The 72,089-nt window shown below is 39.5% G+C and overlaps 2 protein-coding genes and 1 pseudogene across 2 annotated transcripts; all 3 read right to left on the bottom strand.

The window, feature by feature from the left end:
- Positions 1 to 9,827: 9,827 nt before the first annotated feature.
- On the bottom strand, positions 9,828 to 27,972 carry LOC128051760 (hepatitis A virus cellular receptor 1-like). Its single transcript, XM_052644401.1, has 9 exons — positions 27,930 to 27,972; positions 24,457 to 24,789; positions 21,912 to 22,015; positions 20,543 to 21,227; positions 19,455 to 19,550; positions 16,284 to 16,339; positions 13,145 to 13,259; positions 12,287 to 12,323; positions 9,828 to 9,930 (listed from the first exon to the last, which is right to left on the bottom strand). Exons 1-9 carry the CDS (start codon positions 27,970 to 27,972, stop codon positions 9,828 to 9,830), a joined length of 1,572 nt encoding a protein of 523 aa, XP_052500361.1.
- A 7,301-nt stretch (positions 27,973 to 35,273) lies between these two features.
- LOC128051060 (plexin-A1-like) lies at positions 35,274 to 36,897 on the bottom strand (annotated as a pseudogene).
- A 9,285-nt stretch (positions 36,898 to 46,182) lies between these two features.
- HAVCR2 (hepatitis A virus cellular receptor 2) lies at positions 46,183 to 60,161 on the bottom strand. Its single transcript, XM_052644183.1, has 7 exons — positions 60,107 to 60,161; positions 58,807 to 59,145; positions 57,872 to 57,955; positions 52,399 to 52,439; positions 50,861 to 50,987; positions 47,246 to 47,282; positions 46,183 to 46,342 (listed from the first exon to the last, which is right to left on the bottom strand). The coding sequence occupies exons 1-7, from the start codon at positions 60,159 to 60,161 to the stop codon at positions 46,183 to 46,185; spliced, it is 843 nt and encodes a 280-aa protein (XP_052500143.1).
- Between the last annotated feature and the right edge of the window lie 11,928 nt (positions 60,162 to 72,089).

Here is a 72,089-nt window from a genome sequence, read left to right on the forward strand (position 1 = left end):
TAATATCTAGTTTTGGGTTGGCTGCTATATTAACAGTTCCTTATCATAGGGAGAGAGAAGCACCATCAAACAACTTACATTTGAGAATTAAACCACCAGAGTTAAGAATCAGAGCCAGGAAAAAATATTTTGGGGGCAGTCCTAAGATGGAGGAGGAATAGGACTAGGAGACAACTTTCTCCCCCACAAATTCATCAAAAGAACATTTGAACGCTGAGCAAATTCCACAAAACTTCTGAATGCTGGCAGAGGACATCAGGACCGAGAAAGGCAGCCCATTTTCTTCAAAAGGAGATTACGTGCCTAACGGCAACTCCCAGCAGAGAAGCAACCCAGATGCTCACACGGGCCACTAGCAAGCAGGGGCTGGACAGGGAGGCGCAGGCTGCATTGCTTTGGGTAAGGACTGGGCCTGAATGCCCCAAGGGCAATCTGGGGGAACTATCTTGAGATAGCAACCCAGACTGTGGGATAGCTATCCTGTGAAAAGCCCCAACCTAAGACCACCGCTCAAGAACAAAGGACTGAGCAGAACTAGCCAGCTGAGGACTGGCCCATCCCCCACTGGAGACAAGCAGGCGAGGGCAGCCAGAGCCAGAAGGGGGCAATCGTGACCCCAGAGAGGCATCCTCTACCAAACTGTAAGCAGGCTTCATTGCTAACCAAGACTTCTTGGGATTCTGGATGGTTGACATCCACTGGGAGGGTCACAACCAGAGATCAGCTCCCCAGAAGAGACACATGGCACACCTAAGAAGGCGCAGCTTTTGTGCACCCAGAAAACTGAGCGACTGGGAGAGGGGAGGTGATAAGCCGCAGCCTCCAACAGCAGGGCGGGGGCGGGGGTTGGGGGTGGGAACTGTGCTCTCCAAACACCTGGTCACCTGAGCTTCTCAGACCTGGGAAGGGCACAAAATGAAGGCCCAACAAAGTCTGCACCTTTGTGGACTACCTGAGAACCTGAACCTGAGTGGCTTAGACCTGGGAAGTGCATGCAACCCAGGGCCCACCACAGACAGTTGCCCGCAGAGCAACTGAAAGCCTGAGCAGTGCAGACTGGGAAAGCACACACGCCATGAGCAGGGCAAACCCAGTGTGGCCAAGACAGTGCGAGCACTCCTCACACATGCCAGTGATATTTGTTTGCAGTGTTCCTCCCTCCCCACAGCACGACTGAACAAGAGAGCCTAAAAAAAGTGACCACCACCGCCCCCTTGTGTCAGGGCAGAAATTAGACACTGAAGAGACCAGCAAACAGAAGAAGCTAAAATAAACAGAGGGGACCACTTTGGAAGTGACAGGTGCAATAGATTAAAACCCTGTAGTTAGTACTGACTACATAGGAAGGGGCCTACAGATCTTCAGAAGTATAAGCCAGATGGAGGAACTATCTGAAAATGAACTGACCCAACACTGTCCGCAACAGCTCCAGAGAAATAAATTTTTTTACTATTATCATTTTTTAAATATTTTTTATTTTTTTATTTGTAAGTCCTCTATTACTCCTTTAATTTTCATTTTTATAACCTACTATTACATTGCAAAAAAAGACCCTATTTTCAAAGCAAACTTCATAAATATATACTTTATAATTTTTGTGACTATTTTGTTTAATATTGTATTTTTGAGAATCTAAGTTCTACTCTAGATTTCTAATCTTTGGTTTTTGGTATTTGTTATCAATTTTGTACCTTTAAGAAGCCAATATTCAGTACACATTTTTAATTGGGAATGAGATTACTGGCCTGATTGCTCTCTCCCCCTTTTGACTCTCCATTTTTTCCACCAGGTCGCCTCATTCTCCTCCCTCCCGCTTCTCTTCTCTACCCAACTCTGTGAATCTCTTTATGTGTTCCGGGCTATGGAAAACACTTAGGGAACTGATTACTGGCTGCATCTGTCTCTATCTTTTTGATTCCCCCTTTTATCCTCCTGGCCATCTCTGTCTCCTTCCTCCCTCTTCTCTTCTCTGTGTAAGTCCATGAATATCTCTGAGGGATCCAGACTGTGGAGAGCACATGAGAAGTGATTACTGGCTAGCTTGCTCTCTCCCCTTTTGATTCCCTCTCTTCTCCTCCTGGTCACCTCTATCTCCCTCCTCCCTCTTCTCTTCTCCATGTAACTCTGTGTACCTCTCTGGGTGTCCCTCACTGTGGAGAAACCTTTCATCATTAACCTAGATGTTTTATCAACAGTGCTGTGTAGATGGAGAAGTCTTGAGGCTACTGTAAGAATAAGACTGAAAACCAGAGGCAGGAGCTGAAGTTCAAATCCTGAGAACACCAGAGAACTCCTGACTCCAGGGAACATTAATCAATAAGAGCTCATCAAAAGCCTCCATACCTACACAGAAACCAAGCACCACCCAAGGGCCAACAAGCTCCAGAGAAAGACATACCATGCAAATTCTTCAGCAACACAGGAACATAGACCTGAGCTTCAATATACAGGCTACCAAAAGTCACACCAAACCCACTAACATCTCAAAACTCACTATGGGACACTACACTGCACTCCAGAGAGAAGAAAGCCAGCTCCACCCACCAGAACACTGACATAAGCTTCCCTAACCAGGAAACCTTGACAAGCCACCCATCCAACCCCACCCACAGCAAGGAACTTTCACAATAAAGAAGAACCACAAACTGCCAGAATATGAAAAGGCCGCCCCAAACACACCGATATAAACAAGATGAAAAGGCAGAGAAATACTCAGCAGATAAAGGAACAGGATAAATGCCCATCAAACTAAACAAAGAAGAAGAGTTAATGGGTTAGTTAGAGTTAATGGGTGTTAATCAGTTAACCTGATATAGAATTCCGAATAATGATAGTGAAAATGATCCAAAATCTTGAAAATAAAATGGAGTCACAGATAAATAGCCTGGAGACAAGGATTCAGAAGATGTAAGAAATGTTTAACAAGGACTTGGAAGAAATAAAAGAGTCAATATATAACGAATAATGCAATAAATGAGATCAAAAGCCCTCTGGAGGGAATCAACAGTGGAATAATGCAGGCAGAGGATAGGATAAGTGAGGTAGAAGATAGAATGTTAGAAATAAGTGAAACAGAGAGAAAAAAAGGAAAAAAGAATTAAAAGAAATGACGACAAACTCAGAGACCTCTGGGACAATGTTAAATGCCCCAACATTCGAATCATAGGAGTCCCAGAAGAAGAACACAAAAAGAAAGACCATGAGAAAATACTTCAGGAGATAATAGTTGAAAACTTCCCTAAAATGGGGAAGGAAATAGTCATCCAGGTCCAAGAAACCCAGAGAGTCCCAAACAGGATAAAACCAAGGTGAAACACTCCAACACATATTATTCAAATTAACAAAGATCAAACAAAGGGAACATATATTAAAAGCAGCAAGGAAAAAACAACAAATAACACAAAAGAGGATTCCTGTAAGGATAACAGCTGATCTTTCAGTACAAACTCTTCAGGCCAGAAGGGAATGGCAGGACATACTTATAGTGATGAAAGAGAAAAACCTAGAGCCCACATTACTGTACCCAGCAAGGATCTCATTCAAATATGAATGAGAAATTAAAAGCTTTACAGACAAGCAAAAGCTGAGAGAATTCAGCACCACCAAACCAGCTCTCCAACAAATGCTAAAGGATCTTCTCTAGACAGGAAACACAGGAAGGGTGTATAAACTCAAACCCAAAACAACAAAGTAAATTGCACTGGGATCATACTTATCAATAATTACCTTAAATGTAAATGGGTTGAATGCCCCAACCAAAAGACAAACACTGGCTGAATGGATACAAAAACAAGACCCCTATATATGTTGTCTACAAAAGACCCACCTCAAAACAAGGGACACATACAGGCTGAAAGTGAAGAGCTGGAAAAAGATAGTCCATGCAAATAGAGACCAAAAGAAAGCAGGAGTAGCAATACTCGTATCAGATAAAACAGACTTTAAAACAAAAGCTGTGAAAAGAGACAAAGAAGGACACTTCATAATGATCAAAAGATCAATCCAAGAAGATATAACAATTATAAATATATATGCACCCAACATAGGAGCACTGCATTATGTAAGACAAATGCTAACAAGTATGAAAGGGGAATTTAACAGTAACACAATAATAGTGGGAGACTTTAATACCCCACTCACACCTATGGATAGATCAACTAAACAGAAAATTAACAAGGAAACACAAACTTTAAATGATACAATGCACAAGATAGACCTAACTGATATTCATAGGACATTTCACCACAAAACGATGAATTTAACCCTTTTCTCAAGTGCACATGGAACCTTCTCCAGGATAGATCACATCCTGGGCCATAAGTCTAGCCTAGGTAAATTCAAAAAAAATTTAAACAATTTCAAGCATCTTTTCTGACCACAAAGCACTAAGATTAGATGTCAATTACAGGAGAAAAACTAGTAAAAATTCCAACATATGGAGGCTGAACAACACACTGCTGAATAATGAGCAAATCAAAGAAGAAATAAAAATATACATAGAAATAAATGAAAATGAAAAAACAACAACACAAAACCTATGGGACACTATAAAAGCAGTGCTAAGGGGAAGGTTCATAGCAATACAGGCTTACCTCAAGGAACAAGAAAAAAGTCAAATAAATAACATAACTCTATACCTAAAGCAACTAGAAAAGGAAGAAATGAAGAACCCCAGGGTTAGTAGAAGGAAAGAAATCTTAAAAATTAGGGCAGAAATAAATGCAAAAGAAACAAAAGAAACCGTAGCAAAAATCAACAAAGCCAAAAGCTGATTCTTTGAGAAGATAAATAAAATTGACAAACCATTAGCCAGATTAATCAGGAAACAAAGGCAGAAGAATCAAATCAACAAAATTAGAAATGGAAATGGAGAGATCAAAACAGACAACACAGAAATACAAAGGATCATAAGAGACTACTATTAGCAACTATATGCCAATAAAATGGACAACTTGGAAGAAGTGGACAAATTTTAGAAAAGTACAACTTTCCAAAACTGAACCAGGAAGAAATAGAAAATCTTAACAGACCCATCACAAGCACGGAAATTGAAACTGTAATCAGAAATCTTCCAGCAAACAAAAACCGAGGGCCAGAAGGCCTCACAGCTGAATTCTACCAAAAATTTAGAGAAGAGCTAACACCTATCCTACTCAAACTCTTCCAGAAACTTGCAGAGGAAGGTAAACTTCCAAACTCATTCTATGAGGCCACCATCACCCTAATACCAAAACCAGACAAAGATGCCACAAAAAAAGAAAACTACAGGCCAGTATCACTGATGAACATAGATGTAAAAATCCTTTAAAAAAATTCTAGCAAACAGAATCCTACAACATATTAAAAAGATCATACATCATGACCAAGTGGGCTTTATCCCAAGGATGCAAGGATTCTTCAATATCCACAAATCAATCAACATAATACACCACATTAACAAATTGAAAGATAAAAATCATATGATTATCTCAATAGATGCAGAGAAAGCTTTTGAGAAAATTCAACATCCATTTATGATTAAAAAAAAAAACCCTCCAGAAAGCAGGAATAGAAGGAACATACCTCAGCATAATAAAATCTATATATGACAAACCCACAGCAAACATTATCCTCAATGGTGAAAAATTGAAAGCATCTCCCCTAAAGTCAGGAATGAGACAAGGATGCCCACTCTCACCACTACTATTTAACATAGTTTTGGAAGTTTTGGCCACAGCAATCAGAGCAGAAAAAAAATAAAAGGAATCCAGATTGGAAAAGAAGAAGTAAAACTCTCACTGGTTGCAGATGACATGATCTTCTACTTAGAAAACCCTAAAGACTCCACCAAAAATTACTAGAGCTAATCAATGAATACAGTAATTTCAGGATATAAAATCAACACACAGAAATCCCTTGCATTCCTATACACTAACAATGAAAAAACAGAAAAAGAAATTAAGGAAATAATTCCACTCACCATTGCAATGAAAAGAATAAATACTTAGGAATATATCTACCTAAAGAAACAAAAGACCTACATACAGAAAACTATAAAACACTGACAAAAAAAATCAAAGAGGACACAAATAGATGGAGAAATATATCATGTTCATGGATTGGAAGAATCAATATAGTGAAAATGAGTACACTATCCAAAGCAATCTATAGATTCAATGCAATCCCTATCAAGCTACCAACGGTACTTTTCACAGAACTAGCACAAATAATTTCACAGTTTGTTTGGAAATACAAAAAACCTTGAAGAGCCAAAGCAATCTTGAGAAACAAAAATCGAACTGGAGGAATCAACCTGCCTGACTTCAGGCCCTACTACAAAGCTACAGTCATCAAGACAGTATGGTACTGGCACAAAGACAGAAATATAGATCAATGGAACAAAATAGAAAGCCCAGAGATAAATTCACGCACCTATGGACACCTTGTCTTCAACAAAGGAGGCAAGAATATACAATGGAGAAAAGATCATCTCTTTAACAAGTGGTGCTGGGAAAACTGGTCAACCACTTGTAAAAGAATGAAACTAGAACACTTTCTAACACCATACATAAAAATAAACTCAAAATGGATTAAATATCTAAATGTAAGACCAGAAACTATAAAACTCCTAGAGGAAAACATAGGCAAAACACTCTCTGACATAAATCACAGCAGGATCCTATATGACCCACTCCCAGAGTATTGGAAATAAAAGCAAAAATAAACAAATGGGACCTAATTAAAATAAAAAGCTTTTGCACAACAAAGGAAACTATAAGCAAGGTGAAAAGACAGCCTTCAGAATTTGAGAAAATAATAACAAATAAAGCAACTTACAAATAATTAATCTCAAAAATATATAAGCAACTCCTGCAGTTCAATTCCAGGAATATAAATGACCAAAAAGCCTCTTGATGAAAGTGAAGGTGGAGAGTGAAAAAGATGGCTTAGAGCTCAACATTCAAAAAATGAAGATCATGGCATCCAGTCCCATCACTTCATGGCGGATAAATGGGGAAACAGTGGAAACAGTGTCAGACTTTATTTTTTTGGGCTCCAAAATCACTGCAGATGGTGACTGCAGCCATGAAATTGAAAGACGCTTACTCCTTGGAAGAAAAGTTATGACCAACCTAGATAGCATATTCAAAAGCAGAGACATTACTTTGCCAACTAAGGTCCATCTAGTCAAGGCTATGGTTTTTCCTTTGGTCATGTATGGATGTGAGAGTTGGACTGTGAAGAAAGCTGAGTGCTGAAGAATTGATGCTTTGAACTGTGGTGTTGGAGAAGACTCTTGAGAGTCCCTTGGACTGCAAGGAGATCCAACCAATCCATTCTGAAGGCGATCAGCCCTGAGATTTCTTTAGAAGGAATGATGCTAAAGCTGAAACTCCAGTATTTTGGCCATCTCATGCGAAGAGTTGACTCATTGGAAAAGATCTTCATGCTTGGAGGGATTGGGGGCAGGAGGAAAGGGGATGACAGAGGATGAGATGGCTGGATGGCATCACTGACTTGAAGAACGTGAGTCTGAGTGAACTCTGGGAGTTGGTGATGGACAGGGAGGCCTGGGGTACTGCGATTCATGGGGTCGCAAAGAGTCAGACATGACTGAGCGACTGAACTGAACTGAGCTGAATCAAAAAATGGGCCAAAGAACTAGACAGACATTTCTCCAAAGAAGACACACAGATGGCTAACACGTGAAAAGATGCCCAACATCACTCATTATCAAAGAAATGCAAATCAAAACCACAATGAGGTACCATTTCATGCCAGTCAGAATGGCTGCTATCCAAAAGTCTTCAAGCAATAAATGCTGGAGAGGGTGTGGAGAAAAGGGAACCCACTTACACTGTTGCTGGGAATGCAAACTAGTATAGCCACTATGGAGAATAGTGTGGAGATTCCTTTAAAAACTGGAAATTGCCATATGATCAGCAATCCCACTGCTGGGCATACACACTGAGGAAACAAGAATTGAAAGAGACACATGTACCCCAATGTTCATCGCAGCAATGTTTGTAATTGCCAGGACAGGGAATAAACCTCAATGTCCATCAGCAGATGAATGGATAAGAAAGCTGTGGTACATATACACAATGGAGTATTACTCAGCCATTAAAAAAATACATTTGAATCAGTTCTGATTGGGTGGATGAAACTGGAGCCAATTATACAGAGTGAAGTAAGCCAGAAAGAAAAACACCAATATAGTATACTAACGCATATATAAGGAATTTAGAAAGATGGTAATGATGACCCTGTATGTGAGAGAGCAAAAGAGACACAGCTGTATAGAACAGTCTTTTGGACTCTGTGGTAGAGGGCAAGGGTGGGATGATTGGGAGAATGGCGTTGAACCATGTATATTATCATATGTGAAATGAATCACCAGTCCAGGTTCGATGTATGATACAGGATGCTCAGGGCTGGTGCACTGGGATGACCCAGAAGGATGGGATGGGAAGGAAGGTGGGAGGGGGGTTCAGGATGGGGAACACATGTATACCCATGGCAGATTCATGTCAATGTATGGCAAAACCACTACAATATTGTGAAGTAATTAGCCTCCAATTAAAATAAATAAATTTATATTTTAAAAAAAAACAAGCATCCAGCCCTCATGGACCACTTTGGTTGAGTAGCTTTGAATGTCCCCAAGTTATTTCAGGGTTTACTCAAAGTGAAATTAATCTCCAGTCTTTTTACTGTTCATGTAGAAATGCTTCTAAATGATTAAAATTATACTTACATTTAGCCTTTGTCTAATTCTTCGGGGCAAACCAACATTTAACTGAGTTGTGAAAAGAAATATAACACAGGTGTTGATTCAATATGAAAAAGACCTTTTATCCTTCCAAAACAATTTTAAAAATCAAAGTGGTTTGAGGACAATTTAGCATTTTGTAGAAATTGGTAACACTATCAAACAATACTATTATATTTGCAAACTCTTTTCTAAAAAAGAAAGCCTTTTTTGCTACTCTTTCCCTCTTTTTTCCTTGTATTTATTTCTACCCTGCCTCGTTCTAAAAATCAGAGCCTGCCAGTTGTCAACATAAACACCTAGAACTGTGGCACTGAGGTAGCAAAAATGTCATAAATTATATGGCTATTGATTTTCTTCTCCTGGTGTCTTCATAGTCTACTCAATATCATTGCTTCTTCTAACTGCTAAAATACCATCCTCCTCCCAAAGAAAGCACTTAATGCCTTGTATTTCCAGAACCCTGAGAAAACAAATTTGTCTATAATGGAAAAATCACACTCACCTCCATTTTTCTATCGGGTAAATAAAAACCTGTGCACACCATGATTTGAAACTTTTGGGAACCTAAGCAATATCACATTCAGAGTCACTTTATTTAAAAAAAAAAAAAAAAAGGTGGGGGGGACAATCATGAAATGCTTGCGTGTTAAGTCCTCAAAGCCCCAGTTTAGATGTGCTGATTCTAAGTTGCATTCAGGTATTCTTGACAGCGTTGGTAACTGAGGTAGAAGTGTTTTTTTCTATCTTCCCAATGAGAATTCTTGATGGAAAACAAGATTCATGAGGTCTAAAGAGAATGTACAATTCAAAGAATTATGTTTCATGTTTTGAAGAGACCTCTGCAATGATTAGAAAGTTTGAGCCAATTTAGTACAAAAAATTAGGACTCTGTGACAGAGGTTGACTTTTCACAGTCGACCTAGCATCACTCTATCCAGTGTCCCTGACTGATAGGAATGCCATGAGAAACTGACTGAAAAATTCAGCAGCTGATTGACAGGACTCTGACACGGTATTTGGTCACTGTCTTCTACAGTCTAGACCATAAAACCTTAGAATCTGGATCCAAGGCTTAATGATAGTCATCTATAATGTACACATTGTCTTCTGCTTGGATAGGCTTCAGAGCTGCATTTTTCAAAGCTCCAATGTGAGAATCTTTCAATGGAATCATACTGTAGAAAGAATAACATGAGTAAGAAAAAAGAAGATCACTTCTCAAGTATGAGCAGCATATTTGTTTATGTTCATTCAAGCCTGAGTATTTGCATTTCTCAGAGCCCCATTCAAAAATCCTATGAAATGAATAGAAGCTTCCAGAGTTTTGAATATGAAGTTACAGGAAATTATTTTTAATAAGGAGGTAGAAAGTCACACCTTTTGGTTTCAAAAATCTCACACTGGTCTCTTTCAAGACACTTGTGCAATAGAACACAAAAAATTTATAGTCTAACAAGACAAATACCACACATCAAATTGAAGTATTAAACCAGGATGCACAGTCTCAAAGATGGCCAGGAAATGGTTTGGCTGGTGTTTTTCTACCCGAGGACTGTGACCCTTTAGTGAATTGTATTTAGTGGTATGTATCCTGTATTTAAGATCAATATATATAAGTATACAAAACATCAGAGCATATCAGATGTAGCAAAATAGCATTGCTTCACCTAAGCATGTTCTAGATCCCAGAGTCAAAAATAACACCCTGCCTTAACAGTCAAAATTAGAAGCCATGGTTTAGGTGTTTTATGACATGAATGCTCACACATCAAGTGTACACAAAGGTCATTTGTGGAGTTTTGATATCAATGCTTTTTTACAGGTTGTCTGTAGGCACTATTTTTATTACCTAAGCCTGCCCAGAAATGATATGAAATGCACTGAATCTTCACTCAGCTCTGATCTTTAAACAGATTAGTCATACATGTATGGAAACAGGTTAGGGGTCAGTAGCTCACAATGAGTTAACATGATATAGCTGCCCCAAAAATAACATCATGAGGAAATACACCTTTTTGCTTTTGTTTGTTTGCTTTTCTATATTATACAGCATCTTCTACAATAAATATTTTCTTTTCTAATTAGGTGATTAAAACTGAAACTTTAAAAAAGTAAACATTGAAAGAACAAAAATGAACTAAAAGGATGTGATCATTTGTGGTTTTGTCTGTAGGGAGTACTTTTTTTATTTTCCACTCTTGGAAGCTGACATCAAAAACTCCTAAAAGTCTGGTTTTGGACTCTAAGAGAGCTGCTGTGTGATGTGACCTTGGATGTCACTTAACATCTCTAAACCTGTTTTCTAATTAGTAAACTGAGAATACTACTACTGCCTGTCTCACAGGTTTATTGCTGTGAAGGGCATGTCTCAATAATAAAATCCACCATCTATGGAACACTTGCAATATGCTGGAGATTATTCAAGGCGTATTTTGTGGACTGGCTCATGTGATTAACTCAGATATAGGAAAGATTGGGTACAAACATCCAATGAAAGAGAACTAAGAATAATGGATGGCAGTTAAAGAGGGACGAATTCAGAATCAAAGAAAGACTTGGCTTAAAGTCCAAGCTGGACCAGATGAAGCAGTTTATTTTGTTGGAAGTAGGTAGTGGTTTCCTACCTTTACAGATGCTTGGGAAAGTGACCCCAGGGATGCATACAAAGATTTAATTTTTTATTGGGTGAAGGGGTAAATTTGCAAAAACTGTAAATTGAAATGCCTGTGAGGCCAGACAACTAATGCAAATGAACAGAGCAGGCTGGGTATGGAATAATAGGGGATGGTGGGAACCATGGGGAGCTGGAGGCATGTCCCTAGCCCTGCCCTTGTGGGTCTTCAGCCTGGAGGTGTCTTCCTCCAGATTTTTGCAGAGCTGCCTTCTCCTTCTTTGGGGCTCACTCACATAGCCTACTGCCCTGCTCCAGTACTCCCTGTGGTATTTCTCTGGAAGTTCTATAAGGGCCTGCTTATTCATTTATATGTTTTCTGTCTGTTCTGCTCATCTTTATGGAATATAATAGAGATTCAATAGACATGCAATAACCAAAGCACTGAATGAAATCAAATAACAAACTAAACAACGCATTCAAATGATCCCTGAAACAATATCTGTGATTTAGTTCTCTTGCTCTAAGAGATAAGGTTTGAAGTGTTATCTCTGTAGCAGTTATGACACAATTCCAGGGAAATATAGAGATACTTGGAGAAGGAAATGGCAACCCACTCCAGTATTCTTGCCTGGAGAATCCCAGGGAAGGAGGAGCCTGGTGGGCTGCCATCTATGGGGTCGCACAGAGTCGGACACGACCGAAGCGACTTAGCAGCAGCAGCAGCAGCATAGAGATGCTAAAATCATCACTGAAAGATTGAACAGCAATGGAGGTGCTCTATATACTAGATTTTCCAGGATCCAGAGTTTAAAATGGAGGACTGGAAGGAAAAGAGGAGAGGGACAGAGAAATTTTCCTTATGTTTACTAGAGGAAGAACATCAAATGGCCTATTAACACAAACCATTTCAAACTTACCGTAGTAGCTCTGCCTTGCTACCCAGGCAAAAATATCCTAAATTGAGGGGAAAATGAAGAGAAAATTAAACATGCAAGCCAAAGAGTTCATGAGATTTTTTTTCCAAACCAGTATATTATTACGATTATTACTTTAATATGAGCAAAATCAGTACAGCTCTCAGAGTCTAAAAAAAAATTTATTTTGAAGAAAGAATATTTTTTAAAAGAAGGAGAAAAAAAATCAATCTGGACCCTAATCTGATAACGCCAGGTAACTTCTCTTGAATCTCTAGGAGACAAGTAAGCCCCTTGGTATAGTGTATCTTGTGATTCATAAGTTTAGTGTATTGATCTACATGCCCTAGCTTACTTTAATGCCATTATATTCAATGAAAAAAAACCCTGAATGTTGCACTTCTCCCATAGAAGACAGCTTTTACACACACATACTCACACAGCTGGTGGAAGGAGACTAGGAGGTGTTGGATGACTGTCGTTTGAAACCCTTTGTTCTTCTCCTAGCTCTGAAATGATGTACCCTCCTAATGTCTCTTGTGCTTCTTCTATTAAGTGGGTGTTATAGAACCATGAACAGTTTTACCCCCGATAGGAATAAAAATTTGTTATTGATGGAATGGGAAAAGAACAAAATGGGGGGGGGAACAAATCTTGTATTTTACAGCGGCTTTTGACTTCCAAATCTCAACTTTACACAAGCAGCGCTTATTTTTCCATATTTAATTTCACCTATGGAGAATTTAAGTATCATGTTTATGGAACAATAAATTTAAGATAAATAAAAATATAAAAAAAGAACAAGCTAAGAACCAAGGGCTCAAGAATATTTCTGAATATTTCAGTCCTGAGGTGACTTACTTCTACTAATCCAGAAAACCACAAACATGACCAACAGTGCCAAAATAGTAACCGAGATTCCAATGTAGACTCCCTTGTTGGTGCTCATCCATGTTTCTTGTGCCAGCACCGCAACCTACAGAAACATCAGCAGAATAAACACAAAAAAGAAAAATAAAACAATCTTGTTAGAGTTATAGAAGAAAATATTTCAGAAAATAATATACCCAGACACATTATGGTTTATTGGCCCCTGGCTAGTTCTGGATCATGAGGGGTAATACCAAATGATGTAGAGTTAAAGTCTTATGATGAAATTCTAAGACAACTTAAATTCAAAATGTATTTGGGATTGGTGGAAATGTTTACATTTTACTTGTGGTGGTATTTAGAGAAGGGTACAGATTTGTTAAAACTAAAACTGTATGCTTCAAATGAGTGTGCTTTATTATTATAATTTCTATACATTGTAAAAAAAAATAAGCTCTTCGCATAAATAATCCTCTTATTTACTTATAAAAAACAATTTTGGTTCCTATGTAAGTTGCCATGGTTTTGCTATTTGAATGTGCTCAGTTACTGAAACTGGCCATTAATTTAAATACTTTTTGAGCTAGAATTCAAGATTCTATATCTTTATAAATGGGCATGAAAGTAGCTGCTCAGATTCATGGCTCTGCTTAACAATTAAAATGCTGTGCAATTGGGAAAAAAATTTCTAGTGTGAGAGATCATCACTTCCTAGAGTAAACCCAAAATATACCAGGCCATCATGCTTGCCTCCTTTACATAGCTTAATTCTAATTCTAAAGATGTCCCACCACGTAGGTATTTTAACAGAAAGGAAGTGGAAAATCAGAGAAAAAGATTAACTCTCAAGTCTCCTCCTGCATAAGAGTTTAATCTCTGGAGTCAGAGTCCCAGATTAACTTTTATTTAGTTGCTCTGTGGCCCTAGCAAGTTATTTAGCCTCTCCAAACCTCTTTTTCTGTCAAATGCAGATTAAATAGGGTTCTTGGGAAAGGTACTTCAGGTACCTCATGATAAACACTCTGAGGAATACAGAGGGGCGTGACCTAGCCTCTGAGCTGTCCTTGCCTAAACGGAAAACAGTCAGTGCCTTGGGAGGGAAAAGCTGTGTTATCACCTTATTTGTGGGAGGGAAAGCAGTTAGATGGAACACAGGGTTACAGTACACAGTCTTTGCTTGCTTTTTAAAAAATATTATGTTACATAAAACTGGAAGTTCATTTTAGAGTGTGCAGCTCAGGATAAAGAAAGGAAAACAAAAATCAACCATAATTTCAATAGCCAGAAATAGTTACTATTACCATTTTTCATTACATACTCTTCTAGAATTTTATCTTTCTAGTACTTTTCTTAACAGACACAGTTACTGTATCCAATGTATACTACAATATATACATCATTTTATTTTGTATCTATAACCTATGTATAATAAATATATATATTTTTTTTTTCATTTTTGGCAATGCTACATGGCATGCGGATCTTAGTTCCCTAATCAGCCATCGATCTTCTACTTACTTCATCGGAGGCATGAAGTCTTAATCATTGGACTGTCAGGGAGGTCCCAATGCTATCTGAAAAGTTAGTTTTTTCATTTAACAATTGACACTGTCTTCTCATGACAGTAAGTACACTGCAGTGACAACATTTTCAATAGCAATAAATGGGAATAAATTGGCATGCTTAATTGATGTTATTAATCTCTTATTATTGAACATTTAGATTGTTTATAACATTTTCATGATTATAAATAGCAGCAATGTATATCTTGTTTTATACATCTTTATGTATATGTTCATTCTCCTCTTAAGATACAGCTGAAGAAGTTGACCTACTGGGTGGATATATATGCTGCTTGGTTTCAAGATACCTGAAAGACACCTTGACATCTTCATGGTCAAGACACATAAATCCCATGATTGTGCTACCACCTATTGTGAACTTGCTTCTATATTGCTTACATTATATAGAAGGGATTAATTGCTACTGAATATACCTGTCCTGCAGGTAACTGAGGTCAAAAACAATCTTCTCATTCAGAGTGTTTCTTTTTTTAAAACTAGCATAAGTCTGACTGACATGACATTCACATGGTGGCAGTTCTGCTATTTAACAAGCACAACAAATTCAGCCCATATCCATCAGATCAATCAGTACCCATATCATCAGGGTGATTAATCTTTAATATCATTCCTACGTGGTAGTGTTCTCATATCACTAAGTTATGCAACATAAGGCCATTTGACGTCACATTAACCCCACTTTACTTGAACTTGAATTTCTCTTACAATGTCCATGCTTCAATTTCTCATCACTTGTAATCAAGATTACTCTCATACCTGAATCTGTTCATGTTTTTTTGCTTCTAAGGGTTATTTGCACATAGTGCAAGGAAAGTTGTTTCACCCAAGGGAGCCAAAAGTAAAAACTCACTGACAAATTCTTCTAACTTACACACAAAGATGAGGCTTTGATGAACATCATAAGACTGTAGTCCCTTGGATTTTTCCCAAGCCAATTGTGGGAAAAGTGCAAGAACAAGTTACAGAATCACAAAGTTGTTGAAGACCATAGGACCTTAATATGTCATCATATGGGGAGGATTATACAGAGAGAGAGACTCAGCAGTGGCCTCAAAATCTTTCTATAGGAGGAAAATTGGATTGGAAAAGGATACTAGGGGGTCTATGTTTAAGGAACCACACTTTTATTGACATAATATTTTTGGTGGGGATAGCCCCCATTCCACTACATCAATTCAAGGCATATTATTTCTCTAACAATGATCTAAGTCTTTCTTGTTATGTAATGTTAAGTCACTATGCCTGAATTAATTCACTCTTTTTTTCTTATTTTCTGGTTGGGAGAAATTCTGTCTTAGGTGTATATGTGTGTCTAGAGTAAAATATCACTTTTCAGGTATTTCTAAAAAAGTAGTGCATTTATATAGACTTTTAAAATTATTAAACTATCCCTATTTAAGAGTCAAATTCTTTTCTTCCTTTATTTTTTAAATTAGAAAGAATCAGTCTTTGGACTAGTCTGACAATAATAATCTCTAAATGTAACTTGATTCCAGAAGAGACATATAAGTGAATCAGGCTAATAAAATAGGAAGGAATATGCTTACAGTTTGATTGTTATGCCAATGGGGATCTGGAGACTGGGTCACAGTGCTATTTCCCTCTGCTCAAAAAGAAAGAAAATTAATAAGAATTACAAAAAGATATTGAACTGTCATCCAAACACCAAATATATTCACACTGCCTTCTGGTAATGAAGGGAAAGTTGAATAATCATATGGCCTAATGCTGTAGGCATCCCAAGAATAATACCAAGTTAATAACATTTGTTACTTTAAGTAGTAAGGTTGTGTTTCTTAACCATTTTGTCATGGACCCTTTGAAAATGAACCTTTTTTTTTCTCCCTATGGGGGCGAAAAATGCATGCTCACAGAAAATTTACTGGCAATTTAGACAAGACAGAGTGACTCATTCTCAGAACTAGGTTAAAAATTACCACTTACAGATAAATGATCAATATTTTCATGGCAGCTCAGAAACTTCCAATGAGTGCTCAGAGGTCATTACACATCCAAAGAGCAGAACCACTCTGTTTAAAATGAACATTACATTGGTTTTACATTCTAAATGTGAGTGAAATGCACTAAGATACCTCAAACAGGTGGCATCCAACTCCTATATTATATGCCAGTGTGCCCAGACACTAATCTAAATGTGCTTTAGAAAATATGTTACAACACCCCCAAGGCCAGGGTACCTTATACTACCTAAACTCCCAATATAAAAGGATACTATGCCTTAAAAGTTTTCAATGTCCAAATTTTAATAGTGTTTTGAAATATCTCTTTTGTCCCACAGAACATATACTGTTGCCCCTTCTCAGCAACTATAGGTCAAATACAGGACTCTCTCTTTACTGAGTATCTATTATATACAAGCATTTTATATCCTTATACCAATTTTCTTAATCTGAAATTTTAGATGAGGTGCTGAAATGGTTGAAGTTTCCAACTCTACTAAAGGACAAGAGCCTCAGCTCATAACAACTGCACACGTTATGTTTCCATTCAATGAAAATACTGCAGGTCTCAGAGATTCACATACTACTGACAGAGCTATAAAACCATCATTTTCTAATGGTAGTAAAAATGAAGTAACCATATTCCCCCTAAGTTTCACACTTTACACTACTGTATCTACAAATTAAACATTCTGACACTGCTTCTTCAAGAGACAAAGACAGTGTCTACGGTGTCTCTAGTCTCTGTGTATGATTTATGTTATAACCTTAAATTGTTAAGCTATGAATGAGTGATGTTGTAAAAAAAAAATAGCAAGGACTTGAGTCAGATGAAACTTGACTTCAGTGCTGACATGTCACCTACCAATGTGACCTCGATCAATGTCCTTTACATACACATTACATATATATGCATGTAAATGTATGTATTTACATTTCCAGCTGGGGTAACCTTGACCTACAAGCTATTGATAGCACCCGTCTCATAAAGTTATCACTTTAGATGATGCATGTAAGGCGCTTAACACCATATTAAACAAATATCAGGTATCACAATTATGTTGCTATATAACAATAGGAGCAATGGGCAAGGGACACCATGCAACGGATTTTCCAAATATCATGTCCTTCATTCCTTACAAACATGTAGTGAGGAATGAAACAACTTGCCCAAGGGCATGCAGCTTGAAACTGCCATTGGTGGGCAGGGGAATTGGAAGCTGTTTGTCTCCAAAGTAGAACTAAATGTCCTCCTCAGTCTGGCAATGGCAAGAAATAAACCTGCCTTGAAAGAATTAAATGAGATAACGCACAACAATTTGCAGGCACATGCATCTGGAAAGGTAGGTGCAGGCCCTGCAAAAACCAAGATTCCTTCTGGACTCACATTCTTTGCTTTGTGAGGCTTTAACCCACTGAAGTGTGACTCGGGCACGGTGAGGATTTGGCTAAAGGGCCTCAGAGATGCTGCCAAGACGGCAGCAGTCAGAGAAGTCGTGGGGACACAGCTGCTCCAATGTCTGTTCCATGCTGGCAAGTCTACTTGACCAGGTTTTAGTGACATATTTTAGAGAACAATTTCCCATTTTCTACTTTGTTCTTCCTCTTAGCCTAAAAGTGTGGGGTGCAGTTGCTTCAACTGCTCTTACCTGTATTTTTATCTGCTTTCTCTTGTTTCTGTGCCAAGAAACAGTTCACACCAAGGATTCCACTTTCAAAACCAAATATCACTACTAGCTAATTTCAATTAAATTGGTCCCTCTCTGAGTCCCGCTGCATGTCCATTTTCAGTTAAGAGCTTCCTTGAATGATTGGCAAAGTAGGCTACCCTGGGTGTTTGCTACAGAATAGCAACTCCTGAGCATGATGAATCATACACACAAGTCTTCAAAATCATACAAAATCTGACCTTGTTTGGATGCTTCACAGGCACATGGACAAATAAACCAGTTCTGCATTACAAAGGAGTTCACATGTAGCACTCTCCAAATTTACCACCATGGTTAACAGAGTTAGCTGGGAAAGATGACAATTCAATATCATCTTTCTCCATTACAGGAAAAACAGACTAATCTTACATCTCAAAAGAATATGGACTTTCCAAAACTAGGGAGAACTGGGAGACTTTTGGAGTAGAATAACACAATCCTAGTAAGCCGTGCCTCTTTGGTTCTGGTGTCCATGTTCTCAACCAAACTCAAAGTATCCATGTGAAATGAAAGCTCAACAAGGCAGCAGGGGAGCCTCCTGGCTCTGTGTAGTTTCTGGCGCTTAGAGGTAACCAGTTTGGTCTGGACCAGTTTCAATTTAATTGTTTTAAGGCTCTGTCCAGGGAAGTATGCCTAGAAATAAGTTTAAAGACCAGGCTGATTCATTTTATTTAGAAAAATGTGGATACGCATGTGGATGGTCCCAAATCATACAAGCTGCCTATGTCACACAAATGTATGTATTTCTGGACATTCTAAGTAATAGTCATAGTTGCCACTCTATCACGTACCTTGTAACTGTGTCCCCAGATCTTTATCTCAAATAACACTTGTAAGAATAAGTAATATTTCCTCCATTTGCCAAAGGATAAAAACAGATTCTAAGAGGGTAATAAGACATTTGTTCAAGTTGCATAGCTGAGTGGAATAGCCATTGTTGGCATTCAAGTCACGCTTGTCTTTTTTCAGAATATGTGCTCTGAACAATGTGCTAATATTTATCAAAATTTGAATGCTCCCAGGTTTTCAGAAAAGAAACTGAAGTTACCTGTTGAACAAGAGTGCCATGGTGAGCTGGTTATGTTTGTTTCATACAGGGTAGCAGGCTGGGTTTCTGCTGTCTGAGTTGGAGAAGATAAAGAAGCTATAGGAATGACAAGAACGGAAAAATAGTGTTCAATTAGTGGAGGAAAGTTTACACCCCCAGCAGAAAGAACAAACAAAACTAGATCAGAAATTACTCTTTGACTCTTTCTTAGAAATGTATTAATAGATGTCCTTGAGGTATGGACATCTTACCCTGCTATGTAGGCATTTCATTATCATGAATAAATCTGATTTAGATAATGATCTGAGAGCCTAACAACAGAATTATTCCACTTTCTATACTTCTTTTGTTGTTCAGTTGCTAAGTCATGTCCGACTCTTTCCAGCCCCATGACTGCAGCATGCCATGCTTCCCTGTCCTTCTCTGTCTCCTGGAGTTTGCTCAAACTCATGTCCTTTGAGTCAGCAATACTGTCTACCTATCTCATTCTCTGCCACCTTCTTCTCCTTTTGCCTTCAGTCTTTCCCAGAATCAGGGTCTTTTCTAGTGAGTCAGCTGTTTGCATAAGGTGGGCAAAGTATTGGAGCTTCAGCTTTAGCATCAGTCCTGGGGTGATCATAAGAATTAAGGGGCTTAATACTTATATAAAGCAGTTAGCATATTTCCTGACACAGCAAACAGATAAGCATTAGCTTCACTGAAATCTTATCCTCAAGTGTTGGGTTATGCTTCAAAATGTATTAAATAATCTCTATTCAGATTTTCCTCATAATTCTAAGTTAAACTGGGCCGAATGCACCATCCTTCTAAGATGTCCATGACCAGTGGTCTGGCTTTTTTTCTTTTTTTTTCTTTTTGCTATTAATGATTCCTTTGAGAATCTAATAAAAACCATAGGTCCCTCTCACTCTTAAAATGCTTAAAGATACAAAAGATGAATATAAGAGGGTACAAGTGGTTCACAGATTCTGTTTTGGAAACCTGTTAAGAATCCCTACCCTAGATTGTACATCTGCATTAACACAGTGCCCTGGATGGTGTGTATCCTTACTTTAAAAACTTCTGCACTTAGCAGTACTTTTGCTTACCTGGCTGGACGTCCTTTTTGGGTGCTGGCATTGGAAGTGCAGAAGTAGAGGACCTCGCTGTCACTGGAGCAGTGGGGACTGTCATGGTTGGAATAGTGGTGTTGATTATTGCTGGCACAGCAGTGGTGGTGGTTGTTGGAGCAGTGGTGACCATTGTGGTTGGAGTAGTGGTGGCAGTTGTCTTTCTTGTAGTGGTTCTTCTTGGGGTAGAGGTGGTAGTTGTCTTTCTTGTAGTGGCGGTTCTTCCTGGAATAGTGGTGGTGGTTGTCTTTCTTGTAGTGGGTGTTCTTGGAGTAGAGGTGGTAGTTGTCTTTCTTGTAGTGGGTGTTCTTGGAGTAGTGGTGGCAGTTGTCTTTCTTGTAGTGGTTCTTCTTGGAGTAGAGGTGGTAGTTGTCTTTCTTGTAGTGGTGGTTTTTCCTGGAGTAGTGGTGGCAGTTGTCTTTCTTGTAGTGGGTATTCTTGGAGTAGTGGTGGCAGTTGTCTTTCTTGTAGTGGTTCTTCTTGGAGTAGAGGTGGTAGTTGTCTTTCTTGTAGTGGTGGTTTTTCCTGGAGTAGTGGTGGCGGTTGTCTTTCTTGTAGTGGGTGTTCTTGGAGTAGTGGTGGCAGTTGTCTTTCTTGTAGTGGTTCTTCTTGGAGTAGAGGTGGTAGTTGTCTTTCTTGTAGTGGTGGTTCTTCCTGGAGTAGTGGTGGTGGTTGTCTTTCTTGTAGTGGTGGCAGTTATCTTTCTTGTAGTGGGTGTTCTTGGAGTAGTGGTGGCAGTTGTCTTTCTTGTAGTGGTTCTTCTTGGAGTAGAGGTGGTAGTTGTCTTTCTTGTAGTGGTGGTTCTTCCTGGAGTAGTGGTGGTGGTTGTCTTTCTTGTAGTGGTTCTTCTTGGAGTCCTTCTTGTAGTGGTTCTTCTTGGAGTAGGGATCGCAGTTGTCTTTCTTGTAGTGGTACTTCTTGGGGTAGTGGTGGCACGGGTCTTTCTTGTAGCGATTCTTCTTGGAGTAGTGATGGCAGTTGTCTCTCTTGTAGTGGTTCTTCTTCGATTAGGGGTGGTAGTTGTCTTTCTTGTAGTGGTTCTCCTTGGAGTCCTTCTTGTAGTGGTTCTCCTTGGAGTCCTTCTTGTAGTGGTTCTCCTTGGAGTCCTTCTTGTAGTGGTTCTCCTTGGAGTCCTTCTTGTAGTGGTTCTCCTTGGAGTCCTTCTTGTAGTGGTTCTCCTTGGAGTCCTTCTTGTAGTGGTTCTCCTTGGAGTCCTTCTTGTAGTGGTTCTCCTTGGAGTCCTTCTTGTAGTGGTTCTCCTTGGAGTCCTTCTTGTAGTGGTTCTCCTTGGAGTCCTTCTTGTAGTGGTTCTCCTTGGAGTCCTTCTTGTAGTGGTTCTTCTTGGAGTCCTTCTTGTAGTGGTTCTTCTTGGAGTAGTGGTGGTGGTTGTTGGAGTAGTGGTGGTTGTTGTTGTAGTAGTAGTGGTGGTGGTCGTTGTTGTTGTAGGTGGAGCTAGAAATCAACATGAAAGCAGGGATTTGTCAAGCAGCAGGAAACAAGAGACTCGTGCTGGGCCTGTGCACCAACACAACCAAGGAGACTGTCCCCGGCAGAACTCAGCACTTATCTCCCAGGAACTCCAAGTTCTTGTCATTGGTCAACTAGAATCTGTGACTGAGGAGGGAGTGAACACATGGTCACAACAAAGTAACAGCGGCATTTAAAGGATGATATTTTGGGAGGTGTTGCTATTAAAAAATGACACATGGGATTTGTGTTGAAGCACTTTGTAAAGACTAGTCATACATATCAGATTCACATATCTTCATAAACATCTGTGAGGGAGGGAAAAGTGTCTAGAGCCTGAAGCTGTCCTTTTCCTCTCAGCACTACATGACTAGACCCAAATAGTAGTTCCCAAGAACCACAATATTGACCAAATAAATAGCATTTGCTTCTGTCACTTCTAAGGGTACCCTCCCAACATATCTGCATCCTAAATGTGGATTAATTCACATCATTAACATACGCTGGATAACACAGATGCCATATGCCACCTGGGAAACCCTGAAAACAGTCATAGATAGTATACACATGAATGGATGGGGCTGTGTTCTAATAAACCTTTATTCATTTATAAAAAAAAAAAACTGTTGGTGAGCTTCTTTTATAATCTGATCTGGTCCTATGGCTATAGTTTGCTGACCTGGGTCTAACAGTGTAGTTAAAGACGCTGAAGAACAGTGCAGACCCAATCCCCTCCCTTCAGTTTGAAATGAAACCTAAGAAAAAGAGGAAGCAAGAAAAACATCTGATCAAAGGAGTATAGCAAGGAGGCAATTTCATCAGCTTGTTATACTAATGTGTCTTGCTCAGCAATAAATATTTCCTAAGGAAGAAGCTAGGACACTATGGCTAGGAAAAGCTGCTGAGGAAGAGCCCTAAGAGGGGTTGAAAGTAAGGTCATTCTGTGAAAAGTTCAAGAAAACTTAAGTAAAGTATCGGGTTGGAGGCAGAGAGTCACTTTGGCTCAGTTATGAACCTGTTTTCCACTGGACAGAGCAGTGACTTTGCAAATATTCATCTATTAAAGAATTTATAAGCACTATAAATGTCCGCTATTCTTTTCTTTCTTCCTCCAGGCCAATCATATAATTTCGCAACTCCAAAATAATCTCTTCTCCACACAAAGCCTCATGCCACATGTGTATAGCACCAGCATCTTTGGGCTTTCTTAAATTGCCTCCTAGATGTTTTCTCAGAGTCAGCTATTTTCTGTATCAGAATTGACTTTATTTTACTTGCCTTCATAAAATAAGCTAAGTGTCCTTGATGAAGTAGGAAAAATTATGAAATCGAAATATCAAGTTCATTTAAACTAAAAAAGAGAACTAGCTTATAAAGGCTCTGAGTATTGGGTTGTGTTTTCATTAGAAACTTTATTGGGAAAATACTACTATGCTAGAGCACTAGAAACCAGGAAATCCTTTAGAACCTGCTCCTTTCACCAAGTGGTAAGAAAAATTAAAATGTCTATGTCAAGATAGAAAAACATAAACTTTCTAGACTTTTGGATTCCACACAATTCTTAAAAGCCAAAAGAAATAGTTATTGAGATGAAAGTGTTCTCATATTGCAATAGGGTAATTTTAATTTTTAAACAAGCAATTTAGTGATATGATGTGAGTGAAAGTGAAAGTCACTCAGTTGTGTGCAACTCTTTGCGACACCAGGGACTATAGAGTTCATGGGATTTTCCAGGCCATAATACTGGACAGGGTAGCCATTCACTACTCTAGGGGATCTTCCCGACTCAGGGATCAAACCCAGGTCTCCTGCATCGCAGGCTGATTCTTTACCAGCTGAGCCATGATATGGTGTGAATTGTGCTTCAAAAAATCCAAGGGTAGAGGGAGGGGATGAAACTATATAGACTCTTTCAATGTATATGCAACAAAATTGAGTTGACAGTTGTCTAAACCAAATGATACATCTATTTGACAGGACCTTATATTATCTGTTTTATATGTGTGAAACTCTCTATGAGTCTTAAAATGTTAAGAAAGAACATTTGAAAATTCTCCGAAGAAATGACCTCAGAGAAAAGGTCAGATTTTCAAGAAGAAGAAATTCAGCTCCATAAAAATACTCACTATATCTCAGTGTGGAACAGTGAATGCTTTTTCATGAACCAACTAGTATTCCTGAAGCACTGCTTCAGGAGACAGTTTGCTGACTGGGAAGATCCTCTAGCCTATGGTCTTGAATCAAGGTTAGTCCTAACACTTCACTCTACACAAATACCAGGTATTCAGTTGAAGAGTTATTAGAAAACAAGATCATAGGAAAGTTTTCTTTGCCTACTAAAGGAAAAGGAAGTTAGTATCAAACAGAAAACTCTTATTTCTGGGAACCCACAGGAAGTGATCAAAGAAGTAGGAAGACAAGCTCACCTGGATTGACCCTCAACTCTAGGGTGGTTTTTATGTCATTGATCCGCCTTCTCATCTCAATTCGGCAACAATACAAGCCAGTATCAGACACAGCAGCATTGTTTATGGTCAAAGACACATCCCTTCCAGGAATATTTCCATTTAGCTGATAACGTCCATCGCTCTGATAGGTGACTCTGTATCCATCAGTCCAGATGATGTTAGTTCCACAATGAGACCAAGGACATGCCCCTCGGCCCCAACACATTTTTGTGACTTCTCCATTATAGTAGCAGGGTAGAGTGACATTCTGACCTGCCACTCCAGTCACTTGATAGTAAGTGGTTACACCATCTGTAAATAAAGAGAAACCAGAGCATGAGGTCTCAAAATTTTAACTTTAATTTTATTTTCATTTTCTTCTTTGTATAGCTTATGTTGTTTGAAATTATCTAACTATATCTTGAGTTTTTAAGTTTAATATATGCATTTTTCTGGTAAATTATATACTTTAGCAGTATTATTATTAACCAGATATAACAATAACCTCAGATATGCAGATGACACCACCTTTATGGCAGAAAGTGAAGAGGAACTAAAAAGCCTCTAGATGAAAGTGAAAGAGGAGAGTGAAAGAGTTGGCTTAAAGCTCAACATTCAGAAAATGAAGATCATGGCATCCAGTCCCATCACTTCATGGCTGATAGAGGGGGAAACAGTGGAAACCGTGTCAGACTTTATTTTTGGGGCTCCAAAATCACTGCAGATGGTGACTGGAGCCATGAAATTAAAAGATGCTTACTCCTTGGAAGAGAAGTTATGACCAACCTAGATAGCATATTCAAAAGCAGAGACATTACTTTGCAAACATAGATCCATCTAGTCAAGGTTATGGTTTTCCCCGTGGTCATATATGGATATGAGAGTTGGACTATGAATAAAGCTGAGCGCCAAAGAATGGATGCTTTTGAACTGTGGTGTTGGAGAAGACTCTTGAGAGTCCCTTGGACTGCAAGGAGGTCCAACCAGTCCATTCTGAAGGAGATCAGCCCTGGATTTTCTTTGGAAGGAATGATGCTAAAGGTGAAATTCCAGTACTTTGGCCAACTTAAGCAAAGAGCTGACTCATTTGAAAAGACTCAGATGCTGGGAGGGATTGGGGGCAGGAGAAGGGGACGACAGAGGATGAGATGTCTGGATGGCATCACTGACTCTATGGATGTGAGTCTGAGCAAACTCAGGAGTTGGTGATGGACAGGGAGGCCTGGTGTGCTGCAATTCATGGAGTCGCAAAGCATCGGACACAACTGAGCAACTGAACTGAACTGAACTGATATTTGAGGATGAAAGATCAGATAAATATTTTTCTGTATTCAGCATTACTTCCTAATAGGACAGATTTATGAGAGAAAGTATCAAGATAAAAAGCAGAAATATGTTCAGTCTTTTGGTGAATATGATTCAAATTCTTCTCCAAAAGGTTTGAAACAAATGACACTCCAGCAATGCATCAGTGTGTGTGCATTTTATCCTGTGTTTGACAGGTATCTGCTTACTAAATGTTAATACATACAGGTAGCTATTCCTCTCCCCTAGATTCAATTACTGTCTCAGTTGAAATCTGATTTTAAAACTGTGTTGCCTTTATAATTTTGATTTTCAATTTTACTGCAATTTTTTAAATGGCTATCCAAAAAATTTCACCTCACAAATCTCTAAGTTAAAGAAAAAACAGCTAATATCCTACTTACAGCATCATTGGCTAGAAGGCAGAAGCCTAGTAAACTCTTTAGAAATCAGTTTTTAGAAAAAAGGGTTTATAATACTCTCAGAAGGAACTGAGGCTTATAATGGGCTTTGCTGTTTTTGTTTAGTTGCTAAGTTATATTAGACTCTTGGCAACCCCACAGACTGTAGCCCACCAGAGTCCTCTGTTCATGGAATTTCCCAGGCAAGAATTCTGGAGTAGGTTGCCATTTCCTTCTCCAGGGGATCTTCCTGACTCTGGGATCAAACCCATGTCTCCTGCATTGGTAGGTCTTTAACAATGAGCCACCTGGGAAGCACATCATGGGATTTAGGATCGATTAAAAAAAATTCAAGCAGGGATCCCTTCTTGTGAGTTGATGACTGTCCTGCAATGGAGCACTGTCCAGTTAGCCAGGTGAAACCAAAAAATTGGACAATATTCAATCAAATATTAAACTTTACCTCTTAAAAACAAACAGGCAGGAAAACTCTCTCCTGCAGCAGTGGTTTAAAAAACTGTATTACCAAATGAAGTCTGAGTGATCCTTAAAAGAAATCTGAGATTCAACAACCAGTCATAGTTAGAACTGGGCTGTAAGCCTGGGAAATGCTCTGGGAATAAAAGACTCATTGTTATATAAAATAAGTCTAGTTTTTAATACTGGAATTCTGATTATATTTAATTTTGCTTAATATCGTTTTTGAACTATAAAGGTAATTTATGCTGATTATACAAACTGTTACAGAATATAATTTAAAAATGTACTTTTCCTCATATTCCTACCTCTAGAGATTTTTTAAATTTAGGGTTATGTCTATTCCTAAAAATTTCTCCTATCTCATAGAATGTTAAAATATGAGATAAATTAAATTATTTTATTAAAAATTTAATTTTTTTGTTTATTGACTTTAAAAAAATTTTGGCCACATGGCACCGTATGTGGGATCTTAGTTCCCCAAACAGGGATAGAACTCATGATTCCTTCATTGCAAACACAAAGTTTTAACCACTGGAAAACCAGGGAAGTTAAAATATTTTCTTCTTAAAAGAAAGAGTTACACATGGTTAAAAATATCAAAAAATACAAAATGGTACAATTAAGGACTTGTCTCCTTCCTACCCATCCCCATTTCTTCTTCCCACCCTCGTCCACGGTTACTCTTTCTTACATACACTTGAGTAGTTCATGCGTACACAGCCATCTACCTACTATTTTTTTTTAATTTAAACACAAATGGCAGCATAAGCTGTACTGTACTGTAGCATGCCTTATTCACCTACCCATAGATTTTTTTAATTCTTAGAATTTAAGCAATTCCTTTGGCTTAAGTTTTCAGCTTGGTTCTTTGCTCACTAGTTGATCCCATTGCTGCTGCTGCTGCTGCTAAGTTGCTTCAGTCGTGTCCAACTCTGTGTGACCCCATAGACGGCAGCCCACCAGGCTCCCACATCCCTGGGATTCTCCAGGCAAGAATACTGGAGTGGGTTGCCATTTCCTTCTCCAATGCATGAATGTGAAAAGTGAAAGTGAAGTCATTCAGTCGTATCCGACTCTTTGCAACCCCATGGACTGCAGCCTACCAGGCTCCTCCATCCATGGGATTCTCCAGGCAAAGTACTGGAGTGGGGTGTCATTGCCTTCTCCCATTGCCTTTGACAAAGCGCCTCTCCACCACTCCCACACACCCCCTACACATCCCCTACTTCCTTGGGGTTCCAAAGCACAATCCACCTATTCACTTACCGGGCAGGAGTAGGAGGCCCAGGATGGCTACCCAAGGATGCATGATGCTATTGGCCTGAAGGAAAGAGAAAGCAGACTTCTTGGTGTGGCCCTCAATCAGATGGTATCAGAACAAGTCTTAATTCTCAGATTGCAACTTCTGCTTTCACCCTTACAGGGTGAATCACATAAGCCTACCTGCTGGAAGCAAGAACACACTTACAAAGGCTTCAGCTCTCTGTCTGCTCCAGGTGACTGAGAGCTCTGCCCCTTCCAACATACAGGCAAAGCTGTCCTCTGAAACAGTCCCTACTTACCCAGCTCCTTTCCTACACTTAGAGTCCAAACAGAGAAGAAAAGGGAGCAAACGTGAAGGAAATGAGAGGAAGGCTTAGCAGGGAATGCCAGCTCAAAGACCAGACTTCCCACGGCAAAGGTACACTTATCCTTAGCCTTGAAGATGAGTCACCTGGCTTTCTGGCAAGAGGAGGGTACTTCTTCCTTTGTGGTCACAATGGCAAGTCCTCAGCCTTAGTCAAATTATCAAATGTCCACTGAGCTAAGAACTGAGAGCTGTGAGTTTCACTTATGGCTCAGGAGACTGCCTCTCAGATAGCTCTGAGGAACCACGCCCAAGAGGGGTGGAGAGATAAGCTTATATGTGATTTTGGAGAAGTACAATCAAACATCTCAATAGAAGGTCCCCACTAGGTACGAGAAACAAATACCTCGATTAATACCTTTAGCATTTTTCTAAGTACAGAAGATGAAACTTCTCCTGTAAACATCTAACTATCTGAAGGCCTGTTTGAGCAGTTATCCCAGAGCACAGAGTACTTCATTTTGGATCACTGCACTGAATTCCTTTCAGGGTATATTGAGTATCAGTGACTACAATGGCTAGTGACTTAATTCTTACAGACCAGATGGCTAGGGACACTCCTTAGCTGCCAGTGCCCCCTCATGGTTATAAATTCAATCATGACTTAGGAGGCAGTTCATGACCACTTTATCTCATAGTGCACAGAATACCTTTTTCTCAGTCAGGCCAATATTTTGATGATCTTCAGTGTGCTCTTCCTGGACTAGGCACTGCTAATAGTAGCCCAAAGTCTTTGGACCACATGTATTTCAAATCTGTTTTGGTCCAAGCAAAATCCCTGTGTTGCTTCTTCCCATATGTAGAGCTACACTATTACAATCTTGAGTTCATAAATAAATATATACATGTATAGCTCTTAAACAACTATACCTGTTCAAGTTGCCTAGACATCATTTTTATCAGAGGCTTAGTCACACATTTAGTAATCAGAGAAATCACAATCTTGTAAAATAGGCCGAATACAAGTAACATAGCTAGTAGCATTAATACAGTCATAAGTAAATATTTAAGCCAAGAGTTTCCATTAGGTGTGATCTAATATATTACCAGCTCATCTGACTCAATCTGTCCTGTACAAATCACTATCTTAAAGGTAATGAAAAACTTGTATTGTTCACAAGGCATCCAGCCTAATTCGCTAGTGTTATTAGGCTGATAATCCTTAGTTTAACTGTTCCCAATGTAAGGGAGCTTTTAAACTTAAATGATTTAAATAATCTGGTGGGAGTCATATAAATCCACCCTGTAACTGAAGGTGGGTCCCTCCTAATAATCAGGAAGTTGTATTTGCTGACTGAAATTTATTTTTGAGCTTGAGTAAAATTAAAAGAAAATTCATATTATAGCCATGGACAGAGAAAGCACCACTGATTGGCCAAGTGAGGGAGTCCAATCTAGTAATATCAATACAATATCTGCTCAGACAGAACTATAGCTTTCTTCTGGAATAAATTTCCTAAGGGTCATCCAATTAGACCTGTGGAGAGGAGAAATCCACCAAGATAACCCAGAAGTACTAGATATAGGTAACTAATCATAAGCCTAACAATTAGATTAATTTTTAAACTCTGTGTAAGACTTACACCATGATAAAAAAAACACATGGGTTTATGAAAAGTCCAAGAAATTATCAAAAATAATTATAATATATAATTATATCCATATTTCTATAATTATATGACATTATTATCTAATGTAACTATTATGCTGAAAACACTATAAGTAATCTAGGGATAACTGTCCACTTCTGATATTGTCTTCTCTTTATCTTGGTAGGAGTGAAGTTTCTCCGCTGTTTGAACTTTGTTTTAAGGTGACTCTAAGGGCTCTAGTGCAAGAACTCTTTCTAAAAGTGGAAAACACAAATCCAAAAGTCAATTTCTTTCATTTGTTCTGTGCATGAGCTAATCAAGGTTATCTGACAAGCGTCCTTTGATGTAGGTTGGAGACAGCCCTTTGAATGATGCCTTTCCAAAATGCATAATCTTCTGGTTATAGGTCATGGGGCATCGAATATACAGTAATAAGCTTCAGAAACAAACATAGAGTGTCCTTTTAATAATTCAATTAAACTTTATAATAATGTAACCTAACAACAGGGGTCTATCTCGGAAGTGAGTCTTGGGCAGTAAATACAGACCTAAATTAACAATACTAGAATTTAATATCCATATGTGTAATTTCTCTCTAAAATTATGCTGACTTCTATCAAATATAATCAAATTAAGAGTAATTTGTTTGCAAAAATAAGTCTGCTTTCAGTAAACTTGGCCTGATTACTTATATAAGTGTAATTGATCATACAGTCCTTTTAAAAATTGATTTCTGTGGAACTTTTTATAAAGAATCTCAGATTGAATTTTTAAAAGGCTTCTTTCTCAAGGCGAGAAAAGTCATCCTAAGGGTATGCCATAAGATCCCACCTGTGATACCTAAAGATCTGAATTAATTTCTCTCTTCTCAGAGTTCCAAAGTGTCTTCAGATTCCTGCAACTGTCAGGAGGTGGACTTTCTCATTTACTTCATAAGTCTGCTAGCAACCTAAGGGTTTACAATTTTAGAGAGATCAAGTAGAAAGAAAAGATACATGTGTCAATTTTTTTTACAAAGGTATCACAACCAAATTGCTGTAAGTAATAATTAGTTTAAGGGGAAAGGTTTCCTTATATCTGGAAAACAGATTAAAAAGAGTCATATTTCAGACCAAAAAACCCCATAAAATCTATATCCATGTTCATCAGTTCACTCAGTCCTACATAACTAATTCTTGATCTTTTGTTAACAGTTTTATAAAGCTTTTAAAAGCCTGCACTTGTCAAAAATCCTTTCTGTGAATTTTCTTGAAAACGAAGCATTTTTGCAAAGGCATCGGGATCAAACAATAACTGTCAATGAACAACAAAGATTTTTAAAGACATGGTTAAAGATCCGATTGTGATGCAATTAAAAAAGAAACTTCTTTCCTGCTGTGACAGAACATTTTAAGATAATCATCAGAATTAAGACTAATAACATTTTATTATGACATACCAGATTCTTAGGAATTCCAATAATTTCCAGAGTATCTAAAACATTTCTGGCCCACCCCCGTACAATAGAGCCTAAAGATGTTTATCACCATCCATTTGAAATGCTTCCCATGTAGTTTGAAGTGAAAATGAAATCGCTCCGTCGTATCCGACTTTTTGTGAACCCCCCGGACGGTAGCCCGCCAGTCTTCTCCATCTTTGGGATTCTCTGGGCAAGAATACTGCAGTGGGTTGTCATTTCCTTCTCCAGGGGATCTTCCTGACCCAGGAATCGAACCCAGTTCACCCACATTGCAGGCAGACACTTTAACCTCTGAGCCACCTGGGAAGCCTTCCACATGTAGTTTAACATAGGATATAAGCCTAGTTGTGGATGTGACTGGTGATAGAAGCAAGGTTCAATGCTGTAAAGAGCAATATTGCATAGGAACCTGGAATGTTAGGTCCATGAATCAAAGCAAATCCGAAGATGTCAAACAGGAGATGGCAAGAGTGAATGCTGACATTCTAAGAATAAGTTCAGCTCACTTCTGTCGCTCAGCCGTGTCCGACTCTTTGCATTGAATTGCAGCACACCAGGCCTCCCTGTTCACCACCAACTCCCGGAGTTCACCCAAACTCATGTCCATTGAGTTGGTGATGCCATCCAGCCATCTCATCCTCTGTTGTCCCCTTACCTCCTGCCCCAATCTCTCCCAGCATCAGAGTCTTTTCCAATGAGTCAACTCTTCGCATGAAGTGGCCAAAGTACTGGAATTTCAGCTTTAGCATCATTCCTCCCAAAGAACACCCAAGGCTGATCTCCTTTAGAATGGACTGGTTGGATCTCCTTGCAGTCCAGGGGACTCTCAAGAGTCTTCTCCAACACAACAATTCAAAAGCATCAATTCTTTGGCGCTCAGCTTTCTTCACAGTCCAACTCTCACATCCATACATGACCACAGGAAAAACCATATCCTTGACTAGGCAGACCTTTGTTGGCAAAGTAATGTCTCTGCTTCTCAATATGCTATCTAGGATGGTCATAACTTTCCTTCCAACGAGTAAGCGTCTTTTAATTTCATGGCTGCAATCACCATCTGCAGTGATTATGGAGCCCAAAAAAATAAAGTCTGAAAATGTTTCCACTTTTCCCCATCTATTTCCCATGAAGTGATGGGACCAGATGCCATGATCTTCATTTTCTGAATGTTGAGCTTTAAGCCAACTTTTTCACTCTCCTTTTTCACTTTCATCAAGAGCTTTTTAGTTCCTTTTCACTTTCTGCCATAAAGGTGGTGTCATCTGAGTATCTGAGGTTATTGATATTTCTCCCAGCAATCTTGATTCCAGCTTGTGTTTCTTCCAGTCCAGCGTTTCTCATGATGTACTCTGCATATAAGTTAAATAATCAGGTTGATAATGTACAGCCTTGATGTACTCCTTTTCCTATTTGGAACCAGTCTGTTGTTCCATGTCCAATTCTACCTGTTGCTTCCTGACCTGCATATAGGTTTCACAAGAAGCCAGTCAGGTGGTCTGGTATTCCCATCTCTTTCAGAATTTTCTACAGTTTATTGTGACCCACACAGTCAAAGGCTTTGACACAGTCAATAAGGCAGAATTAGATGTTTTTCTGGAACTCTCTTGCTTTTTCAATGATCCAGCAGACGTTGGCAATTTGATCTCTGGTTCCTCTGCCTTTTCTAAAACCAGCTTGAACATCAGGAAGTTCACGGTTCACGTATTGCTGAAGCCTGACTTGGAGAATTTTGAGCATTACTTTACTAGTATGTGAGATGACTGCAATTGTGTGGTAGTTTGAGCATTCTTTGGCATTGTCTTTCTTTGGGATTATACCCTCCATATCCACCCAAGCTGTTGCAAATGGCAACACTGTGTATGTATATATACACACTGTAACTTCTTTATCCTATCATGTTTATGGACAATTAGGTTGATTTCCAATCTTGGCAACTGTAAATAAAGCTGCTATGAATATTGGGGTGCATATATCTTTTTGAATTATTCCTTTTTCATGGGGGGGGGGATATATAACCAGGAGTGGAATTGCTAGGTCATACCATAGTCCCATTTTTAGTTTTCTTATGAACCTCCATACTGTTTTCCACTAAGGCTGCACTAATTTACATTCCCACCAACAGTGTACAAGGGTTCTCTTTTCCCCATATCCTTGCCAACATTTGATTTTATGTTCTTTTTTATTAAAGCCATTCTGACAGGTGTCAGGTGATACCTCATTGTGGTTTTGACGTTTCGATTTGCATTTCCCTGAAGAGAAGCAATGTCAAACATGTGCCTGTTGGCCATCTGCATGACCCCTTTGGAAAAATGTCTACTCAGGTCTTCTGTCCATCTTGTAACATGGTTGTTCTTTTGATGTTGAGTTGTATGAACTGTTTATATATTTTGGATATTAGCCCTTTATTAGTCATATCATTTGCAAATAATTTCTACCTCTCATTATGATGCCTTTTGGTTTTGTGATGGTTTCCTTTGTTGTGCAAAAGCTTTTAATTTTAATTAGTTCCAATTTATTTTTGTTTTTATTTCTCTTGCTTTAAAAGGAGCAGATGCAAGAAAACATAGCTACTTTTTTTTTTTTTAATGTACAGGTTTTCTAATTCAACATGTATTCTCTTCCTTGCTGACTGCAACATGGGAAGACCCAACCTCCAGACCCTCTGGTCACTGCATCCTGTTGCCAACCAGGCCATTGTGTATGACCTGAGACCTCGACGCTCCCAGCTGCCTGAGCAAACTAAGCAGGAGTCCATTATTTCCCTAAAAAATGAGCAATGGCCCCCAGATGTTCCCTTGATGCAAGGGGCCAGCATGCTGTTGGGGAGCCAGAGTTAAGCCTCTGAAAGTTAGGGGTGGGTCAGGGAATGGGGAGCAGGGTGGTCATGACTACTCCTGGGACCTTTACAGCTGAGAGCTCAGCCTGAGGCAGGGCTGGTGGGGGATGGTGAGGGGGAATAAATGAGATAAACTTACACTCATGACCAGGAGGCCCAGGCCCCAATAGCTCCCAGAGGCACAGCCCCGAGGACAGAACAGGAAGTCACTTGGGCCCTGGGTGGAGTCATCCTACAACCGGTCCATAGGATGCATCCCGGGCCTCTCTCTGGGTGAGGTCGATGTGTCACTCCAACTTTAGCCATCGACAGCATATGTTGAATCAAGAGGATGGTGGTTGTGGGTGTGTAGCAGTGAGCATAGGGGTGCTGAAACATAGCAGGTGGGGGGTGATGGCCCAGACAGACTTTAGCTCATCATGAGCCCTGGGCATTCACTCTCCTCACCTGGGCCACCAGTGTGGCCCCCGTCCTCAGACTCTGCCCAGGAAGCCATGCACAGCTGAACCCTCCAAGTCCATGGGCCTAGCCCTGGCATTGGCAACCTGGTCTCTCCCTCCCAGAAGGTCCAGCCTCACCTCCAGAGCCTTAAGTAAGGTGAAGTCACTCAGTCATGTCCAATCTTTGTGACCTATGAGGCTATGAGGCTCCTCTGTCCATGCAATTTTCCAGACAATAGTACTAGAGTGGATTGCCATTTCCTCCTCCAGGGGATCTTCCCAACCCAAGGATCAAACCCAGTTCTCCCGCATTGTAGACAGACGCTTTACCATCTGAGCCACCAGAGAAGACACCTTATTGTCCCAAGAAGGGCCCTGGTCACACCTGGTTTCCCCAACCCCATGGCAAGCAATTCTGGGCATGGAGGGTGCTTCAAGCATCATCTCATCCACACCAATTAAGAACAGGGATCCTGGCAGGCTCCAACGGGGTTAGTGCCAAGGGGACCAGGACTAGACACATGGCCCCTAGCACAGGGCACCTGCCACAGTTGGGACCAGGCCTCTTCTACAGATCTCCCAGCTCTGGCTGCTAAATAAGGGCCAGCGCCAAATTCACTCAAGTCCCCCTGGCCAGATGGTCATACACCAATGACTCAGCTACTCAGGGGTACAGTGTCTACTACTTGCTCCAGCTTGCTCCACAGCAGCTGCCACCAGGTCTGCTTATCCTTCTCCAGGGCTGTGTCAGGGTCTCGCCCTTGTACTTGGTGATGTAAGAGTCGATTTCATGCAGGACACTCACGCTATTGAATTGACTCAGGTCCAAGGTGAGATATGCACTGTGTCCTGGTAGCTGATGGCAGGCCATCTTGGTGATGTAGGCATAGTAAATCTCTACCTAGCTCTAGAAGCTAAGCATGTCCTTGGTGTAGAGCAGCTTCTGGGAGGAAAAGTCCTTGCCCAGCTTGTGCTCAGATGTGGACCAGGAGTCCATGAAGGCCTAGGCCACCACTGACAGGCAGGCGTCAGTGCTGCTGCTCTTGTAGATGTTGAATAGGACCTGTTGGTTCTTGATCATGTTCAACCAGGGGCACAGGAGCAGACAGTTTTTCTTCCAGGTGTGATGCATATCTGCATCGTGTATCTGGTGCCGAGCGGCCTGCTCGTCCAGGAAATCAAACATGTACTCAATGGCCAGCAGCAGGGCTGAGCCCCAGTGATGCTGAAGATGGTTTGGAACAGGGCATCCATGACCTTCTGTAGCATGCCCTGGATGGCCAGAAGCCACATCAGGAAGTTCTTGAAGACTGTCTTGCTGCCTCAGTCGCCACTCAGCTGTTCCAGGTGGTCATGGTTGTTGACCAGGAACACTGCTACTTTTTATATCAAAGAGTGCTCTGCCCATGTTTCCCTCTGGCAGTTCTATGGTTTCTGGTCTATGCATGTCTTTAACCCATTTTTGTATGTGATATTGAGTGAGTGAGTGAGTGAAAGTCGCTCAGTTGTGTCCAACTCTTTGCGATCCCGTAGACTGTATAGTCCATGGAATTCTCCAGGCCAGAATACTGCAGTGGGTAGCCTCTCCCTTCTCTGGGGATCTTCCCAACCCAGGGATCGAACCCAGATCTCCCACATTGCAGGCGGATTCTTTACCAGCTGAGCTATCATTCTTCTACCTGAAGCTGTCCAGTTTTCCCAGCACCATTTTTTGAAGACTGTCTTTTCTCCATTGTCTATTCTTGCCTCTTTAGTCATGGATTAATTGACCGAAAGTATATGATTCTGAATTCTCCATCCTCGTCCATTGATCTGTGTGTCTATTGAGCGAGTACCATAATGTTTTGATTATTGTAGCTTTTGTAATATAGTCTGAAGTTGGGGAATGGGATTTCTCCACCTCTGTTCTCTTTCTCAATATTGTTTTGGCCTTTTGAGTCTTTTGTATTTCTACATAAATTTCCACATAAATATTCTAGGAATTTTATTCTTTCTGGGGTACGCTGTTTTTAAAAGATTCAGTACAGGTCTTGATTTAGGGTCAGACTTTAGGCCTGAAAAGTCATATGAACTTTGAGACTGTTTATACAAGAAGGGACTTTAACTATCTGGGGCCAATCCTCTTGATACATATGTGAATAAACTGAGGACCAGAAAGAAATAGACGAGAGGACCCACAGAAGTCACTCAGGACCAATGCAGAAGTGAAAGCCAGGTTCACCTACCCCTATTCCACTGTTTCTCTTCCTCAACAAACAGTATTTCACCAATGTTTTTCATTGTTGTTGTTTGAAACACTCAGCTTGTAAGATCTTTGTTCACCAACCAGGGATATAAACCCACAACCTCTGCAATCAAAGCTCAGAGTCCTAACCAGTGGACTGCCAGGGAATTCGCATTTATTTCACCAAATATTCATCAAGCATCCCATACTAAGCAATGGAACATTTTAAGTAGATAAAGCAAACCCACAATCTCCACCTTTGAAAGTTTAGGAAAACAAGCCTACTTTCAGTATGAATGAAGTCATCATAGGAAACAAGCTGCTGGTTACCAAAGGGGAAGGTGGGAGATAAACTATGAGTATAAAGTTAACAGATACACACTCAGTCAGTTCAGTTGCTCAGTTGTGTCCAACTCTTTGCGACCCCATGAATCACAGCATGCCAGGCTTCCCTGTCCATCACCAACTCCTAGAGTTCACTCAAACTCATGTCCATCGAGTCAGCAATGCCATCCAGCCATCTCATTCTCTGTTGTCCCCTTCTCCTCCTGCCCCCAATCCCTCCCAGCATCAAGGTCTTTTCCAATGAGTAAACTCTTCACATGAGGTAGCCAAAGTATTGGAGTTTCAGCTTCAGCATCAGTCCTTCCAATGAACACCTAGGACTGATCTCCATTAGGATGGACTGGTTGGATCTCCTTGCAGTCCAAGGGACTCTCAGAGTCTTCTCAAGCACTGTAGTTCAAAAGCATCAATTCTTCGGCGCTCAGCCTTCTTCACAGTCCAACTCTCACATCCATACATGACCACAGGAAAAACCACAGCCTTGACTAGATGGACCTTTGTTGGCAAAGTAATATCTCTGCTTTTCAATATGCTATCTAGGTTGGTCATAACTTTTCTTCCAACGAGTAAGTGTCTTTTAATTTCATGGCTGGAGTCATCATCTGTAGTGATTTTGGAGCCCAAAAGAACTAAGTCTGACACTGCTTCCACTGTTTCCCCATCTATTTCCCATGAAATGATGGGACCAGATGCCATGATCTTAGCGTTCTGAATGTTGAGCTTCAAGCCAACTTTTTCACTCCCCACTTTCACTTTCATCAAGAGGCTTTTTAGTTCCTCTTCACTTTCTGCCATAAAGGTGGTGTCATCTGAGTATCTGAGGTTATTGAGATTTCTCCCAGCAATCTTGATTCCAGCTTGTGCTTCTTCCAGCCCATCGTTTCTCATGAGGTACTCTGCATATAAGTTAAATAATCAGGTTGATAATATACAGCCTTGACGTACTCCTTTTCCTATTTGGAAACAGTCTGTTGTTCCATGTCCAGTTCTAACTGTTTTTTCCTGACCTGCATAGATTTCTCAAGAGGCAGGTTAGGTGGTCTGGTATTCCCATCTCTTTCAGAATTTTCCAGTTTCGTGTGATCCACACAGTCAAAGGCTTTGGCATAGTCAATAAAGCAGAAAGATGTTTTTCTGGAACTCTCTTGCTTTTTCCATGATCCAGCGGATTTTGGCAATTTGATCTCTGGTTCCTCTGCCTTTTCTAAAACCAGCTTGAACATCTGGAAGTTCATTGTTCACGTATTGCTGAAGCCTGGCTTGGAGAATTTTGAGCATTACTTTACTAGCGTGTGAGATGAGGGCAATTGTGTGGTAGTTTGAGCATTCTTTGGCATTGCCTTTCTTTGGGATTGGAATGAAAACTGACCTTTTCCAGTCCTGTGGCCACTGCTGAGTATTCCAAATTTCCTGGCATATTGAGTGCAGCACTTTCACAGCATCTTTCAGTATTTGAAATAGCTCAACTGAAATTCCATCACCTCCACTAGCTTTTTCGTAGTGATGCTTTCTAAGGCCCTCTTGACTTCACATTCCAGGATGTCTGGATCTAGGTGAGTGATCACACCATCATGATTATCTTGGTTGTGAAGCTCTTTTTTGTACAGTTCTTCTGTGTATTCTTGCCACCTTTTCTTACTATCTTCTGCATCTGTTAGGTCCATACTATTTCTGTCCTTTATGGAGCCCATTTTTGCATGAAATGTTCCCTTGGTATCTCTGATTTTCTTGAAGAGATCTCTGCTGCTGCTACTGCTGCTAAGTTGCTTCAGTCGTGTCTGACTCTGTGTGACCCCATAGATGGCAGCCCACCAGGCTCCCCAATCCCTGGGATTCTCCTGGCAAGAACACTGGAGTGGGTTGCCATTTCCTTATCCAATGCATGAAAGTGAAAAGGGAAAGTGAAGTCGCTCAGTCGTGCCCAACTCTTAGCGACCACATGGACTGCAGCCCACCAGGCTCCTCCACCCATTGGATTTTCCAGGCAAGAGTACTGGAGAGGGGTGCCATTGCCTTCTCGGGAAGAGACCTCTAGTCTTTCCCATTCTGTTGTATTCCTCTACTTCTTTGCATTGATCGCTGAAGAAGGCTTTCTTATATCTTCTTGCTATTCTTTGGAACTCTGCATTCAGATGCTTATATCTTTCCTTTTCTCCTTTGCTTTTCACTTGTCTTCTTTTCACAGCTATTTGTAAGGCCTCCTCAGACACCTTTTTTGCTTTTTTGCATTTCTTTTCCATGGGGGTGGTCTGATCCCTGTCTCCTGTACAATGTAATGAACCTCCATCCATAGTTCATCAGGCATTCTACCCTATCTAGTCCCTTAAATCTATTTCTCACTTCCACTGTATATCATAAGGGATTTGACTTAGGTCATACTTGAATAATCTAGTGGTTCTCTTCACTTTCTTCAATTTAAGTCTGAATTTGACAATAAGGAGCTCGTGATCTGAGCCAGTCAGCTCCCAGTCTTGTTTTTGCTGACTGTATAGAGTTTCTCCATCTTCAGCTGCAAAGAATATAACCAATCTGATTTCAGTGTTGACCATCTGGTGACGTCCATGGGTAGAGTCTTCTCTTGTGTTCTTGGAAGATGGTGTTTGCTATGACCAGTGTGTTCTCTTGGCAAAATTCTATTAGCCTTTGCCCTGCCTCATTCCGTACTCCAAGGCCAAATTTGCCTGTTACTCCAGGTGTTTCTTGACTTCCTACTTTTGCATTCTAGTCCCCTATAATGAAAAGGACATCTTTTTTGGGTGTTAGTACTAAAAGGTCTTGTAGGTCTTCATAGAACCATTCAACTTCAGCTTCTTCAGCATTTCTGGTTGGGGCATAAGCTTGGATTACTGTGATATTGAATGGTTTGACTTGGAAACAAACAGAGATCATTCTATCGTTTTTGAGATTGCATCCAAATACTGCATTTCAGACTCTTTTGTTTTTATAGTAGTGTGTGTGTGTGTGTGTGTGTGTGTGTGTTTAACAGATACACACTACTATACATAAAATAGACAGGCAACAAAGATTTACTGTATAGCATAGGAAACTGGTAACTTAGATGGTAAAGAATTCGTCTGCAAGCGAGAGCCAGGGCAGATACCTGCCTTAGGAAGATTCCCTGGAGAAGGGAATGGCTACCCACTCTCAGTATTCTTCCCATGGACAGAAGAGCCTGTCAGGCCACAGTCCATGGAGCTGCAAAGAGGCAGACAAGACTCAGTGACTTACATTTCACACTATAGGGAACTATATTCATTATCTTGCAATAAACTATAATGGAAAATAATCTGAAATACATCCACACACACACATGTGAATCACTTTGCTATAAACCTGAAACTAACATAATACTGTAAATCAACTGTACTTCAATTAAAATAAAGGTGTCAAGTTACATTGTGCCCCAATATAATTTATATACCTCTCTCACATATAATGCCATGTCCATAGATGTTCCAGTTTTTGAAGTTGTGAGAGGATGTCAGAAAATGGAATGTGAGCTAAGTGAGCTCCTGTTCACACAGCTAGAGGGCACTGCCTAGTGTAAAACAGAACATCTCCCCAAATTATGAGATGATGTGTCCTTTTTCTTCCTCCCAAAACCAAAACAATGTTTTCTACTTAAAAACACTGACATCAGAAATTTGTTTGGGGATAAAAATTTCACTTTTAGCTATGTGCCTTGCTGCATTATCACATGATTGCGAGTCATTTCCTCTGCATCCATTTTAGGGAAGATGGGTGGATCAGAAAACAAAAATACATGATAGCACTGAGCTTTCATCAGATAAGGTTAAGGGAATTTTCTGAAGACTCAGTACTCTTCCAAACCAAGCCCACAGCAAGACTTGGGCACCAGTTGAACTCCCGTGCTAGTAGAAGTTATTCAAAATGTATGCTGAGCGTTGTCAAAAGTTTTGTCAAGGCACTGCATTTGCAGTGAGCATTGGGACTTACCACACTGACAACAGAACCCTCTGTTTGGTAACTACCTATGTTGCTAAAGAATGTTGACATTTTAAAATTTCAAAACTTCAAATGTCAAAAATCAAAAATGAATTATTTTGAGTGAAAGGAACACTATTGAAATAAATTGCTTTCAAAAATGACTGCCTTGAGAAAAAAACATACATTTAGTAATATACTGAATGGTATATTTCTTTAAAAATATACTATTATTCTATTGTCATGATACCTAAAATACAATCACATCCTTTGACACAACAATTCCATGTCCACAATCATAAATGTTGGAAGTATACAAATGCACATAGGTTTTGGTATATTTGAAATGCAGAAGAAAAAAAAAAAAACACTAAACATCTATGTGTGGGGAAGTGATTTAATAGATTAAGCACATTTGTTCTATGTAATACTACATAGCTGTCTAAGTAAAGGCTGCTGTCCCATTCTCACAGGGAATGAGCTTCTATAAGTAATGGAAAAAATTAGGTTACCATGTGTGTGCATGAGTGAGACAGAAAATAAGAGAATAGCCCAGAACTTTGGTAAATCTAGAGCCACTATCCACATGTGGCTATTAAGCACTTAAAAAGTAACTGGTCAGAATGCAGATGTCCTCTAAATGGAAAATACTCACTGAACTGTGAAGACCTATAATGAAGGGGAAAAAAAAAAAAAAACACTGCATTTCTACAGGACAGTGCTGACCTAGGACTGTTCCTGGGGAGTAGGACTGGGGAAAATTCTTGATGGAAAGGACAGGAAATAGGCATTTCCACTTTTAATTACTTTCAGAAAGCACTTAATTTAAAATTTTAAAAATCACAGTAGGAATCCAAGCAAACTTTATAGTTTAGTCAATATTATGGGTCAGTGTTAATTTCTTACTTTTCACAAATGGTACCATGGTTATGTAAGCTGGTAACCAAAAAACAAAAAGCAAAAATCTGCTGAATACAGGAATTCTGTACTATCATTGCAATTTTTCTGCAAATCTCAAATTCTTTCCAAATAAAAACCTAAAAAAAAAAAAAATGAGGGAAACAAGCACTCTAACAAGATGTATTTTCTGCTTACAGATTCTTACTTGGAGTCTCAAAGTACTTACTGTAAAGTAACTCACCTACCCACAGTTCCTTGTAAACAGCTTTCCTTGAAACAAGGCAGCTAGGATTACTAAATATCATATTCCTTAGCTCCCACCTGAAATTCCATCAGTTCAGAAAACTCCCTTCTCCTTTGGTGACTAGGTACCAGGCTGCTGCTTAGGTACCAGGAATTTTTGCTGGAGTAGGAGGCTTGCTCAGAGAACAGGAAAGATGCCACCTCTCCAAGGAATTCACTGAGGCCTGAGCAGCTAGAAGTTTTCAAAGCCCCTTCACTTGCTCCTTGCTCCCTCATCAGCTCCTTTGCTTCAGCCCTCAGACTAAACGAACACTAAGGTCAAAAGATTTTTGCTAAGATCTCATCATGAACTTCGAGATTTAAAAAATGAATCAAAAATCAATATTATTAGTATAACAACCTTCACCTATATTTATACAGGAGCTACTTTATACTTAAACGTTTCTGGAACAAGAACTAAACTCAGCATGCAAATGAGTAGGAATGGCAGGTAAAACTGGATAACAAAATTTAAAACAGATTTGATATAGATATATAGGTATATGGTTATTTCAGAACTGGCCAAATGAAGATAAATTTAAACACTGCATTGGAGTGTAAAATACTTTCATTTTATGAAGTAGGTTTAAAAGGCATGAAATGTAGACATCACAAAAGACAACGTGTCAGATTGTCATAAGGCATCTTGTTAAGTATAGACTATAAAGCTGTAACAAAATATTTTCCAAGGGTGACCCACCCACAAAACAATTATATTAAAAATAATGTGGATATTTAAACAGAAATTCTACCACCACAACCACACCTGCAAAACTTAAATAACTTTTTAAACATCACTACTTTCTCTGGAAAAAGAGTCACACCATAAGCAGAAGGAGCTTGACTGAGAATTACGAAAGAAAACGGCTACTATGTAAATGAGTGACCTTTATAATTACAGGCAATACAACTGAAAAAAGATGTAGAGGATCTAGAATCTTGAAAGTCACATTTCTGACGCATTCTCTGCTACACGGCTTTTCCACTGAGAACTGGCTAAAATCTGAGCTCCCTTAAGCTTGAGAACTCTCCAGCCCAGTCTCCCAGCTGCCTCTCTCCTTTTCCCCTTTCCAGCTGCGTTCCAGAAAAGAATGATGAAAATCTTTAAAATTACAGATCTAGGGCATCTCTACTTACCTCTGGAAAGACTTTCTCAATAGAAATCTGGGGACAAAATTAATTTGTATTCAGTTAAAAAAATGCAAACTTATGTGAAAATCAAATTTAAATGGGAATAAGCATAAGGGGATGTTCCCAAATAAATGAATGACAAGTCAAACCACTTGGAATTTCTGCCTTGGGAATTCTAACACTAAAAGGGACAGGCAGATAAAACGTGGCAAGATCTTAAGTTTTCAGTCTGAAAAGATCAGGGAGCCTCTTCGGGCCCTGTGGGTATCTATGGCAGAGATCTAGGAAAATCTCTAAGGCACTTCTAACATATTCAATCTTTCTATGTTGTTTTTAATTAAGTTACCACTTGCATTCACCCAGACACTTGGGGGTTCCTTGATAGTTTGTTATCTTTCTGCCATCTTCCTCATTACACATCACTGGTACAGAGTTGATCCTACCCTGAAAACCAGGGTCCCAATCCCTGCTGGAACCACTCTTGACACATCTAGAGTGGTGCTACACACTAGCACTGGCTGTGACCCTGCACTTCTCCAAAGTCTTCATTTCTCTCTATGACAAGGAGGGTGGACAAGAAAACATTGCAATCATACTTAAATTTTTTTATTACAAAAATATGGAAAAATGATTAAAACAGTTATAGAAGCACATAAAAGGAAAAAGTGAAACTCTTTTCACTATTTGTCCCTGTGAAATAACTATATTTAGAATATGCTTCTGGAATATTTTACAGTAAAATAAGAAAATTATACTATTATAGAACCTTTTTTTTTTAATTAGCAACATAGATTTCTCCTTTGACGAGTAACACAAGCTCTCCGAGACTAGGGATTTTGTCTGTTTCCTTCACTGCTGTATTTCTAGGAACTAAAACACTGTTTGGCACAAAGTAGGTGCCAAAAAATGTTCACTGAATGAATGAATGAAATCCTCCTTCCTGTCAGATCAGTGAGAAGTTCCATGAGGTCAGGGATGTGTCTATTTGGTCTCTGTGATCCCAGCACCACAGTACCTGGTACAAGGTAAGCACTTAGTATCTGTTGAACTAGCAAAACAACTCAATGATGAAACCACCTAATTTTATTTTTTTAGCTGTTCCAGTGTGTTAGCAATACCACCTAACCAGCTATTCCCCAATTCATGGAAAAAGTCTCTCACAAACACTGTTGCAATAGTTGTTCTTATATATATATCCTATTTAAAGATTTTTTTAGGATAAGAATCCCTTTTGTGGGGCAATCATTGACCTGGTTTAAACGTGTTTGAAACCTCTTTCCTTTAGAATTTCATAAATTAAAAACACTTAAGATTAATTTTTCAATTAGTTTAAAAGCCACTGCCTGGAACTCTCCAAAATGATCTCCCTTTCAAATCTCCAGTAGAAAACCAATGCTTCCCAATCCTGTCTAGATGCAGCCTGAACTGTGTAACAAACCAGCTGCCAGCATCCTCAGTGACCAACAAATCCTGCATGCAACACAGTAGCACTTTAGTCATCACCCGGAGAAGGCCGTGTCAGGCAGGTCTCTACTGTTGGTTCATCCAGCAGAAAGGAGAAAGAAGACAGGAGAGTAATAGACTTCCAGGGCCTGAGCTGGAAGAAGATGCTGAGAAACTAAGAGCTAGACAAGACCAGAAACAGAGGATTAAGAGTATTTTTGAGTTCCCCACAAGGTGAAGGTACAGAGCTCTATCTGAACTCTCCAATGGAAAAGTTTTTCCAGAAATTTACCTTTCTGCTTGTTTAATTTTTTCACTCCAAAGATATTAAGTAAATCTCTATTATGTGTCAGAGTTGTGCCATAACTGGGGAGGGAAAAAACAGGCAAGATGGACCTACTCTTCACCATCTTGGCACTGAAGCTTAAGGACCATTGTTGAGGCACGAAGGAATCTGACTCTGAAAAATAAAGATGGCTAGAGACTTTCACCTACTTTCCACCAGGGAACAGAATTTGTGTCCCAGTCACTGCTTCTTCTTTTATGAAAAACACTGCTCCATTTCTTTCCATGAATGGAGAAGTCGGTTAGAGATCTTTCCCTTTGAGTACACCCCAAGCAAAACTGGTCAACACACACTGAGTGTACTTCCTTTTTCTCCAGGAGCATCTGCCACACCACAGGCCTTGCTGGGCCATCTTCTTAACTGAGGCCAAGGAGAGCTGGGCATTGGCACTTACTGTTGCAAACTCAACATTCAAAGAAGTATAAACCTTGAGGCTTTTAGGGAATCAAGACCATCTAGTCCTACCCCAGTAGTTTCCTAACCTGTTCTGTGTATCACGGAGCTCTTTGAAAATCAGCGACCCCTTTAAACTTCCTGTATTGAAAAAGACACACATGTATCTCAGCACATAATTTCCCCTGTATTTTCAGGAGTTTCATGGACACACCATGTAATCGAATATCTAGAATTCCTGAGATCCCATATTAAGAATTCTTACTCTCTATAAAAGCCCACTTGAGCTCTAATGTCCCAGTTAGCAGTCTCTGAGTTGGGTGGATGGAACGCAGAGGCAACATAGTGCCTGTGTATTACCACACATGTCCCAGCTCAATCCTCGAGTGAGCTAGTTATCTTTAAAATATGGAAAAACTCTGCTCGGTGGCCAAGGACAGAATTTCTCATATCAGTCAGCTGAGCCATCTCATGTTTTCAAAGAAGACAACACCAAGCCCCAAAATGAAGTGGTTGAATCTGGTGGTGTTGAAAGGTGACAGCAGCCCAGAGGTTGTTAGGATTGCTGCCCACCGTTGACGGAGCAGTAATACTCGTAGGGATCCTCCACTTCATATACGTTTTCCTCAATGATATAGATGTTTTCCTCTGGGTGCATCCCCTCTGCTGCTGTATTTGCCAACCCTGAAGGAGAAAGGTTGGCCAAAGTGATGAGGCTGTGGAAATAAAGTATTGCAGTTGAGTTAAGCATTTTCTGGACATCATGTAATAGAATTGAGAGAACGGGCTTTGCTGAAGAGTTAGCAACCAAGCCATGCCCTCTTCCAGGGGATCTTCCCGACCCACAGTGAACCTGCATCTCTTATGTCTCCTGCACTGGCAGGCAGGTTCTTCACCACTAGCACCACCTAGACTTAGTCTAAAATTATTAGAGGTTCAGATAGTATTCAGTGGACAGAATCATTTTTTTCTTAAAATATATTTCATCCTGCCCATGTCCCAAAGGTCACAGAAACCCAGTAAAAGTTATATAAGCTTTGTGTGTGTGTAGTGTAGTGGAATTAGGAATGGAGACTAATTCTGCAATATGACAGGCAAGCAGTTTTCAACTCTGTTTGTACGTTACAATTACCTAGAAACTTTTTATAAGAATAAGGGCTTCCCTGGTGGCTCATATAGTAAAGAATCCACCTGCAATGCAAGAGATCCGAGTCAGAAAGATCCCCTGGAGAAGGGAATGGCCACCCAAGCCAGTATTCTTTCCTGGAGAATCCCATGGACAGAGGAGCCTGGCGGGCTACAGTTCATGGGGTCACAAAGAGTCGGACACAACTGAGCAACTAACTCTTTCACTTTTTCACTATGATGAGACCTCATCCCCAAAGATTCTACTCATTTGCTCTGGGGTAGACAAATATGTTTAAGTGCCCTAGGTGATTCTACCAGGCAATCAGAGTTCAGGAGAACCAGGCTGGGTTATGAAAAGCTCTGAGAGTAGACGCTGAGCTTATTCACTTCTGTAACCAATGGCCACCTAGAGCCTGGGTAGAGTAGGTGCTCAATCAGCTGAAGGGTCACCCAAAATCCCCACCTTCTCCTACCCTACTCATGATTCTTACCTTGAATTTTTTATCTTCTCTTTCCTATCAGAATACCCTAAGTAGAAAGGCAAAGAAAAGTCCATTTTAAATGCTTTAATAAAATAAATGAGATAAAAAACAAAATGGGCTAACTGGAGGCAAAGATTGTTTAGGGAAATCTGGTCTACCGGTTAAGATTGAATTACATCAAACCACTGATATGTGTCTTGGTTTATTACATAAACTGTGGTAGAAAGTAATAAAAATGTATTTTCATATTTAACAAATGTAGGGAGTGCCTACTACGTATCTGGTAGTATGCTAAGCACCAGGGACACAAAAAATGAATTATGAGCCCTGACATCATTAAGCTTATCTTCCAGTGGGGAGGCATTTAAGAAAAAATAGTAAATAGAAAAAATAAAATAATTTCAAGCTCTGATGGGACAGAAAGAAAAGTACTACAGCAAAATAGATTAACCTAGAGATTATCATACTGAGTGAAATAAGACAGAGAAAGACAAATATTGTACCATTTATATGTGAAAGATAAAAACATTACAGATATCTTTATTTACAAAACAGAAACAGACTCACAGACACAGAAAACAAACTTATGGTTGCCAAAGGGGAGAGGGGAGGAGACATAAATTAGGAGTATGGAATGAACAGATACATACCACTAAGATGATCTTTAAGCTCAGTTCTGAAAGAAGAGAATGAGTCACCCAAATGAAGAACCAGGGTGAGCATTCTGGATTGAGTAAACCCCTGGTAAAGACGGTGATAAGTGGCTGAAACTGAAAGCATGACTGGAATAAAAGAGTGGCACAAGATAAGATCTGAAGTGGAGCCTGGGCTAGATACTATAGGACCCTAGAAGTCATAATCAGGAGCTTGGGTTTTATCCTAAGACATAAGAAATAATTGAAGGCCAGAAATATGATATAACTGGGTCTCAAGAAAATCACTTTGGTTGCTATGTGGAGAATGAACTAAAAGGAGGTATGAAAAATAGAGCAGGCAAGGCATGAGCTGCCTCAGAATAAGGTAGTGACAGAGAGGCACAGAATCATGAATGGATTTTAGATATGTTTTGGGAAAAGTGCAGGAAGTGAAGCTGGATTGTGTGTAGTTGGGATTGTGTGTTAGGAGTGAAGAAGGAGAGAATTCAAGGATGGCTTCTAGCTCAGGCAACCAGTTGGATGGTAGTGAAACACTAGGATGAAGACCCAGAGAGGTGGGGTAGGGTTTTAAAAGGTGGAATATAGACTCTAGAGCTCCTTTTTGGACACAGTAAGGTGGGAGACAAGCAAGTGGAGATAACACCTGAACAGCTGGACAGTCAGTACCAACACCCTTGAGTGCTAAAGACAAAAACTAAGAATGACATTGAAGTCTATGGAAGTATAGGTTATCATCATCCAGGGGGTATGGAGAGATGAAAAACACCAGCTCTGGGGAATCTAAACACCTAAAGAACATGCTGAAGAAGAGAAAATAATAAAAATGACTGAAAAGGAGTGGTCAGATGAGAGTGGTGTTTCAGAAGTCAAGAGAAGGAAGACTTTTTTGGAATGACTGAGGGTCAGCTTAGTTGAATATTACTGAAAGATAGAGGTACTGCAATGAAGACAGAGGCATCTACTGGGTTTGTCAAAATGGAGATCACTGAGCTTGAACTAAAACTACTTCCATGGCAATTCAGGTGTAGAAGCTAAATGGGACTGGGGGTGTTTGAAGAGTACAGAGGAATGAAATGTAGGAATAACTCATCTGAAATATGCCTGTGAAGGAGAGGAGAGAAACGGGAGTAGCTGGAGAGAAATGTGTGAACCAGATCTTATTTTTATGCTAATAGAAAAAGCGTAAATAGGAATGGAGACAGGGATGATTCTGGAGAAAGCGATCAAAGGAAGAAGGAAGTCATGGCTATGGCAAAGTAGTTGAAACAGGCTTTTAATACTCAATCAGTGCAGTGAGAAGGGAGGGGGGCTTGAGCAGCAGTGAAATATGTGATGCTCATCTCAGACACTGCACTAGGAAGATACAAGGTTGCTGCACATTTCTGAGTGCCAATTTATGGCTTTGATGTCATGATTAAAAACCTGTCACCCTCGTTGTGTGATTTTCTCTAGCAGGTTCTAGGGAAAAGACTGCAAACTGTACACAACTTTCCCATCTATTCTTCTAAGTAGTCATGTTTGGAGTTTTGGCAGTAATCATACGTGTGTACAAAACATGACTTCTCCCACTCCTCCTCAACCTCTTTCCACACCCTTTTTCACAAACCATAGTGGTCCCTAATATCCAGGCCTTGGCAGAACTAAAAATGTGGGTGCTATCATTGCTCCTTGTCAACCTGTAGACTCCATATTCATGTGGTCAATTCCCAAACTCCACTGCTACCTCTCCATAAACTCGGGTAAGTGGGAGTGAGTAGCTTCTTCCTCTGAACAATTCATTTACCAGAATAACAAAAAGGTAAGCAGAATAGCCCTGGTTTCAAATCCTCTATCACTTAACAGTGTCACGTTGGACTAAAAGTTACTTAACCTTTCAACACGATGGCTCTCCAATTGGTAAATGAGAATAATATTGGTACCTTTTTCAACAGGGTAATTATGAGGATTTAATGCACATAAAGCACTTGAAAGCTTTAAGCCACAGAGGATGAGCAGCTCATCCCAGTTTTCCCTGGACTGTCCCAGTTTTAGCACTGAAAACCCACATATTCGGACCTCCCCCCCCACCACCACTTCAGTCCTGGGAAGTTTCGGAATGGTTTGTAATCCTACACACAGTTGATGTTTACAGATGAATAAGAAAGGCTACTAAAATAATAGAGGTATAAGGCCTTGGCCTCTGCCCCAAAGAGAAGAGAATATATCACAATTATTAAAGTACGTGAGGCTTTTGGAGTGATGGAAGTGTTTGGTCATTGATTGTGGTGATGGTTTCCTGAGTGAAATCATCTACAAAAATTCATTAAGCTGAACACATTTTACATATACAGTTTATCGCATATAAATTATACTTATTTTTTTAATAAACATAAGCAACTTAGAAGTAAAACATTTGCTGAGTGCCACAATGGAGGAAAATAACAAATGCTGCAACCTTGACCATGACCCAGTGTTAAAGGAACCTGCTACCCCTCTTTAAAGAACCACACCTAAGAGATAAATAAGATAGAAAATGCTTAGAAGGAAGAGATTGCTGATTCATGAATTTAAAATATTTATGTTCTTTACAAAATAAGAAAATAGGTACTAGAATCAAAATCTAATCTAATTAGATTAGAATCTAATCTGCCTGAATCTAAATTCCAGCTTTGCCACTTACTGATTCTGAAACCTTGAGAAAACCTTGAAAGTTTACCATCTCTAAGTGTTACTCTTCTCTGCTATAAAAAATGGGGATAACAGTACTACCTACCCTAAAAGATGGTGACAATGATAAATATAAAAACAAGTGTGTTACATGGTAAGCACTAAATAAAAACAAGCTATTATTAATCCTGTGATTTGAAAGGACTAAAGAGTATTCATTCTAATCAATATAACCTTATAATTATAATGTCTAGGTTTGGGTTGGTTCTTATATTAACAGTTCCTTATCAGAGGGAGAGAGAAGCACCATCAAATGACTTACATTTGAGAATTAAACCACCGGAGATAAGAATCAGAGCCAGCCCAGCAGAGACTCCTGCTCCTATGTAGAGGCCTGTTCTGGTGGTGGCACCCATGTCTTGTAACTCAGTAGCCAGTGTGGATATTCCCTGTGGAAACGCAAACAGAATTACAGCAAATGGCCAGAAACCCATTGTCTGCCCAGGTAATCTCACGACTTATGCATCAGACCAGCCCTTTCACAGTGTCCCAGGAATGCAGGGACCTTGAAATGACTCATGATCTGTCCCCTTCTAGACAAGCTTCAAAGCACCCAAAGAAAGAGATTAGCTGAAGTTTTGGACTTAGCAAGAGAATAAGATATGCTTGTCTGTGCTGTGGGTGGAGAAGTAGCCTTAGTAAATGGACTCCCAATTTCCCCAACAAAAAATGAACATTAAAGTGGAACCCTACTTATATAAGATTCCCTCGTGTTTCCGGAGGGAGTTTCAGAGAGGTCTAAATTTTGTGTTGTACCATGAAACCCCAATTTCCACAGAAAGATAGTGATTTAAAAGCTAGGAATTTGCAGCCTGACAGTCTTGGGTTCAAATCCCAGTTCTGTCACCAAACAGCAGAGTCATCTTGTAAAGTTATTGAGAAAATTAAGTGACAAAAAACAGAAAACGCTTGGCAAGAGCCTGGTACAGGATAAATGTTCAGTCAGTGGTAGCTTTTATTGCTATTGCTCTACATCCTGCTTCTAAAATTTCAGTTCATGTTCCCCCTTTAAAAATAGTAACAGTGAACACTTTTAAAACAACATTAAGTAATTAAGTCCTCCATTTATTCAACACACATTTACTGCAAGTGCACTGTGCAAATGTGCCCTAAGCAGTGTGGCACAAAGATGTATTTAAAAGGCAGTCCTGGATTGCAAAGACCACAGGACAAACACAAAATACTTGAGAGTGAATCAGACTGAGTCAAATGAATGCAGACTCCCGGGTATGTCCTCAAACAATTTCCTAGTCACTGCTATCAGATTGTTTTCTAGTGGTTTTCCCTTCCATTCTGAGAAGGTGGGAGACATTAAAATGGTGGTTGATTGAAATACTGCTTTGTTTTTGGTTAGATATGTAAGTTCTTACCTTAGAATATTCCTGACTGGTGACTTGTCATAAATAAATAAATTTAAACAAACAAACAATCTTTCTCATTAGGGTAGAAATGTTAACAAGGAAAAACACTACTCTCAGGAGATGCAGGGTGTCTGAACCCGCCACAGTGGTATACAGTTATGAAACTTCAGGATAAGAACAAAATGCTAGTGCTTCTTCCTTTTGGTTTTCCAGCACCTACTATGTGCCAGGCACTTTTATATGCATCATCTCATTCCATCCTTACAACAGGCCTCTGCAGTTTCAATTGTTATCAGCAACATGTTATAGTCAAGGAACCCAAAGCCAAGGGAGATTGGGTATTTTTCCCCAAGGAAAGAGTGGACAGGAAGGAAGTCTACAGCCATGCTTCTTTCCTTTGAGTTGAGCACGAGCTCAAATCACACACACAGTTACTTACTGTCTGATTTTTATCATGGAGGGCCTCCAGTGTCTGTGTCTCTACCACAAAGAAGAAAAATAGCCAAAACAGTTAGGAACTCTCTTTTATATGAGGTGTTTTTTTTTTTTTAAGCTGCCTATAATTCTATTTGAAATTAATTCTACTTCATACTCCACAAAAATTAACTGAGAAACCAACAGAATTTATTGAACAGTTACAAATCAACTCTAGGATGACATTTTCTCACCCAGATAACAAACCAAACTACCTATGTTCTACGAAATGGAGACTTCTGGGAAGACATATTTTGAATACGTGGTTTGTTGTGTTCGTAGGACCTAAAACAGTCTGCAAAATTGACAATACACAAGCAGGCATTATAATTAGACTTTTTTTAGATCAAATGACTGCTCTTTAATATTTATTTTGTTCATTTTTTAACTGACATATAGTTGATTTACAATGTTGTGTTAGTTTCAGGTATATAGTAAAGTGATTCAGAATATATATATTCTTTTTCAGATTCTTTTCCCTTACAGGTTATTACAACTTATTGAGTATAGTTCCCTGTGCTATACAGTAGATCTTTGTTGGTTATCTATTTTATATATCTGTGTGTTCAGTCGCTCAATCATGTTCAACTCTTTGAGACCCCATGGACTGTAGCCTGCCAGGCTTCTCTGTTCATGGAACTTTTCTAGGCAAGAAGACCAGAGTGGGTTGTCATTTCTTACTCCAGGGGATCTTCCTGATCCAGGGATTGGACCCCATCTCTTGCATCTCATGCATTAGCAGGTGGATTCTTTACTACTAGGGCCAACTGGGATGCCTCTTATATGTTAATCCCAAACTGCTAATTTATCCCTCCTTCACCCTTTTCCCTTTTGGTAGCCATCAGTTTGTTTCCTATGTCTATGAGTCTATTTCTGTTTTGTAAGTAAGTTCATATGTACAATCTTTTTTAGATTCCACATATAAGCAATATGATATGACATTTGCCTTTCTCTGTCTGGCTTACTTCACTTTGTATGATAGTCTCAAAGTCCACCCATGTTGCTGCAAATGGCATTATTTCATTTTTATAACTAAGTAATATTCCATTATATACATGTCCATCAACAAATAAAGATGTGGCATGATTAGACTCTGAAAGGTAAGGAAAGTTGATTTTCTCAAAACCATTTAACATCTACTCATTAAGAGAGAGGGTATTTTATTCCCTAAAAAATGAAAATAATAATAACTGTAACTATAATTTACTATGAATAGGCATTGTGTTAAATTCTTCAAGTGAAGTATCTCATTTAGCACTCAAAACAACTATCTTAAAGTAGGGACTATCTGTCCCATTACGCAGAGGAAGAAGCTGAGAATTAGGAAGCTAAATGATTTACACAAGGTCATACAGCTTAGCAAATAACAGAAATGGCCTTCCAATTTAGGTCTGCATGGCCTTAAAGTACACACTCTTAACTATGCTGCCTCCAACAATGCTCACATCGGCCCTGTGATTACTAAGCTCATCATGTTGCCCAGATCCCAGCTCACTTTCTTTCCTTTTTAGGCACTTATTTATTTATCTGCTTATCCATTCAATGAACATATATTACATCCCCACACTATGCCAGGCACAGAGGACAGAACAGTGAACAAGATGGGCGCAGGCCCTTATCTCATAAACAATGCATTTTAAAAACCAATAAATCGTCAGCCTTGGGAAGATTAAGCATGCAAACTCATTTTTCTGGTTGAGTCAGAGGCTCTGAAACTTCCTAAATGCCATGGTCACTTTCTGCAAGCTTCAAAGTCTAAGCCTTTTAATGCAAAACTCCTAGCATACAGACTCTGATTTTAATATAAAAGCATATTCTCAGCCTAAAGTTTTGTTTATTTTTTAAGAAAAGGAAAGACGTTATCTCCCATTTACCTTTGCTCCTATTACAAAAAGGAATTTAAAAACCACACTGGTGGAACTACTAAGTAAACTACACATACAATATTTTCTAGTGTAAATCTAGTTTCTGCTTCCATATAATTACTTTTCTTGGCTTAAATGATAAGACTGTCTGACTTCTAACTTTTTTTTAACTTCATTTTACAGTGAAAATGATCAATAAACTAGAGCACTACTGGGTTATCACAGCTTATTTTCACATAGATTGACATCAACCAAGATGGGTGGGACATATGGAGGAAGTTACAGTGTGTTTCCTAGAGGACCCAAGACTGGTGGAGCAGGTTAATGATCTTAAAAGTTTACAAACTTAACATTTACCATCTAGCATGTTTTACGTGCCTTACACAATGCTTAGTACTCTACATGCACAATATCTTTTCACCTTCACCACAATGCTGTTCTTGTTCAGTCACTAAGTCATGTCCAACTCTGCAACCCCATAAACTGCAGCACGTCAGGCTTCCCTGTCCTTTACTATCTCTGTGAGATTGCTCAAACTCATTGAGTAAGTGACGCCTCCAACCATCTCATCCTCTGTAACCCCTTCTCTTGTCCTCAATATTTTCCAACATCAGGGTCTTTCCAATGAGTCAGCTCTTCACTTCAGGTGGCCAAAGTATTGGAGCTTCAGCTTCAGCACCAGTTGTCCAATGAAAATGCAGGGTTGATTTCCTTTAGGATTGACTGGTTTGATTTCCTTGCTGTCCAAAGGATTCTCAAGAGTCTTCTCCAATACTACAGTTCGAAAGCATCAGTTAGGTCTTCAGTGCTCAGCCTTCTGCATGGTCCAACTCTCACATCCATACATGACTACTGGAAAAACCATTTTGACTATACAGACCTTTGTCAGCAAAGTATGTCTCTGCTTTTTAATACACTGTCTAGAGCTGTCATTGTTTTTCTTTGAAGAAGCAAGCATCTTTTAATTCCATGGCTGCAGTCACTGTGTGCAAAGTACTATTATTTTCCTGTTTTTCAAATGAAGAAGTCTCAGAGACATATTTTGTCCAAGATCACAGAGCTATTAACTGGAGAACCCAAGATTCAAATCAAGTCTACTTCCAGAGCTAAGGATTCATCCGTGATCCAGTCCTGCCTTCTTCAGGTGGAAGAGATTTCATTTGTCTAATGTTCAAAGTTGGTTTAGGAATCTCAAAGGCCCTTGGAACTCTTACTTGTAAAGGCTCCTCTCCACTTCATAGCAAGCATATTATATGTACCCACATTCCACATTAAAGAAAGGGTGTGTACAACTACACACAAGTTGACTTGCTGGTAATTAACTGGTATAATGTTACATATTATAGTCATACCATTAAATACTAATTAATTAACTAATTAATTAACTAATTAAAGACTAATTAATTTCAACTTTTCATTTTATTTCTGTAGTTTGGAGCCATTGCCTTTTTTTGTTTAAGTATTTTCTTAGGCCTTTGAAAAGCTCAGAGATTGTAGGCACTCTGCCTATATTCCCAGGTACAAAAGATGGCCCCATTCTGTTGCCCTAAAGGGAAGGAACAAACAAGTAAAATCTGAAATGAAGTCCACTTCTGGTTATGGAACAGACACCTCAAAAAATGTGCACTGCCTTGTGAGGAAGCTGCTTCTCTATCTGGGAAGGTATGTGGTCACACAGCAAATGTCCACTTGGGCATGATGTTGTAAAGAGCACTGAAACCAATGATGGGTAAGTGGGATTCCCACCATTCCCTTCAAGGTCTACGGTCGTGGAATTCTTTAAAATATAACAATGACATATGATAAACACTTGGTATGATTTGATTAGCTCACTATTTGGGTGATCATCTGTTTCTACCATATTTAACTTCCTTACTAACTGCATGAGAGATGTTGGTATCCAGTGACTAAAGAACCAACAAAAAGATACAACCTCTAGAGAACTGACATTAATATTTAAAATAACTAACATGTGAGTGCTTTCTCTGGGCAGGGCATTATGCATTATGCTTAGTGCTTTACATATGCCATCACAACGATCTTTACAATAGTCTTATGACATAGGCACTGGAAATTAACCTCATTATAGAGGTAAGGAGATTGAGCCTCACAGAGTTTGAGCAACAAAACTGAGTTTATAAAACTAACACAAAAAGCTGACATTAGAACCCATTCTGCCTATCACTGAAGTGCTGTGCTCTGCTCAGTTGTTTCAGTCGTGTCCAACTCTGCAACCGTATGGACCATAGCCTGCCAGGCTCCTCTGTCCATGAGATTCTCCAGGCAAGAATACTGAAGTGTGTTGCCATGTCCTTCTCCAGGGGATCTTCCTGACCCAGGGATTGAACCTTCATCTCTTGTGTCTCCTGAATTTCAGTCAGGTTCTTTACCCACAGAGTCACCTGGGAACCCATCACTGAAGTAGTACTTAACTGCAATCTCATTCTGCCTCTAGATCTTACTGAAAATGACAATAACTAACATGTACTGAGTATGTACCATGATCAGACTCTGGGCTAAGCACTTTAGACACACTTCCTTATTTAAATCTGAGAGATTTAATAGATTAGGATTGGAATTTACCTATTATTAAATTTTAGGGCTTTCCTGATTGCTCAGTGGTAAAGAGTCCACCTGCCAATTCAGAATACGTGAGTTCAGTTCCTCGGTCTGGAAGATTCCCTTAAAGGAAACGGCAACCCACTCTAGTATTCTTGCTTGGGAAATCTCATGGACAGGAGCTTGATGGGTTACAGTCCATGTGCTTGCAAAAGAGTCAAACATGACTTAGCAACTAAACAACAATAACAACCTCATTTTACGGAATCAAAGACTATGCTTTGGAGAGTTTAGAGAGACCAGGACTCCTCCATGATCAATGTGACTTGAGGTCTGCTCTGTCAACCTTATCTTCTTTCTAGAGCACTATGAAAAATACTTGTTGAAATACTTGAAGGATTTAGCTGCTCCTTCTAAGGTGAGAATCTGAGGAAGATGATGGACTTTATTCCAGTTAGAAGGAACTCTTGAAATAGCCTAATCCAAATTATCCCAAACATGGACTGGGGCCAATACATGACAAAACATCATCAGTACAGGAGTATAAGTCAGAAAATAATAAGGAAACATAATGAGTTTTTCATTAAACTTATATAAGAGTATCTTCTTTTTTAAAAAAAAAAACACAAGGATGTCAATATAGAAATCTTTTTTTCCCTTGTTTGGCAAAATATGAAGCTCATCAGAAATCTTTTTCAGGAGTCAGGAATTATTGGGTGGTGAAATCCAAGTCTCTGAACTCATTCCTCAGACAGAAGAAGAAGATGCTATCAGAAGTGAAAGGTTTTGGCTCAGGTAGAGGTCTACTCATGACTAATTCAGAATCCTAGCTTGGGGCTCTTTTTTCCCAGCATAAATTTACCTTCACCCCTTCCTTACCCCTGTCACTATCTTGGGTGCACAGAAATATTCGTGCCTCCACTGAAACTATTTTCTCATATTTCCCCCATATTTTAAATCCTCTGAACTCAGAAACCAACTAAAGGTTTCCTCCTATACACCATATGTGATTACCTGAGACAGGTCCCTTTGTGGTGAGCATCTTTGGAAAGGCTGTAGTGATGTCCCTCCATGGAGTCCAAGCTGGGGTGACCTTGGCTAAAGTCAGAAACCAATGTAAAGATGAGGCTTCTCTGACAGCAGAAAAGTGTCAACAGAAAAAAATTGTAAACACAACAATAGAAGAAAAACACATGTTAAACTTCCAAACCTACCTGAACATCTTCGTTGACAGTATATGACACTCAGGATGTCTGACAGAGCTGTGTTACATCATTATTGTCACAGTCTAATTGTTAATAATAAAACTTACAGGCACAATAAATGCTTTCCACAAAACATCTCATAAAATCCTTCCAGTGGCCTCTAGGGTAGGTAGTATTATATTTTATAGAGGAAGAGGTCACAGAGTTTAAATAACTTGACCAAGATTACACAGCTGGTAAGAAGCAGTGTCAAATTTGAACTTAGCTCCATCAACCACTAAGCACACACTCTATAAGCATTAAAACATGAACGCATACATGCCCCCTCTTCCCCACACACGCAGAGTCCAGTGGTTCTCAATCCTGGCTACAGATGGGGGAGAATCATTGGGAGTAGACTTTGTAAAACTCCCATGCTCAGGCTCCATCCACCTTCAGAAATGCTGATTTCCCTGGTTTAGGGCTGGAGCCCAAGCATCTGTGGGAGTCAAAAGGCTCCCCAGGTGATTCCAATGACCAGTCAGGTACTCAGACCACTGATCTAGCACTTTCCTTCATTCTATGGCCATGAGGTTCAAAAGAGATGGAGGGAATTAAACACGGTTGTACCCATTAAACTTTAGGTCTTAGGGACCCAACTGGAGGGCTGTAATTGGGAAGACCAAAGGTGAGATCAGTCAGTGTATTTAATATGATCTACAGGCAAATCTCATTCAGAAAGAAGGTATGCAAAAGTCTACTCACCCGGTTTGATGATCAACTCCAGGTTTGATTTTTGATCATTCATTAGACCTGGGAATTGGATCCGGCAGCAATAGGTACCACTGTCAGCTAAAGTCACATTCTTTATGGTTAAGGTCACATCACCTTTGTGCAAATCCCTCTTTAGTAGGTATCTGCTGGATGTCTGATAGGTCACGTTCCTTCCATCAGTCCTGAGCACCAATCCGTAACATTCAAACACAGGGCAGGGTCCCTTGCCCCAGCACACAGGCACGAGATTCTCAGTGGTAGCTGGAGAGTAGGTGCAGGGCAGATCAGCATTCTGACCCACCTGAGACACATATGCCCCTTTCAAAGAACCTGCATAAAGAGGAAAAGAGAGCAGTGAAAGAGGTTGGTCCATTTCAAGAAAACTGCAAGCAATGCTTTGCAGAATAAAGAGGAAACCACTGCTGCTGTCCTGCTTGGAGAACAGTTCACTATAGCAATGATTCTCAGACTCAAGGGGCACCAGAATCACCAGAAAGCCTTGTTCAAACAGAGAGAGCTGGGCTCAACTGCTAGAGTGTCCCATTCAACAGTTCTCGGGTGAGGCCCAAGAATTATATCTCTAACAAGTTCCCAGGACACGCTCAGGATATGGTTCATCTTAGAACCTCACTTTGAGAACCAGTGCCCAAGGAGAGAATCGTGGCCTGGTCCTGTGAACATCAAAGGGCACTGCTGATGGAAACAGATAATCAGCAGTGGGTCACTGTCAGCCAGGAAAAGAGCTCACCCATCTAGGCTAGTCGTCTATTCACAAACTCAGGGCAGTTATCCTAACACAAAACTCTTTCTCCTTTTTTTTTTTTTAACCAAGCACCAGTCACATAATGAATAAAAACCCTTGGCTGAATAAGAAGTTAATGTATGGCTGTTCTGAGGTTTAAATTTTATATAAACTACACACTAATATAACACATATTCAAACAGTATAAAAAGTATATGACAACTCTCCCATACCCTGCTCTTTTCCATGTTCCAGCTTCCTTTCCCAAAGAAGCATGCATGTATTCCCACTCCCCTGTGACACACACAAAAACAAGTCCAATATATCCATTTTTATGCTCCTTGCTTTCTTCAATTAACATTATGATTTAAAGACATCTCATATCATTATGTTTCATCAGCTTTGCTATTTGTATCATGGATATATCACAATTTCTTTACCCACTACTCTGCTGGTGGACATTTAGATTGCTGCCAAACTTTTGCTTATTACAATGACCATCCTTGCAACTTTATCTTGCACTATCCAACGGCAAAAATCCAGACTTACTTGTAAGCAGTAGCAGCATGAGCAGGACACAGTCAAAAAAAAGATGTGAAAACATGGGTTCTGAAGAAGAAAGTCAAACAATGGCTCTGTTTAGGTTGCAGTTTCAATTCCCCAATCAAACTGAGTATTTCCTGCAATTGTCTCTCCTCCCAAGTCACAGGAGCAGTGGCCACTCTCCAGACTGCTGGCCCAGCACAGCAGGCATTTGACTACCAATCACTCCTCTCTTAACACTGTCATCTATGATGACAGCAAAGGAAATACCAGTTCTCTCTCATGCTAGACCACACGCATCCTGTGAAGACTGACATTTACCCTGTCCTCATCATCGAAGAGGAAGCAATACTCAGAGGAAGAACAGTGTTACTCTGTCAAGTGTCTCTTGGCAAGTAGAGTGAGCCCTCTACTATCTCCAGTGAAATAATAGTCCTCTGTCTGAAATGGAGAGTGTTCACTGGGAACACAGGTAGAAATATATCATTCATAAATTCATTCAGTCAAGTCAGTCAGCTGGTGAGTTCTGTGACCAATGTTTATGAAGCATCTACTATTTGTCAGGAACTGGACTAGGAGCTGGGAAATACCACCATGAATGAATGGCCTGATTCTTTTTGGTTTTGTTTTTGGCTATGCCATGTGACTTGTAGGATCTTAGTTCCCTGACCAGGGTCTGAACCCATGCCCCCTGCACTGGAAGTGTGCATTCCTAACCACTGAACTGCCAGGGAAATCCCTGGCCTGTTCCTTATCCTCACATTTAGGTGCCCTTTCTACTCCAATCATGAAACTAATTCTTAGCCTTGCTCTAATACAAACTGAGCCATGCCATGTAAGCTTCCTAGGCTGGCCTCCCCCTTTATAAAATCTGTAACATGAGGAAACTGTATTAGGTGACATAAGCACAGCTGCTCTAACATGACTTTGACCTGAACTTTCAGACTCTTCCACCAAGGAAAACTGCATTCCCTCCTGCAATGATTCTTTCCCCCTCCTGCTGGGGGAACTGAAGCCACCTCGATATTCTATTTCCTCTCATATACACTAGATGTCCCCTTTCCTTCCATCTCAGGGGCTTTGGGCATCAATTGTCAGAAAGTGTTGATCCACACTCTCCATTATTGAGGTTAACATCTCAAACACTCTCAACTCTGGGAGCATGACTTTTGTCTGGAAATCTTAAAAGCAAACATCTATTTATAAAAGGGAAGTGAGCTCTCAGATGGAATAGTTTCTGAAAACCCTGTGGTCTTCCTCTGTCTTCTCTGCCTGAATTTCCTTGTCACTCATTTTAAATGTTACTAAATGCATTTATTATAAATATCCAGCTTATTCTGTGTGTGTACCTTTATAGTGCCACAAAGTTAGTGGTGACTCAAGAGATCACGTTCAATTTCTTTATGGTATAGACAAGGAAACTGATGCCTGAAAAGACCAATTTGCCCAAAGGTATATGACTGTTCATTTCAAGCAAGAACATGAGTTTCCCTAAGAACCAGATTGTTTTCCCACTGCAAACTATGTTTTATAAATTTCATATTTGCCCTTACTATGTCTGCCCACATACCTAATAACAACAAGCAAATGTACATATTCAAGTGTAAGGTAGATTTGATTAAACATGGGGTCAGAGGTTAGATTTACTAACAGCATGCATGAGTCCAAGCAAAACTCTTAAAAGTTTCAGGCCTCACATTTTATGTTCTGATTTTGGTTTGTTTTGTTTCTTATTATTACTACTCTGTCCTCTATCCATCTCTAGAATTATTACTGGATCCAGCTTAATAAAAGTTTAACAATAGGAACTTCCCTAGGAATCCACCTGCCAATGAAGGGAACACAGGTTCAATCCCCACAGCCCAGGAAGATCCCACATGCCGTGGAACAACTAAGCCCACATGTAGCAGCAAAGACCCAGGACAGCCTAAATAAATAAATAAAATTATTTTTAAAATGAAATTACTTACTAATGAGGCTTTAAAAAATAATTAACAATGTATTAATTCATCAAAGTCTAGATATGAAGGTGCCTAGAAATCTACTCTAACCCCTTTCTTTTTCTTTGTGTATACAGGACTTTTTTTGAATATTGTCATTTTCACTTAACTTTTATTTCTTGGTGTTTTAACTGTTTAGGCAACACATCCAAATGGCTAAAGTTTAAAGCAATATAAAAAACTTATATTGAGAAGCTTCATTCTCACCCCTTCAAGTTCACCAGTTTCCCCCACCCACCCTATAGGTTTCTATTTTCTTAAATCTTTTGTGTATCCTCCCAATGCAAACACAAGAAAATAAAGTATATATTCTTATTTCTCCTTTTTCAGACAAAAAAGCATATCATAACACATTTTACAATTTGCATTTTCCATTTACTAGTTTATATAAATTTTCTGACATATCAAAAGCAGAGAAAATAGCACACACTCTCAATACACAAATTCAAAATTATCAAATTTTTCTTTTAAAACAAATCCCAGATGTCATGTTATTTCACCCTTACAGACATCAATGTGCATCTTTTTTAAAAACTGACATTCTGCTAATTACCATTATCACATAAGACAAAATTAATAACAATGTCTTAGCAGCACCTGATTCTTCAGTCCATAATCAAATTCCCCTGATTATCTCAAAAATGTCCTTTTATAATAGGTTTAAGTCCAGATCTAAACACTGCATTTGGTTGCTATAACCCTTGTGCTTTTGGTTGCTGTAACCCTACACTGCAGTTGGTTGTTATAATCCTTGTGCTCTGTGTGCTCACTTAGTCGTGTCCGACTCTTTGCAACCCTTTCGACTACAGTAGGCCAGGCTTCTCAATCCATGGGAATTTTCAGGAAAGAATATTGGAGTACACTGGGACAACCCAGATGGATGGGATGGGGAGGGAGGTGGGAGGGGGGTTTGAGATAGGGGACACATGTACACCAGTGGCTGATTCATGTCAATGTATGGCAAAAACCCCCACAATGTTGTAATGTAATTAGCCTCCAATTAAAATAAATACACTAATTTTTTTAATCACTTCAGCTGCTGCATTATAAGACCAGTTAAGAAGTGTTCACAGATTTCCACGTGAGAGATAACAGTAACTTGAATAAGAGTGGCAGTACAGTTCAGTTCAGTCGCTCAGTCGTGTCTCACTCTTTGCTACCCCATGGACTGCAGCACGCCAAGCCTCCCTGTCCATCACCAACTCCTGGAGTTTACTCAGACTCATGTCCATTGAATCCGTGATGCCACCCAACCATCTCATCCTCTGTCGTCCCCTTCTCCTCTTGCCTTCAATCTTTCCCAGCATCAGGGTCTTTTCCGATGTGTCAGTTTTTTGCATCATGTAGCCAAAGTATTGGAGTTTCAGCTTCAGCATCAGTCCTTCCAATGAATATTCAGGACTGATTTCCATTAGGATGGACTGGGTGGATCTCCTTGCTGTCCAAAGGACTCTCAAGAGTCTTCTCCAACACCACAGTTCAAAAGCATCAATTCTTAGGCACTCAGCTTTCTTCATAGTCCAACTCTCACATCCATACATGACCACTGGAAAAACCATAGCTTTGACTAGACAGATCTTTGTTGGAAAAGTAATGTCTCTGAATGTTAATATGCTGTCTAGGTTGGTCATAACTTTTCTTCCAAGGAGCAAGCGTCTTTTAATTGCATGGCTGCAGTCACCATCTGCAGTGATTTTGGAGCCCCCCAAAATAAAGTCTGTCACTGTTGTTTCCACTGTTTCCCATCTATTTGCCATGAAATGATGGGACCAGATCACCATGATCTTAGTTTTCTGAATGTTGAGTTTTAAGCCAACTTTTTTACTCTCTTCTTTCACTTTCATCAAGAGGCTCTTTAGTTCTTCACTTTCTGCCATAAGGGTGGTGTCATCTGCATATCTGAGGTTAGCGATATTTCTCCCAGCAATCTTGATTCCAGTTTGAGGTTCATAAAGCCTGGCATTTCTCATGATGTATTCTACATAAAAGTTAAATAATCAGGGTGACAATATACAGCCTTGACATACTCCTTTCTCTATTTGGAACCAGTCCGTTATTCTGTGTCCAGTTTTAACTATTGCTTTCTAACCTGCATACAGATTTCTCAAGAGGCACGTCAGGTGGTCTGGTATTTCCACCTCTTTAAGAATTTTCCACAGTTTATTGTGGTCCACACAGTCATGAAGATGAATAAAATTGCTTCCAAGCTCTATTTGAGACGTAGAACAAGCAAGACCAGATGGGACCAGAGGGGTGAGTGAAAGGGAGGAGTGGATAATAACATTCAAGTTTCAGGCTTCAGTGACAAGATGAATGAGGGTGTCATTCACCAAGATAAAAATAAGTCAGCAATGGTACGTACTGGCCCAAAAATACGCTTAAATAAATCCTGAAAACCTTTAAAAAGAAAAAAAAAAAAGATACTGGAGTGGGTTGCCATTTCCTCCTCCACAGGTTATAACACTTAAGTTTCTTTTAATCAAGGCCAGTCTTCCCTCCTTTCCCCCTGCCATTGACAAGTTGTACAAAACAATGTGCTGTTCCACATTCTGGGTTTGTTTCCTTGTGTCTCTTCTTTTAAAGTATTCCTCTTTTCTTTGTATTTCCTATAAATGTAACTTAGCTCTAGAGATTTGGTTAGATTTAGGCTTAATTCTTTGGCAAGAACACACAGCTGGTGCTACTCCATCACAATTGTCTGGTTGTGCCACATCTAGAGATGCTAAGATCAATTAGCTTATATCTTTCTTTTTCAACTTCATGTTATATTCTGAGCATTTCTCCATTTCAGCTCATAGAGAATGTTCTTGTTCTTTATTATGGCAACATAGATCTTATTGGGTGAAAACACTGGGTGGAAATAATAATGATTATTCTTTTGAAAGGAATACAGCATGTCTCAATTTATTTATAAAGATGACCATAAAAGACCCATGAAGGTCTATGATTCTTAAATTATGTACAAGAGAAGTTTGCTTTTTGAAAGGAGCCATTGAATGTATTTTTGGTAAAGAAGTCTTCCATATTGTAATATTTTCTATATTCTGTTTATTAATAAAAACTCATATCATGAATTTTCTTAAGGGCTTGTTGAGAGTTGGCTATAATTACGTGGAGGGATAACTACAAAATAAAACTACTACATATGATACTACTGTAGAAGTTAAGTGTTCTGTTTTCTCCCTCTATCAGCAGGAAACGTGGCAGAAAATCTCAGACTCCTTGAAGATATCCTCCAAACACTAAATGGAAACACTGGAATTATGTGTAATTAGAATTACACATTTATAGACAACTAAGGGGCCACTTGATGGGCTTTCCAGATGACTCAGTGGTAAAGAATCCACCTGTCAAAACAGAAGACATGGATTTGATCCCTGAGTCAGGAAGATCCCTTAGAGAAGGAAATGGCAACCCACTCCAGTATTCTTGCCTGGGAAATCCCATGAACAGAGGAGCCTGGTGGGCTACAATTGATAGAGTTACAAAAGAATCAGACATATGACAAGAGACAAGGGGCCACTTGAAAAAATTTATAAAATGGAAATGAGAGAATTTTACTCAGGTCAGAAGATAGGAAAACATGGGTGAGAGAGATAAACCTGGAAAACTCAGTTCACTTAGAATCTACCCTATACAATGGGAGAACTGCAGTTGACTAGATAATGGGGAGATAGTAATGCCCACGAGAGCTGGAATCCTATACATACTGAGTTTGAATCAAAAATCCTCTCATTTAAATCACAGCATCTCAGTTAGTTTCCATGTACCATCAGTGCCAAAATTTTGCAAAGGCAGACACTAAGGTTGGATATAAAGGGTGCGAAGTTAAGCAACTCTGAACTTGATCTTGACCTACAGATTACAGCTAGCCATGTGACTTCCCTTTAAAGGGACTATAACCTTAAGTGTCTATACAATACTTGAAAAACTTTTATTATATAAGTCATAGTCACTGTAGAAAACTGTGAAAAATAAGAATAAATAAATAAAATAAAGGCCAGACCCCGGTACCTTGAAATATCCACTATCATCATAACAGTAATGTTTTTCTCCTTTCATATATTTTTTATAAATTTCTCTTTCTATATATACAATGTGTTAATGCCGTACCTCTGGTAGGTCTATCACCACTCAGAAAGTCTTACTCATGGACAATTGTGAATATCCTGAATTCACTGGGAGCCAGGAAAAGGTACAAAACTTCCCATTAAATCACCTATCTGTTTATAGACTGCATCATCTGAGATGCAGTCTACAAACTGCATCGATAAAAGCCTTTTTATTTTACTTTTATTTGTGTGGTCTTAATGCTTTCATTCACATCAAAGTGCTTTCAATATTGCCTTTCTGCACCTGGTCCCAGCACTGACAGAGCTACTTCATCTCTCTCATCCAGGTCTCTTAGGGTTAGCTACAAGGCAAATTTCTACCTTGCTACTACCCACCTCTCAAAGCATGATCTTGGTGTTCTTTTGCCAACAAAGACTTCTTTCACCAAAGACCCTATACTTTACTTACGTTGCAGATGACTGAAAATGCAACTCAAATTAGCTTAAACTATAGATTTATTGACTGATGTTACTGAAAAGTCTAGCTTCAGGCAATGCTTGGCTCAATGGCCCCAGTGAAAACATCAGGGACCTCATTTCTAGCTGTCCTGGCATTGGTGCCTTCTGCAGATCCTACAGTGTCCCTCTCCCGTCCCTTCAGAGCACATATCTGCACACCAAGAACATCTCTTGGCCACTCTCCCACAAGCCCACGGATGCACATTCCTTCAAACACCAAAACTGGGTTACAGAATCATTCTTGAACAATCTGTGTCCATAGGGTCAAAAAGGACTAATTGGGTAAGGCCTGGGTCACCAAATCTCATGCTCTGAAAGTGAGAGAAGGGTGGTGAACCTAAAGAAAAAAGTGTGGTGCATTGTAACAGGAGAAATGGATGCTGGGCAGCAGAAGCAAATATCCACTATAGCAGAAGCAAATGCTTCCCAGAAACAGATGGGGTGGTGGGGAGATGGGGAAAGAAACCTTGATCCTCCAAATGTGGATGGCTCTTTTTCTTACAAAAAGGGTATTTTAATAACATAGTGCTTTTTAAGGACTTCCCTGGTGGCTCAGGTGGTAAAGCATCTGCCTACAATGCGGGAGACCTGGGTTTGATCCCTGGGTCGGGAAGATCCCCTGGAGAAGGAAATGGCAACCCACTCCAGTACTCTTGCCTGGAAAATCCCATGGACGGAGGAACATGGTAGGCTACAGTCCATGGGGTCGCAAAGAGTTGGACAGTACTGAGCGACTTCACTTTCTAGTGTTTTTTAACTTAAAAAGGACACATTCTTCACGACCCCAGGGAGATGCTAAAGAGCTCTCTTGTCTCTAGAGTTTTTATATTTAGTAACTGGATGAGTGCCAGAGAGATTTTGCGGTCACACTCAAACTAATGTCAGTCAGCTCAGTGCTGCTCCTGCTCAGGTAATCAAACCTCTTCAGAGAGGAGGAAATGGGAGGGGTGCGAAATAATTAACCCTTGATAACTCATCAAGGCTCCCAGTGACGAAACTGAAAAGCATGAAAACCACCAAGAAAATTCTATTGAGCTACGTGTGAGTCACTGTGGGAACTCCTATCTGAGGTTTCAACTTGAAAATGCCAGTCCCAGTCTCCTCCAGTGTGATGCTGGTGGGGGAGCGGTGAGTGGTTGCTCACCCCAAGCATGTTCTCCAATATGGCAATTCTTTGTGTTCATTATTTTTTTGCTCCAGGTTCAGACACTAAAGCTAATCATACTTCTCAGTTTAACAGACATACTCTTCATCAGTCCCAGTGAGGATTCTCTCTTATTTTATTTCACTATTTCCCCACTTTGTCTCTGACTCACAATCACATTTCTTTCATCTCATGGGCATCCACTTCACACAAGAACGTTGAACAGTTTTCTGAAGTATTTATTCCAGTTTACATTCTTACTGGCAGTGAGAACTCTTAACGCCCTACGTCTTTGACAATATCAGGACTGTCACACTTTTTAATTTTTTCCTGAGTGTATGATGATGTCACAGTATGGCTTTAAGGTTAAACTACTCTGTTTAATGGAAAACGGTAAAGATGTACAGAACACTGCATAAACTTAAATTTACAGTTTACCAATACTTAGAAAGCAAACAGACAAGTAACCAGGACCCAAAACAAAAAATAAAACATAGCAAATCTCCTAAGTCCTCTGACCTCTACTCATTTCCCAAGCACAAAACCTTCCTCCTGTCCTATAGGTAACTGCTACTCGAAATTTTTCAGTAATTGCTTGTTTTTAATAGCTTTACCATTTAGGTAATGCATCCTAAAGTTTTATGTATAATTTTGCTTGTTTTTGAACATCATATAGTGAAATCAAATTGTCTATAGGCTTTTGCATCTTGCTTTTTTCATTTAACAGTGTACTTGTGAGATCCATTCATGCTGCTTTGTATCTCTGTGGGGTGTTATTACTGAATAGTTTTCCTGGAACTGGATATGTCTCAAATTGTTTATTAATTTCAAAATGAACATTTCATCTTGTTTCAGTTTTCAGGAACAATGTCACCCTGTACATTCTCATTTATGAATTCATGGTGGACACACAGGAGCTTCTCTGGAGCATACTTCTGACAGTGGAATTAGTAGGTCAGAGGGTATATATGTTTTGAGCCGTACTAGATAAGGCCTGTTTCCAAGACATCTACCAGTAGTGTAGGAGCTTCTCCTATTCCATATCCTTCTCAACAGTTGGTATTGAGAGATTTTTTTTTTTAGCCAGACTGGTAAAGGATATGATGGCCTCTCACTAGAGCTTTACTCTGCATTATACTCATTACTAACAAGGTTGTGAGTGAAAAGTGAAGTCGCTTAGTCGGGTCCAACTCTTTGGGACCCCATGGACTGTAACCTATCAGGCTCCTCCAATCACAGGGTTTTCCAGGCAAGAATACTGGAGTGGGTTGCCATTTCCTTCTCCAGGGGATCTACCAGACCCAGGGATCAAACCTGGGTATCCTGCATTGCAGGCAGACGCTTTACCATCTGAGCCACCAGAGAAATAGTCACTAACAAGGTTAATGAGCATTTTTTCTTTGGTTTATGAACCACATGGATCTAGGGAGTGGAGGGGCACAAATGATTATGTGGGTCTTTGCCTATTTTTTCTGTTGGGTTTCTCAGTTTTTTATTGATGCATATGAGTAATTTATATACTCAGGATACCAGTCCTCTGCTGGTTTAATCTATTATTAATGTTCTCCCACTTTGTGGCTTTTCACTTATTAATGGTATGCTTTTTGAATACAATTTCTTAATTCAAATGTAGCAAAATTTACTAGCTTTTTCTTTGGTGGGTTATGTTTCCTGTATTTTATATAAGAAGACTTCTCTTATCCAGAGATGATGAAAATGTTCACCTAACATTATAGTTTTGTTTTTCACTGGCAGACCTTTAATTTTGCCAGAATTGATTTGTATATATTTTTGTCCTAGCCCCATTAATTGAAAATTCCAGCATTTTCCCACTACTTTGCAATGCCATCTCTGTTATATTTGAAAAATCATGTAGGCATGAATCTGGTTTTTTGTTTTCAAGTCTGTTCCAATAGTATATCTGTCTTTCCTTCTGTCAGTATAAAGCATTATTTTAACTATTGCAGCGTTATGGGACATGTTGATGTCCCATAAGGCAAATCCTCCGCCTAGTTCTTTTATCAAGAGTATCTTGGCTATCTGGGTCTCTTGTACTTTTCTCCTACACATTTTAGAACCATCACATCAAATTAAAACAAAACAAAACAAAAAAACTGGTAAAAATTTGACTAGCTTGCATTGACTCTGCAGATCAATGTGGAGGAAATTTGATCTCTTTACACTGAGTGCTCCATTCCATAAACATGCTTTATCTCTGCTTACATTTAGATTTTCTTTAATGCCTCAATAAAAATTTAAAATATTTTCCCTAGTGGTCTTCAGCTGATTTCTTAATGTTTTCTCCTGGGCATTTATTATCAATAGATGCTGTTTTTCATAGTATTTTCTTTTTTCTATGTTAATCTTTAAATTTTATTGACACATAATGAACTTACAATGTTGTGTTAATTTAAAACTTTTGTTTGTTGCTGGTATTCTGAAATGCACTTTATTTTTGAATGCTTTTTTCTTCCAACCAATGAACTTTTTTATTAATGACTAGTTCAGTTCAGTCACCCAGTCGTGTCCAACTCTTTGTGAGCCCATGGACTGCAGCACGCCAGGCTTCCCTGTCCATCACCAACTCTCCGAGCTTACTAGAAAAATTGAGTCAGTGATGCCATCCAACCCTCTCATCTTCTGTCATCCCCTTCTCCTCCTGCCTTCAATCTTTCACAGCATCAGGGTCTTTTCCAATGAGTCAGTTCTTCGCATCAGCTAGCCAAAGTATTGGTGTTTCAGCTTCAGCATCAGTCCTTCCAATAAATATTCAGGACTGATTTCCCTTAGGATGGACTGGTTGGATCTCCTTGCTGTCCAAGGGACTCTCAAGAGTCTTCTCCAATACCACAGTTCAAAAGCATCAATTCCTCAGTGCTCAGCTTTCTTTATAGTCCAACTCTCACATCCATACATGACTACTGGAAAAACCATAGCTTTGACTAGATGGACCTTTGTTGGCAATTAATAATTTACATGTAGATAATTTATTAATAAAACCATAGTCTAAGCTATGTGAGATGGACCACACAGAAGGCTGAGTGCCAAAGAATTGATGCTTTTGAACTGTGGTGTTGGAGAAAACTCTTGAGAGTCCCTTGGATTACAAGGAGATCCAACCAGTCCATCCTAAAGGAAATCAGTCCTGAATATTCATTGGAAGGACTGACGCTGAAGCTGAAGCTCCAATACTTTGGCCACCTGATGCGAAGAACTGACTCACTGGAAAAGACGCTGATGATGGGAAAGACTGAAAGTGGGAGGAGAAGGGGATGACGGAGGATGAGATGGTTGGATGGCATCACTGACTCAATGGACATGAGTTTGAGCAAGCTCCAGATGTTGAAGGACAGAGAAGCCTGGTGTGCTTGTAGTCCATGGAGTCACAAAAAGTCAGACACAACTGAGCGACTGACCAACTATCTGTAAATTATACTGAATTCTCTATGTAGCCAATCAAATTTTCTGCAAATAATGACAGTTCAGTTTTTTCTTCAACCCTACATTTTTCTTACCAAATGTTAGGCAATGTGTACATATTTAATGGAAGTTTTGATAGCAGACATCCCTGTTTCATTACAGCTCTTAAAGAAAAAGTTTCACCTTTCACCTTGGGTATAATACATGCTATAGATTTTATACAGCTACTATTTATTACATTAAGAAAGTTCTCTTCTATTCCTAAATGTTCTAAGTTTTTTCTTTTTCATGAATGGATACTAAATTTTATATATTTTTTGCGACAGACTACATTTTCTATTCTACGTTTTTAAAATAAACATGGATTGACCATAAAGATCACATTTTAGTTTTACTTATTGTGGTCTCATAAAAATAACTGGGGACTCTTCCATTTCCCTTTTTTCTATTCCAAGTCTGTATTTATTTTTTTCTAACAGTGTGTGATAGGACTTGTCAGCAAAACTATTTGAACTTAAAGTTTTCTAAGATTTTGACAACTTTGTTTTTAATCATTAGAAAGCTATTCAAGTTTCCTACTCTTAAGCCCGGATAGTTTTATAAGAATTTATCCATTTTACCTAAATTATCAAATTTGTTGGTATAAACTTATCCATATTTTATTGTCTTACTGTCTATCAAATCTATAGTGATGTCCCTTTTTCATTTCTGCTCATTATTTATGGCTTCCTCTTTTTTAGCCACTCTTCCCTTTAGGTAGTAATGAGTCAGAACCCCAGGCTCATGCACCACTGAAGCCTTTCTGACACCCACTCAGCCCTTCCAGATCAGAGGCTTCTTCACAGATGACTAGC

The sequence above is a fragment of the Budorcas taxicolor genome, chromosome 7 (assembly GCF_023091745.1).
Source record: "Budorcas taxicolor isolate Tak-1 chromosome 7, Takin1.1, whole genome shotgun sequence".
NCBI lineage: Eukaryota > Metazoa > Chordata > Mammalia > Artiodactyla > Bovidae > Budorcas > Budorcas taxicolor.

Bases quoted from the DNA above. Each gene is read 5' to 3' on its own strand.
- HAVCR2 (XM_052644183.1), bottom strand. From the start codon at position 60,161: ATGTTTTCACATCTTTTTTTTGACTGTGTCCTGCTCATGCTGCTACTG. The intron at 57,956-58,806 runs GTGAGTAGACTT...TTCTGACTTTAG, and splicing joins GGAGTTGATCATCAAACCGG to CCAAGGTCACCCCAGCTTGG. The intron at 50,988-52,398 runs GTAAGTAACTGT...GCGTTTCCACAG, and splicing joins TCCATGATAAAAATCAGACA to GGAATATCCACACTGGCTAC.
- LOC128051760 (XM_052644401.1), bottom strand. From the start codon at position 27,972: ATGCATCCTTGGGTAGCCATCCTGGGCCTCCTACTCCTGCCCG. The intron at 19,551-20,542 runs GTAAGCAAAAGT...TCATTCCTATAG, and splicing joins CAAAAAGGACGTCCAGCCAG to CTTCTTTATCTTCTCCAACT. The intron at 12,324-13,144 runs GTAAGTCACCTC...CCCTCAATTTAG, and splicing joins GGTTTTCTGGATTAGTAGAA to GATATTTTTGCCTGGGTAGC.